This window comes from Rhineura floridana, chromosome 5, assembly GCF_030035675.1.
Source record: "Rhineura floridana isolate rRhiFlo1 chromosome 5, rRhiFlo1.hap2, whole genome shotgun sequence".
Taxonomy (NCBI): domain Eukaryota; kingdom Metazoa; phylum Chordata; class Lepidosauria; order Squamata; family Rhineuridae; genus Rhineura; species Rhineura floridana.
In genome coordinates this window covers 42,129,944-42,202,032 of record NC_084484.1, presented here as the reverse complement: position 1 = coordinate 42,202,032, position 72,089 = coordinate 42,129,944, and the positions used below count along the sequence as shown (strand labels likewise).

At 41.9% G+C, this 72,089-nt stretch overlaps 1 protein-coding gene across 2 annotated transcripts; it reads right to left on the bottom strand.

Moving 5' to 3' along the window:
- Positions 1 to 20,519: 20,519 nt before the first annotated feature.
- Positions 20,520 to 49,664, bottom strand: EDNRB (endothelin receptor type B). 2 transcript variants are annotated; one of them, XM_061626553.1, is made up of 8 exons: positions 49,559 to 49,664; positions 47,571 to 48,206; positions 36,048 to 36,160; positions 33,781 to 33,985; positions 31,456 to 31,605; positions 29,811 to 29,944; positions 27,820 to 27,928; positions 20,520 to 25,558 (listed from the first exon to the last, which is right to left on the bottom strand). In XM_061626553.1, the coding sequence occupies exons 2-8, from the start codon at positions 48,015 to 48,017 to the stop codon at positions 25,427 to 25,429; spliced, it is 1,290 nt and encodes a 429-aa protein (XP_061482537.1). In that variant the 5' UTR covers positions 48,018 to 48,206; positions 49,559 to 49,664; the 3' UTR covers positions 20,520 to 25,426. The 2 variants fall into 2 exon arrangements, with proteins under 2 accessions (XP_061482537.1, XP_061482538.1); XM_061626554.1 differs by having other exon boundaries at positions 47,571 to 48,047.
- Between the last annotated feature and the right edge of the window lie 22,425 nt (positions 49,665 to 72,089).

The following is a 72,089-nucleotide window of genomic DNA, read 5'->3' as shown; positions in this document are numbered from 1 at the left end:
AAAGACACTCAGCATATTTCTTCTTTTTTTTTCATCTGGAAGGAAAGAGAGGGATGACTGGGTGGAAGGAGTCGTGCAATTGGCCTTGCCCACATAGTTGCTGTATGCAAAAGCTTACCACAAAACTGAGTTGTCTGTTGGACCTTGACTATTGAATTCAGGCTTCTCTGCTCTAGCAGACTTAATTCGTTTAGTAATAGATTCTGTGTAGCTCCTTGGCAGAGTTCTTAATGTAGGCCTGCAGCTGTGTTTTTTCCTGGTCCAAAGGATGAGAGAGAGTGAGGAGGCTGGATTGTGCTTAGGGTTCATGTACAACAACCCAAAAGTGGGTGGTAAACATGAATGGAGTCTCCACATCTCACCAATTGGAATGCAGTGGTACGGAGGTTTGGAGTCAAATTTTGTTATGTTCCTTGGGCATTTTCTTGAAATCTCTTCTTAATTTAAATGATGTGCCTTCTCCTTCCATTTCACTTTGATCTGCTTAAGCAAAACTTTCCTAACCGTATTTTTGTTGTTCCAACAAAACAAAAATTGGGGGAGTTTTATCCAGTTATTTCTTTGCCAGCCACAGGGAGGCTCACTGTGACAAATGCGGAGACCCATACTGGTGAGAGACATTGTTAGCTGGTTTAATTTTGCAAGGAATAGTTTGTATTTATCTTTCAAAAAATGAATTAATCTCCAAACTATGTATTTATTTATTCAATTTGTATCCCGCTCTTCCTCCCAGCAGGAGCCCAGGGCGGCAAAATTAGGAAGCAATCTTGTATCTCGCTCCAGCATTTTGATTAATCTGCCTTGTTATCTGATCTTGCCAAAAGCTGGGGGTGTGCATGGGGAAGACAAATCTCAGAGACTTAATAGGCCCTCTTCTCTCTATTAACCCTCCGTTAATAATGTGTGAAGAGCCAACAACAAAAAAGGCTTCAGTGTTCTTTTGTCAAAGAGCTGGGAGGGATGTAGCTTGAAAGAAGCCATTCTTTCCTTAATACATACTCAATTAGTGAGAGAGCCCAGTGCTAAGTGACCACGAGGCTCTGCCTCACAGAAAGGAAGTCTTTTCTTGGATGACTTTTCAATGACTGTCAAACATTTATGGGCACCACACAAAAGGATGCATTGTAATGACGATGTACAAGACATGTTTCTAAAATGTTCCATGCACTGTAGCAACTTCATGAGCAAGCTAAGTTTTCTGTAGTGCTGCTGCTGTGATTTTCATAATGTATTTTAATTTTTTAGAATGGCCTGATGTTAAAATTAATGAATCTTGCATTTAACCACCAAACTTGCCATGTCATGCCATGTATAGAGAGGGCACACAGTTATTGTCACCATTGGTTTCATATATAAATATATATATATATACTCTGCACAAGAGGCTACTGTAAGGACAGAATATGGAGAAACTGACTGGTTCCCCATCGGAAATGGTGTGAGACAGGGGTGCATTTTATCACCCTATTTATTTAATCTATACGCAGAACATATCATACAGAAAGCAGGATTGGACCAAGATGAAGGAGGTATGAAAATTGGAGGGAGAAATATCAATAATTTAAGATATGCAGACAATACCATACTACTAGCAGAAGCCAGTAATGATTTGAAACGAATGCTGATGAAAGTTAGAGGGAAAAAAAGAAATAGTGGCGGTCAATGTTGATTACAAAAAACAGGTGGGTTCAAAACCCAAAATGACCAAATATTGCAAAATGATTTATTTTGTCTTCTTTAAAATGCCCAACGCATTTCGGCTCTGTTGTATATCAGCCTTCGTCAGGGGACTTTTCTTAGTCTATTTATTTTGAAAGTTGTCTTTCAAAATACAAAAAAAGAAGGTGAAAGAAATGCTATAAGCAGTTAGAGAAATAATAGAGCCGAAATGCGTTGGGCATTTTAAAGAAGACAAAATTAATCATTTTGCAATATTTGGTCATTTTGGGTTTTGAACCCCCCTGTTTTTTGACAGTTAGAGGAAAGCACAAAAGCAGGACTACAGCTGAACGTCAAAAAGACTAAAGTAATGACAACAGAAGATTTATGTAACTTTATAGTTGACAATGAGGACATTGAACTTGTCAAGGATTATCAATACCTCGGTACAGTCATTAACCAAAATGGAGACAATAGTCAAGAAATCAGAAGAAGGCTAGGACTGGGGAGGGCAGCTGTGAGAGAACTAGAAAAGGTCCTCAAATGCAAAGATGTATCACTGAACACTAAAGTCAGGATCATTCAGACCACGGTATTTCTGATCTCTATGTATGGATGTGAAAGTTGGACAGTGAAAAAAGTGGATAAGAGAAAAATCAACTCATTTGAAATGTGTTGGAGGAGAGCTTTGCGGATACCATGGACTGCGAAAAAGACAAATCATTGGGTGTCAGAACAAATTAAACCAGAACTATCACTAGAAGCTAAAATGATGAAACTGAGGTTATCATACTTTGGACACATAATGAGAAGACGTGATTCACTAGAAAAGATAATAATGCTGGGGAAAACAGAAGGGAAGTAGGAAGGCCAAAGAAGAGATGGATTGATTCCATAAAGGAAGCCACAGATCTGAACTTACAAGATCTGAACAGGGTGGTTCATGACAGATGCTCTTGGAGGTCGCTGATTCATAGGGTCACCATAAGTCGTAGTCACTTGGAGGCACATAACAACAACAATCTGTGTAACCTATAGAAATCTGATGCCATGAGACTCTTCCTGTGTTGATGTGCTTTGATAGTCGGTAGTCCTTTAATGCAAAAGGAGGGCTATCAAAAATGCACATGCAGCTGACATGAAGCTGGTTCACAAATGAATGCTCATCAAGTGACTGCAGCATCAGATAATATGTGAGCAGGGCACAAATGCCTTTTGTTTTTGAAAGTTTGATAAGGCAATTCATGGTCAAGTTGGAAGAATCCCAGTGAATATTTCTTATAGGCCCACAATTAACTTTGGATGTGATCTATGTTAGCATGGGAGTAGCACCCATGCATGGAGGTCTCACAGTAGGACTAATTAGAGCCCTGTTTCCCCTCTGCCATTCCTTGGCATGTGCACATGCAGTATGATAGGCCTTTTCAGAAATCAGGAGGTCAGTATACACTTCCCATATTCTGTGCATGCTTCCCTGCTTTGGAATCTCTACAGATGAAGGGATAGCTGGAAATATTTCAAATAAATAAATTTTGATCCATCTCTCCCTCTCACCTGATCAGGAAGGGAGGGCTGGATGGGGATATGAAAGGTGTGCACAGCTGTGCCAGTCTCCATAAACACTTTATGCATACATGTTGTGGGGGTGGGAAATAGGGCTTTATTGTGTCCTATGGAAATCCCACATATGAGCCCTGCATGCAACCTAGAATGGATCTGCTCCAAGTTACCCGGTTATATGACAGGATCTTATCTAACTGCTATCTTCCCCCCCAACACTTCTAATTTCCCTTCAGCAGTAATTTGCATTCCCTCAAAAAAAACCCCCAAAACAAATGAAAACATTTAAACCCCAATTATTTCTGGGTTTTATGTGACATACAATTAATTTATTACATTATATTGCTGGAATGTTCCATTGCTGTAGGCAACACTAGAAATGCCTCATAGATGGCTTTTGGAGGTAGGCCATGTTTCCTGTCGCTTGTTTTTCAAGCTCATCTCAATAATACTGTGTTATGATCTTTGAATAATTAAATTAGTGGGGTTTCATTGGTCAGTGAGAGGAAAGGGGATTTAGCATTCTCCACACTGTCTGCTGGACTAATCCACACTAGAGGCAAAGTTTAAGTTATCTGATTTATTTTATTTATTTATTGCACATCATCATCAAGAGATGGATTGATTCCATAAAGGAAGCCACAGACCTGAACTTACAAGATCTGAACAGGGTGGTTCATGACAGATGCTCTTGGAGGTCACTGATTCATAGGGTTGCCATAAGTCGTAGTCGACTTGGAGGCACATAACAACAAAACATAGGTACATTCTTAAACCGTAAGGTTTTTTTGCCTATTAGTGAATTTCTCTGCTTTTTAATCTGGGAGGTAAGAAATGGGATCCTGTGGAAGTTTGCTGAAAATGGATTGATCATTTGCATGCTTATTGAATTCAATGGGATTTATTCCCCTGCAATCATGCTTAGGATATGTGAAACTAACCACAGGAGATGGGAAGAGGAGGAGGAGGGAGGGGATGAAGGGCAGAGGGGAGCAGGGAGGGGGAGGGGAGGAGGAGGGGACTTTTGATCATTTGCATGCTTATTGAGTTCAGTGGGATTTACTCCCATGCAAACATACTTAGCATATGTAAAACTGACCTGGGGGAGAGGGAGCATGGGAAGGCTGGAGTGGGCAGGGGAGGAGGAAGAAAGAAAAGGGGAGGGGTGGAAGAAGAGAGGAGGAAGGGAAGGAGGGGAAAGGCAAGTCTGATCATTTGCATGCTTATTGAATTCAATGGGATTTACTCCTGTGAAATCATGGTTAGGATAGGTAAAACTGACCGAGGAGGAGAGGAGAGGAGAGGGAAGGAGAGGGAAGGAGGAAGGGAGGGGAGAGGGGAGCGGGGAGCGAAAGGAGGGGGAGGGGGAAAGAGGGATTGGAAGGAGAGGGGAGGGGCAAAGGAAAGGGCAGGGAAGGGGCAAAAGGGTGGTGATGGGAGGGAGGAAGAGGGGAGGTTTGATCATTTGCATGTTTATTGAGTTCAATGGGATTTACTCCTGTACACTCATGCTTAAGATAGGTAAAACTGACCATGGGGAAGAGGGGGAGGGGAGAGCAAGGAGAGGATTGGAAGGGGATGGGGAGGGAGGAGCAAAGGAAGGGAGAGGTAAAGGGCAAGAGGGAGGGGATAGGAGGGAAGAGGAGGGGAGGGCAGGCTTGATCATTTGCATGCTTTTTGAGTTCAATGGAATTTACTCCAGTGCAACCATGCTTAGGATAGGTGAAACTAATAATAATAATAATAAATTTTATTTTTCAGCCACCTATCTGTCCGGGTTAGGGACACTCTAGGCGACGAACAACAAGAATAAAAACAATCCATATACATCAACATAATCAAATTTTAAGCTAAAGAAACCAACCGTTAAATTCAGTTATAACATAAAATTAATCTGTCCCAATCTTGTAGGCCTGCCTGAACAGCCAGGTCTTCAAGGCTCGGCGATAGCTGGACAGGGAGGGAGCATGTCTGAGATCAAAAGGGAGGGAGTTCCAGAGGGTGGGGGCCACAACAGAGAATGCCCTCTCTCTGGTCCGTACCAGCCTAGCTGTTCTCACCGGTGGGACCGAGAGAAGGTCTTGAGAGGCTGATCTCGTCAGGCGGCATAATCGGTGATTCTGGAGGCGTTCCTTCAGATATACTGGGCCGAAACCGTATAGGGTTTTAAAGGTCAACACCAACACCTTGAATTGGGCCCGGTAGACAACTGGTAACCAGTGAAGATCTAATAACACTGGGGTGATATGATCCCAGCGACGGCTATGCGTAATCAAGCGTGCCGCCGCATTCTGTACCAGCTGTAATTTCCGGACCGTTTTCAAGGGTAACCCCACGTAGAGCGCATTGCAATAGTCTAGGCGAGAGGAGACCAGGGCATGTATCACCTGAGGGAGCAGATGAACAGGAAGGTAGGGTCGCAATCTCCGTATCAGATGTAATTGATACCAGGCTGCCCGGCTTGCTGCTGTAATCTGAGCCTCCATGGACAGCTGGGAGTCAAGTATGACCCCAAGACTGCGGACCTGGTCCTTCAGGGGCAAACTTACTCCATCAAGCATCAGGTCAGTAATTCCTAGTTTCCTTTTATCTCCCACAAGTAGTACCTCAGTCTTGTCGGGGTTCAGCTTCAGCCTATTCTCTCCCATCCATCCACTTACGGATTTCAGGCACTTGGACATGGTGTTCACAGCCAACTCCAGTGAGGACTTAAAGGAGAGATAGAGCTGAGTGTCATCGGCGTACTGATGGCACTGCAACCCAAAACTCCTGATGATTGCTCCCAGCGGTTTCACATAGATGTTGAATAGCATGGGAGAGAGGATAGAACCCTGTGGCACTCCACAATGAAGAGGCCAAGGGTCTGAAACCTCATCTCCCAATGCCACCCGTTGCTGCCTATCCGAGAGATAGGAATGGAACCACTGCAGGACAGTGCCTCCTATTCCTAATCCCTCTAGGCGATTTAAAAGGATACTGTGGTCAACAGTATCGAAAGCCGCTGAGAGGTCCAGGAGGACAAGGAAGGTGTATTCACCCCTATCCAGTGCCCTCCGCATATCATCTACCAGAACGACCAAGGCTGTTTCTGTTCCATGACCAGTCCTAAAACCCGATTGGTATGGATCTAAATAATCTGTTTCCTCCAACTGACCTGGGGGAGGGGCAGGGAGGGGGGAAGAGGGACCAAGGGAGGGGCAGGCAGAAAGGGGTGGGGAAGGGAGAAGTGGGCGGGGATTGGGTGGGCGGGCACTGGGTACAGTTGAAGACTCTTTCCTTTCTAAAAGGAAAACACTGTGAACAATATCATTCTTTTTCAGCGTTTTCCCCACATTTTTATTCTACAGCAGGCACATGTAGTCTCCCACCCAAATTTAAACCAAAGCTGTCATTGGCCACTCCACATCAGACCTTTATTTCACTTTAGACAGTCATGGCTTTCCCCAAAGAATCCTGGGAAGTGTAGTTAGTGAAGGGTGCTGAGAGTTGCTAGGAGACACCCTATTCCCCTCACAAAGCTTCAATCAGAGCGGCTGACTGTTAAACCACTCTGGCCTCCGCCATAACTGTCTAAAGTGAAATAAAAATCTGGTGTGGGTGTGGCCCCCTGATTAGGCAAGCCAAGCAGCTGTGAGTCTGGCTTTTAGAACACTGACAGTTGGTTCTTACTGAGTATGCCAGACATTATCATTGAGTTAAATCCTAAAGTTCTTAAATTATTTGAAAATCAGCCAGGCTTTTTAAAAAAACGTTTAAATGCAGAAGATGAAGGAGAGAATATGGGGGCAAGGTCAGTAATAGGAGTACGGGTACTCTGTGAACATGGCTGATTTTTAATTAATTGCAACAAATTATGAGAACTCTGACAGAAAAAAGTCCAAAAGGCTTCTATTTCTCTCTCTCTTTTTACACTTTGAACTCTCCATTCTCTCTGACTGTTTTGTGTATTGCCATGAAAATTGAGAGGGGAGTTAAGCAAGCATTTCTGAGTTCAGGACTATAAGTTTTATAAGGTTTTGTTTTGAAATGAGCTTATGGGAGGCATCAAAATGGCATGGGGGATATTTTCACTTTAACATTGTGCAATGCGAAATATCCACACTAGCTATAGCATACAGCCACTCTTGTGGCTGTATAATGAACATTACATGAAGTTTAATCAGTCTTATTTTCTGAGCTATCACTATCAGTTTCTGCCTCTTCTGCCTCTTCACATTTGTCATGATCTTTATCATTGAAAAACTGAAATTTTACCTGGATTGAAACAAGCTTCTATATCTTTTTATATGTCATAGCCGAAAATGTTCAATTTTTCCAAAAGAACAAAACAAAATAAAAAGCTTTGAGGGGAAAAAGAAAAGACCCCTCCTGAATTTTTCTGTTTTTTTCCCTGGGGTTTCACATCTCTATCCTTGACTAGTAGATGCAGAATAATTTATGCAAAATGGTAAGCATTGCTAAGTCACATAATAGAAATGGAATCACGTAAATCCACTTACTTTCAATAATATATTACTTGCGGAATTCTGCTTCTTGTATTAGGATTACCTTGGTGCAGAATTTTGATTATTTTTAGAGCTCAGAGTACAATCAGCCATTCATCATATGAATAGCTAAGCTCAGATTTAGGCTTGTTGGTTAATCAGTCAGAAGGGAAAGAACACTAGGCAGATTGTGCAAACAAAGCTGGAAAATTATTTGCCCTATGTGGCAAGTCAGATAACATTTGGGCTAAGACTTAATTTGGCAATCTAGGTATAAAAGAAATGAAGAGGACTCTGTCTTTTTGAGATATTGGCAGTAGCTGACCACAAGGTGGGGTGCCACCACTTACCTGACCTTCATTCATTCACAATGCTGCTGCTTACTGGGAAGCGGAGGGGGAGGCATGGCGGTGGCAAAGTCACATCAGCCGGAATGCCAGATTGGCTCCACTGGTGCATTTGCACCACACCAGTGTTACCATCACCTTGCCTCCTCCCGCTCTGCCTCCTCCCGCTGTACCTCCTGGAAAGCAGCAGTGACATGACTGACTGGAAGTCAGGTGATCACTGGCACCTCACCACACCATCCACTATTGGTTATTGGCAGTTGTGGTAGTATATAGCGGCATAGCCAAAGAGGCAGAACAGTGAAGTTGGAACATAACTACATGACAAATGTACATTAATCTTTTTCCTATTTTATAAGAATAATACTTGAATTTATACAGCATATTAGAATGTTCAAAGTGGTTCATGTACATTGTCTCAGTCTTTACGGCAACCCTGCCAGGTACATCAGATGCTGTCCTTCACCTTGTGGAAGGCTAAAACAGATGGGGAAGCAGTAGAGGCAGGGTTTGGCAGCACATCCTTGCTCTCCTCCATGATTATCATTATGCAAAGAGAAGAATTGCCCCAAGAGTGCTTATATTTAAGCTGTGTTTTTATGGCATTTGTATGGAGATTATTTTATTTATTGTGTTGTATTTGAGTATTTTATTAATTTTCTAGAGGTTTTCGGTCAATGGGCAGTCTAGAAATGGCACAAATAAATAAAAGATTGGATGGTTTTAGGGACTAGTATCAAGGAGATGGGAGTTGCCTTACTTAACCAAATACTATCCCTGTATCTGAATATATATCATATTCAAAACAAAGAGAAGACATTATTATAATCATCATCCTCAACAGAAATAACAATATTGTTATGCCTACTTTAGAATCCATTGGTTGTTTGAGCAGGAACGAGTGGTTGAAAATAGCAGCATTAGTAAATTCAAGTTGCAGAGGGGAGAAGGTTGAGATTGAGAATGAGGACTAGTGGCTTGCCTAAGGCCAGCTAGTGAGTTCATAGCAAGGATAAGATTAAAAGCAGGGACTTCTGGTTCACAGCCCAGTGGCAGAGCCCAACTACATTAATATTTTAGAGCACTTATACAGTTCGATGAGAGTTCTGAGAATTTTGGTAAGGAATTCTTATCCTCATTCACAAAACTACAGTTCTCGGGGAAATGGGAACTGTCAAGTTCACTGGATCCCAAAATCCTGGAAACACCTGCACTTGTAAGGCATCCTAAAGTTGCCAATATTATCAGAGTTGAAAATAACTAAAACCAACCCTGTAAGATAGATCACACTGCCACCACCCCTTCTGCCCACCAGTTTGGGACAGGAGAAACCCAAACCCTAAATTAAATGGACAGCACATCCTTGCTAAAAGCCATACCCTGATTCTTGGAGCCCCAGACCAACCAGTCTCTTCAGTAGCAAGCAGCCAAAAGGCCAAGGTACTGGTTTAGTACCCAAGGCTTACCTGGGTAAATATGTGGTAGCTTTATTACTCATATTTAAGTGCATCAAAATAGCAACATAAAAATTGTTAAAGCCAGAACATAGGCATAAATCACTGATAATAATAAAAATAGTTGACAAATGAACCAGAGGATAAAAAGAACAAAACTGATTATTCCTAACTGTAAAACACGTCAGGATAGCAAAGATACCTGACCCCACCAGGAACAGCAGAACACATCACCCAGATATAATATCAGGGTAAGATGTGTGGCAACTAGACATAGAAAATGCTAACTTCTTATAGGGAAAGGCATAGTAACAGTGAAAGGGTCTACAAGCCAATCGGGAGACTCCTGGTGATGAAATATTCCAGGGTCTGCTTGTGCCTTTTTGAACATGCACTCCCACAGCTAAGGCTGGTGGCCTTGAGTACCAGCTCACACCAGCTAATGCAAGTGGCTTCAATCACGAGATTTTGTCTCAGCTAGTGGGAACGGTCTGCTTCTCAGCAGCAAGATGTTACCCATAATCCCTCATGACAGAGCCATGTTTTCTTTACAGGAACAACTAATAAACCAGTGGTATGATACACACTGATGTGTAGGAAGCTACTGATTAGAAGGATCAATTACCAGTTTGGGATATTTTTGAAGGACATAAAATAAGCAGGGTCTTCTATAACGGTAAAAAAAATATCAGAAAAGCAAAAACACAGTGGAGTAGTCATCACTGCCCCCTTTGAACATCTCTTCAAACAGTATTTCCCAGTATACATTAACTTTAAGTGCCGAATAACAGACTCTAAAACATAGATTAGGTTTATGACAATCAGTGCAGATATTTACATTTCTAAAAGAAGAGCGTGAGCTCAGGGCTGTCTGGAAGCCACATCCCGAGGCCAGGAAGTCTTGTCCTTCATCCCAGATGCATGGATGCTTGTTGCCCTTTCTTTGTGATTGCTCTGTGTGCACTCAGAGACACTCATTATTGTTTTAAAACACAATCTTTCCACTGACAACAGCTGCTTGTGCTAAGGGATGTGCCAAAGTTTTTTAAAGAATGCAATGAAATGCCAGCCATTAAAAACAAGAATAAAAACAACAAATAAAGCACCAGGGATGAACTCTTCAGAATCATTGCATCCCAAAACACTTCTGTCAGGAATTAAGAATTTATTTTTAAATGTCTTGATTTTCTGCAGAACACTCCTTTGTTTTTAAAAGAAGGAGATCACAGTATATAGTATGTGCATATGGGCTGTGTCCTCAGCTGGCCAAATTAATATATTGCTAAAAATTGAGAACAGATCTGAGGCCAGTATGTTGAAGGACTAGATCAAATGTGCAGAAAAGGAAAGGCATGGTTTGAATGCTGCAGTGGTTTTATAATATTTCTCCACTTGAAGTAAACTATGTGCTGGCTGCTCGTAAACCTGGTAATACTAAGGCACCGTCTGCCATCAAAGGAAACTCTAGTGTGTATGTGGTAGCAAGAGAAGGGAAAATGGGGTGGAAGGAAAAGCATCACTGAGGATGTCATGATAACTCTGGTATGCTAGGTGTGGCTCTTTCTATGTCCTGCTCAGCTAAAGGCGAAGAGGATGTTTGGATATAGAGCAAAAAGCGAAAGATATTTCCATTAAGTAATAGGAAAAGCACTTGGGTGTGTGTTAAGGTAATTATGGAATGCAAGACAAAGCAGGGGTGTTTATAACATCAGGGTAAAACTGAAATGATAGTTTACATTGAGTTTTGCTTCCCCCCTCCCCACGTAAGACATTACACATTTGTTTGCATCAGTCTCATTTTTATTCAACGTGAAAAAACTGGTTGGATCCAGACTGTTAGTTGCATTTACATCCCATTGAATCAATGGGACCTCAGTCAGCATGGCTAACATTTACATAATGATTTCAATGGGAATTGCAAGGAATAGCACAATCCTTACAATCTTTACTCAGAAGTAAGCACTACTGAGTTCAGTGGGGCTTACTTTCAAGTAAGTGGATATAGGATTGCAGCCTTAGTTTGGATCCAATTCATGGTGTGCTGCTGGTGATATGACGGCATCCTTATTAAGACCGCATTGCCAAGTTAAGTAATAATTGAAGTATTTGGCTAACCAGATCCCAAAACCACACTTTCACCCTTTTAATGTTTTATTTTTTTTTTTCAATAATTTTTATTCAAATTTTCATAAAACATACAAGACGAAATCATAAAACATTCAAAGACAAAAAACAAAATCAAAAATAGTTAAACAAAAAAAAAAAAAAAAGAAAAAAAAAATAAAAAATAAAGAGTAAAATATTGACTTCCCATTTGTCAAAGATCAAATCAGTTATAAGTCTATAATATATAACAATCCTGTCTCTTAAGTCATATTATAAAATCACTTTCCTCCAGTAGTTATCTTACTTAATCATCAAATCTCATAAACATTACTTTATTCTTTCCACAAAAAGTCAAAGAGAGGTTTCAATTCTTTAAGAAATATATCTATCAATTTTTTTTCCAGATAAGCATATCGATTAATCCATCTCATTACTAATTATGATAATCTTATTGTCATAACCATAGTCAAAATAAACATTTCAATTAATCCATCACATCAGAATCTGTTAGGTTCAGTAATTTCAGTAGCCATTGTTCTATTATCCCTATTAGTTCCATTTTCCATCTTCCATCTTCAGTAGTCTTGTTAAGTCCAGTAATTTCAGTATCCAATCTTCCATTATCAGTATTCCATAATAATCTTGCTGTCAAAACCATAGTCATATAGTAAGAGTCTGATGGGAATTACCTCTATCCCAAATATTTTCTTGCCATCCATTCTGAATAGGTTGCTGAAATACTGCTGTAAAATCATATCTCTGTTCTTTTTTTCAAAATACACTGGGTCATCTCTTGAAAGTTTTTCCATTGTCACATGGCTGCAGTTAATTCCATAGATTTTCTCTATATTGGGCTCCATCACATCAATCCAGTCCAGAAGATTATCCATGCCGTTGATAACTTTATCTCTAGAATCTTCATTAATTTCTTCAGAGATAACATTGAGTTCCAAACAATAGATTTTATTTCTAAAGTCCATAGACTCCAAATCTTGTTCCTGTTCCACGTTTGTTCCAATCTCCGGGATCTCCTCTCTCACAGGGACCCCTGTTCCAGTCTCCAGGGTCTCCTCTCTCACAGGGACCCCTGTTCCAGTCTCCAGGGTCTCCTCTCTCACAAGGACCCCTATGTCTTTAATCTCCTGTGTCTCCAAACAATAGATTTTGTTTCTAAAGTCCATAGACTCCAAATCTTTTTCCTGTTCCACGTTTGTTCCAATCTCCGGGGTCTCCTCTCTCACAGGGACCCCTTCCAGGGTCACCTCTCTCACAGGGACCCCTATATCTTTAATCTCCTGCTTCATTTTACTCAATTCAATTTTCAGCTCCTTACAACCCTGTCGCAGGTTTTGTTTCGTTATCTCAATCTCATCCATTATTTTCTGAAACATAGTTATTTCCAGATTCTCAGCCACTTTCTTAATTGCCATTTTAAAAGAAAAATATAGGAAAACCACTTCTTATTTCAGCAACAATTGGGTTAATACTCCAAACTTGGTGACATCACAGTATAAACAGAGCAGACAGCCTTATCTCTCCATGCTTAAGTAAACAAAATGCAGTTCCCAGCATCGAAACAATTAATGGCGGTCGTCAGGAAACAGATTCGTCAAAATAAAATAGACCAAAAAGAGAGTAGTCTCAGACAATATAATATTCTTCAAAATAAAAATCTGGAATAGAAATCCCTCTTCTGTGTATATCTTTAGAATGCAAATCCAGGACAGCTTTTTGCAACAAAAACAGAGATAAGCTATTAATTAGTGAGTAGCAGAGAGAAGTTATGGCTCCCCAGTGAGATGTCAAAAACCGATCAATCTGGCAAATCTCTTTTAAACAGCAACAATTTAAGTCAAGTAAAAGAAAAATATAGAAAGAAGGGTGCTTGCCTGTTAGTGCGTTCTCTCTTAGAAGATAAGATGAACGTTCGCTTTATCAGATAGAGCTTGTTGTTGAAAATCCGTCCCACCTTCGTCGGCTGGACCTCGTCCCATAAATTAATGAGATCTGGTCGTCCCAACAAAAATAGGCTTTGAGGTTAATCTCTTCGTTTCTCCCTACCCGGGAGAAGTTTAATCAGTCAAAAAAAAAAAAAAATCTGACTGATATATCTGAATAAGCTTCTTTTGAGGCAGGAGCCCGTCTCAAAAGCAGGCACAGGCTAAGTCACCCTTCCCGGAAGTCCCTTTTAATGTTTTATTAACATTATTTGTATTGTAATGTGCTTCAGAGACTGGCATTTCTGATTTTCGTTACCTAAAATGGAAGTAAAATGTATTTTATTTCAATGAAATTTGAATTATTATTCCATTGATTCAATGGATATGAATGCTTCTGCATACATTTCTTTATGTTTAAATCACCCTCTCTGCCCAAAGAAATGTGATGAAACATACAAACTTTCAGAACACAATAAAACTATACTAAACACATCCCTGAAAGCCCTAAATTTGTTTAAGATAGCAGCTTGAGTGGAGATTACAACTACCAGAAGACAAAGTAATTCATTCTAAGGCAATTTATTCCTGCAGAAATCAATTGCATTGATGTAGGTACCCGGATGAAAGTTTTATTGATTTCAGTGGAACTTCAAAGTAAATATGCTTTGCTTTGCAGATGATACCATCTTAGTACTTCATTTCAATTCCATTATGAATTGGGCTCCAAGTTTTGAAGGTATAGGTTGTGAATTTTAAAAAAATAATCCCTGAGTCTTCCTGGATTATTTCTCTATTTCGTCTTCACATGCAGTCATCTGTGTACTGTACTAATTTGTTATCGTTAACACAAGAAGGGCCCCCAGAGTCTATGCATCAGAGTAATGAACAGATAACGCCTTCACTATAGATCCATATTAGTCCAGGAGCATATGTAGAAAAATCATGCCCCGTGGTAGAATCAGTGAAAAGAATGTGTGGTTGGTTTTATTTTATCAGAAACTACTTGTAGGTACATTATTTCCTTGGTGCAACTCTACGGAGTGTGGCATATAGTTTTGATGACATCATCAAATGGCTGCCATCAGAATTCACAAAACAATTAATATCTCTGTAAATAGAGGATGGATTTTAATTTATAAGGTCTCAATTTAAAGACAAATCGGATGGCTACAGATTAACAATAATTTCCATGATATAACTGATGTGTAACGCATAATATTGATAATGACATCAAGATGGCCACCATCAAAGTTCACAAATTCATCAATATCTCCATAAGTTCCATAAGCAAGACGTTTCTAAGCAGATAACACATGTATGTGTTCTGCCAATCATACCTGCTACCCCTACAGTTTGTTCAATTCATATGATATTCTTGCACCACCTTAACTAAACGCATTTGTGGACCAAAATCAAAATGTGTTGTTACATTAGATTTGGGTCTCTATAAGCCTGTACAGCAACTAATAATGTCTCAACACTGTCTTCGTGATCAATTTGTTTTACGAATTGGTGAACTGCATATATGCATGGTGTCATGCAATTGGCACTTAACATTGATGGATCTGGTATTCCTGAAATGTGGGATGATTGGTAAGGTGAGAGCACTGTGCATCACATTGTCATGGGGAAACACATTCGACGTGCTGTAGAAGCTCACACACGTATACTCGTTGTACTGTATGACTGCTACCTAGCAATATTCTTTTAAAAGCATCCATGCAAAGAAATTTGTAAGAAGGTTGAAAGCCTACAAGGTAAATCTAATTTTACCAAAGGCAGCGATACTGAAGATCTGTTAATCGGTATAGAGAAATGCAATCTCTCTGGACAAATAAGGGAATTTGATGAGATCCAAGGACAACCAAACCCAACATTTAAAATGATGCAAGAGTATATAGCAATGGTGGAGTGTTTGTTGCAAGTAATTAGGTCTGTTAGGAATTGCGACTGGAATGCACACATTTCATCTTTAGAAGCAATAATTGATTATTTCTTTGCATTAGATCGACGCAATTACTCTGGGATGATGGCGTACTACCTTGCTGAAGTATGTGCTTTGGAAGAGTCTGATTCTGAAATATGGAAGGAGTTTGAAAAAGGTAACTGGGTTGTTAGGAAAACTGCTGTTCTATTCTGTGCCCTTGGAGTGAATGAAGCTCTTGAACATCAGAATAGAGCTTTGAAGGTTGCAGGAGGCTTGGTAGATATTACACAGTATCCTAAAGCCCTGGCCTATTATTTTATAACAGCACCAATACTTGACCATATATCTAAAGAGATGTCAGGCAAGGCAGGGATACCATTAGGGCTAGCAACATTGCATAAACATAATTAGAACTCAAAAGAAGCAGTCACTAAACAAGATACAGCAATAAATAAATTGCATATCAAACTGAAACGGATTGGAAATCCATTTTCATATGACAGGGCTGAATGCATTATTATTGCAACCAAGGCAGTTTTCAGTGAAAAAATGGCAAAGGATGTTAGGCCATTGCCTGTTCTCGGTAGCAGATTATATGAAGATTTCAAAATACAGAGACTCATCTCAGAAACTAGTACCATTATGGGATCAAGTCAAGAAAAACTAACTACATTTGTGTTCAAGTGCCAAGAGGAAAATAAAAATGAATGTGGCCAGTGTTGTTAAACAGTTAAGTGCAGACAGATCACTGTTTGCCTGACTAGTGATTGTAGCTAGATCACAGCGCCAAGCTGATTTACTTGAGACATTGGGACACTGAATTCTCTGCTGTACCACGATCACTGTTTACTACCAATGGAACAGCATCACATCTGAAAGCATCTTTTCTGTTGCAATTACTGATGGTATGGCAGAGCTACAAGATATAGAGAAATCAAAATATATTCAGACGTAAAAATCTGGCTGATGCATTGATTAAAAAAATCAGAACAAGTATTGGGAGCATGATGAATTACACCTGGTGTTTGACACATATAAAGGCAATTTTGTTAAGAGTATGACATGACAGACAAAAGAGACTCCAGGGGATATCACCCACCCAGTACAAAATCATGGATAGCATGAACATAGCAAATGTTACTATGAAGAAGCAAACGTTACTAGCTCTGTACTGATGACATGGACTAGGATTGGCTTTCCAGGATTCCAGGCAATAGACTTTTCCTGATACTGAATTTTGGACCTTTGTATGCAAAGTATGTGTCCTACCACTGAGCTACAGCCCTTCCCTTGTTTAAAAAAGTGTCTTTTGAAACTGCTCTTTTCAATTCACTAATGAATGCATAGCATACCTAGGGCAGATCCATACCATTCATTTATAGCACATTCATCATACATTTGAAGCACATGAATCCCACCACAGAATCATGGGAACTATAGGTTGCTAAGGGTGAGGATGAAACTACACTTCTCAGGATTCTTTGGGGGAAGTCATGTGCTTCAAATATGAGTTGGATGTGCTTTAAATGTATTCTGTGGATCTGCATTACTTCATAAACTTTGCCTGCATATAGATCATTTCTATATAAATAAAGCTGCAATGCTAATTCCACATACTGGGATTAACCCCCAATGAATTCAATAGGACTAACTTTTGAGTAGACATAGTTAAGATTGTGCTGTAAATCAATGGAACTTTTGAGTAAACATAGCAAAGAATTGTGTTTGTGTTGTAAATTAACACAGGATTGATTTGTTACAAGAGCAGAACAATAATAATAATAATAATATACCTGTGTTTATTTTCTTGTAAGCCACCTTGAGGGCCTTTGGCCGAAAGATGGGGTATAAATAAAATTTAATCATAATAATAACAAGAGCAGAACAAGTACTATGTGGCACCTGTAACATGGAAAGCACACCTTTAACTTGGCCTGGTAGCAAATCAGCAACCAGCGCAGATTTCAGAGTAGAGGTATTATGTGCTGTAATAGGGTCTTACTCATATCAGCAATCGTGCCACAGCATTCTGCACTACCTGGGCTCCTGCTGGGATGAAGGGCAGGATATAAATCAAATAATAAATAAATGAACAACTGCAGTCCCCTGGTCAGGTTGTGCTGCATGAGGATTTCTGTGACCTTGGCTGACTGGCTGCCAGGATTTTTTTAGTTTTGGTCTTTGGTTAGGAATCCTGACTGGTTGTGGGATGCTGAGTTTTCTGCCTTGTAAATAGAAATCTTGTTGTAATTGGTATGGTATTGCATTTAGGAAATCATCATTGCCTTTTATTTTTATTTTTCTATTTGCATTTCATTTACCTTTAACCTCACTCCCTTACATCTATAGAAGCAACAACAGTGGTTCTATGTGCTCAGCTCAACCCCCTTAAACCCACTGATGATGCACCTTGTTGGTTGCATGATGGTTTATTTCTTGCCCAATAGTGGTAAAAGAGAATACACATACTGGGAATTGTGGCTGCAATTGCTGTTGTTTACAAGCTACTGCCTGTGGTAGACCAACCATGTGTGCTTTCTTTGTGGCAGTTATTTGACAGAGTGAGTTTATAGCAGCCCACAGGGTAGGCAGAAGAGGGTAGATAATCTTCTTATTCTTACTAATTTCTCAAATCTCTTTCTAGTGAATGGTCAAGTCTTTAAAGATGTTTGGAGCAGCCATGTTAAAAGGTAGGGGCAGGGCATTCCAGGCAGGGGGTTGCCAATCATGCTTGGATATGGATATCTTTGCAGAGGATCCCCAGTCAAGCCTTACCAACAGCACAATCCCAACCCTATCTACGTAAATCCTATTGAGTTCTATGGGGCTTAGTCCCTTAGTGTTTAGAATTGCATCCTTCAGAGGCATCCATCTTTACTCCTGAGTGCTTCTATCAAGATCTCCACAACACTAGGCTCCCTTCTTCCTACCATGCCCTGCTGGTGACTGGCCTGGCCTGGGGGCACTTAATTCCTTTTGCCAGAAGCAAGTAGGCTAGATTAAATATTTCCTACCCAGGCTCCCTAAGCAGGTGAGTAGGAATGATTCTGTCAGTTCAGGTGGACCTGGAAACACCTTCATTTAGCTAAGATGTTTATCTTAATTTCCAATCAGAGAAATGTTTTTGTTTGAATGGTATTCTCCAAGCAGCTGTGGTTGATGCTTAATGTATCATGGCTTAATTACATCACTAGGGCCCACCTACATGCCATCACTAGCCCCCCTGTGTCATCACTAGGGCCCACCCCCACGACATCACTAGGGCCTGCCCCTGAAATCTCAGGGTTTGGATGCTTCTATTTTCAATAATTCTGCCTATGAAATGCAAGTTGCTCCCCTACTATTTGGGAAATGGTCTGCAGAACTTTGCAGACTTACCATAGTCATCTGGTTGGCCACTGTGAAGAAAGAAGTCTGCATTAGGTAGGCCTTTGGTCTGTTCCAGCAGGATGCTAGTGCATGATTTTGAAGGAATGCTGGTGGTGGTGGGAGGGTCCAAGATTCCTTTAACCTTTTTTATTCCAGAATGTTTAATTGAATCATGATCTTTGGTTTTAAATATATCACTAAGTTTAATTCTGAACATGAATCTTCCCCACAAATGATAGGGGGACCAATGTTTGCTGACAACTTAGCTTGTTGAAAATCTTTTTCTTCTTGAAGGATTCAAGACTTTAAGGAAATTCTGAAGTATATCAGACTTCCCTTATCAACTATTTGTGCCATAATTGAGACTGGGATTTTGTCTGCAGCCCCCAACCCGTTACCAGCTGTAGAGAAGAAATGTGTTGGTGCCAAGAGCTTAAATTTATTTTCCAAAGCTTCTCTTAACCCTTTCTAGGAGTATTTTTAAAACCATCCAGCTTTGGAAGCACAGTTAGTGTGACTGAGACAAAAGAAATGAGGGATAAGGATGGAAAAGTTCGATGTGCACTACATAATTCACTTCTTGAAACAATATATAAACCAAAACACAGCTATTCTTCGCAATTCACAATTTTCTGATGCACCTCTCCAACTAAAAAAATGTGTGCCAAAAGTAGGTATATTGGTGAAAATACAAAAATGCATTACATCCAGAATATTGGTTGCAAAGATAGTTATTTTAGGAGAAAGGTGCACTAAAATGCTGATTAATTTTCATAAGGACTTTTTTTTACAAAAACTTTTCAAACTGATGCAGAAATGTGAAATTTGATCAGTTGTTAGAAGCCATTTTCTCTCCCTACACCTCAATCCACCAATATACTGATTAACTCCTGTGTGTGCAGTGTTGGTTAGAGGGGATTACAGTTTGTGCACTGTTTGGTCAGAGGGGGTTACAGTTGCTGTAATCCTGATTTGCTTTTCACACACTGGTCCTAAACAGTTTTAGAACATCTGAATAGGGATATTGCCTGTTTACCGTTTGGGGAAATATCCCATATTTAACAATAGCAATATCATCATCATCAATGGCTATAAACAGATTAAAGATGTATTTTAATTGATTATATTTTCTATTGATTATATTCAAATACATTACCCAAACCTCAATATAATTGCCGTTTGAGATATTAAGGGAGATGTAAGATCTGCTTAGTAAATGAAGTGTATGTGTGTGTGGGAGCAGGCCCTCCCTTAGCCTGTGCGGGTCCCGGGGCAAAAGCATAGTTGCCCCCCCCCACATTCTTTCTCTCTTTCAAACCTCCCACCCAGAATAAGCTGGCAAGCGCTGCCTGTAAACGCGCTGCACAGCTGATGAGCAGGCAGCAGGCAGCACAAGGAAGCCACTCAGGCAGGGGATTCAAACCTCCCGCCTAAAAACCTCACGCACACCTGCTTCACAGCTGATGGAGAGGGGAAAAACCGCTCAGGCATGCAGCCGAAGAGCAGGAGATTCCCCAAGAGTGGGAAGCGGCTGGTGAGACTGCATGGCTTATAAGAAACCCCCCCGCTGCAGCCCAGCTTCTCATCGCCAAGCGCGGGGGCCCCCAGAGCGCGGGGCCTGGGGCAACTGCCCTCCTTCCTAGGGGTGGCGCTGTGTGGGAGCTCACCAGATATTCTTTATCTTAAAAAATATCTTTATTGAGAATTCAGTTCGATTACACTGTAGTAACCATAACATTTATTTCTTTAAGTGACCATTAAAGCAAAATACACAAACATTTTACATGTTAATAAAACTATAATAAAGAGAGTATTAGCTGCAACAAGCAGCCTAATTTACCTCTTCTAATCCACTTGCCCTGGTATAAGCCGCAAGTGGAAAATAATACTGTTAGGAGAAGCAGTATAAATCTACTTTCCTGAGAAAAAGGAAAGGCATTTGAATAACAATGAAGGGCAATCTTGAACCAAGAACCTCATGGTGGAATACACTTAAAACCCTTATTTGTCTGTTATTCAGAAGGGAGTTAAAACAATGTCTCCTTGTACTTTGAATTAGAGCCACTACACACTGTACACCACACTATTTATGTGACCACTGTTTACTGCACTACCCACAGTACTAGTAGACACAGAAGAGTCCACAAGATGTTGACCCTTTCCAGGGGGGTAGTCATGTTAATTGGTTGCAACAAAACCAGCAAACAGTTGTATGGCACCTTAGAAAAGATTGAATGAGGCGTAAGATTTTGTGGGCTAGAGTCCACTTTGTCAGATGCATGGAGGGTTATTAGAAATTGACAGATTTATATTTACATGGGGTCAAGTGGCAATGGAATGCATAACATACAGTGTGAGACAATTCAACTGTGCAACAAAACAAAAACAGAAAGACCATGTGGTTCTGACAGAACCCTGTATCCAAAGTCATGACGCCTAAATAGGGCAAATTTAAAAGACAGGGACCTCTTCCTGTTTTATTCAGGTCTAAAGTTACCTTAGGTTTACGTCGCTTCAGAAACTGTTTTTATAGATGTAAAAGGTGGTAGAGGTAGTTCCTTATTGCTAAATCTATTAGGGTTGCCTTGTTGTTCCCCTCCCTGTCAGTCTTAAGGGTGCCAACTGACCAGAAAATAAAAGATCCTGGCCAGTTCTTACACCCCTTTATTAGCAGTCTGATCTGAAAATGCACAACTGTAGCTTTTGGCAATATGGAGATCATTATAATTTGCTAATGTCTGCAGCTAAGCTGCTTTTAAGTATTGCAGTAGAGATTAGTAAAAATAAAAGTTGGCAACCCCAATCAGCCTACATTATTGTTGAGTTTTCTTTAACTGAAAGCCAAAATTTCTGCAAAAATTACTATTTTTAAAAATACTGGACAAAATGAAATGAGAGAACTATATATTCAGAATACACATCTGTCTAAAAATTAGAGAGCATATATGCTCTGTATCTGTAATATATGACTATCTAAGATATGCTTCAAGGTGACCAATTTCTGCATAGAAGGCAAATTGTTAAAAGCCTGTACAATGATTTTGTCACATGTTAGGATCTGCCCAAGGTGCTTTCCACAGAGGAATTTAGTAATGTGTGAAACCTTCCTAAGACACATAAAAATAAATTCATAAAGGTAAAAATACCCACATTCATCATAACAATGACAACTACAGTTTAAATAGAATTACAAATAACATATACATACAGTAGTGTAATGCTAGAAACAGCAGTTAATACTGAACAGATTCAACGTAACAATTTATAGTCCTGAATACATTTCATCCAAATGAGATACAGGAAATTCACCCATACATTTGCCATTTTCTCTAACATTTTTGACCAGAAATAAAAATGTGTACAACATATTCACTGTTCTTGAATTAGTTGATCTATTAAGATCAGGGACCAAAGTCCTTTGATTTCTTACACACTTGTTTTCATTCTACTTGCCATTTTCAGCAGATGACAGAAAACAATCCACAATTATTTCATTACAATTTTATTTAATGTTCCAGTATATTTTCTTATGAGCTCAAAATGATGAGGGCAGTGCTATAATGATGCAAGCCCCCATTCATGGTGGCTGAGTACCAAATCCACTGGGTACATCTTCCATGAACCTTTTATAGCTCCCTTTCATTTAGGTGCTTGGCAGAGAAACTTCTAGGTGGAATGTTCTTTAATAGTACATTCATATGCATATTTAGAGTATAGTCATACATGATAAATGGAGCTTATTCTTTACTACTTATGTTTAGGAATTGCTTCCTAAATAATATTTCCAACATACACTTTCCCTGCTCATTTACAATGTATGAAGAGGCTCTTGAAAGGGAGCATTCAGTGTTTAAGAAACAAAACTCCAAGTTCTGCACTCCCCAGTATTAAAATAAAAGGATTTGCCATCCTTTAAGGTTGCCCTAAATCTGCTATCTGGGATGGATGCCTCACTCTTACTTCATAGTAGGGCCAGCCAGGGATGCTTTAACAATAGCAGATCATGCCACAGGGCAAGAATCCAGGTAGCCTTGAAGTCACCATTCTTTATGGGCCAGTGGTCACCTTTGAAATTTTGAGAAAGTGCTATGGGCACCAGTCACTAAATGGCCGCCATGGGGTATGTGGGATATCACAAAATGGCTGCCACATCTAAACAAGCAGAATGGTACAGGCATGTCCCCCAACAGGAAAAAAAAAGGTGCAAAGCACCTGCATCAGCTACTGCTGCACTTGTTCATAGAGCGAAGGTCTTTGCGCCTCTTCTCAGTTCAGAATGGAAGGAATGGTAGGTGTCCAATCCTGTCATGTTTAGGGATGTATGTAGGAGAAGCTGAGCCAGTGCAAACAAGAACTGAGCTGGAAGAGCAAACAGTCTCTTGTGCATTGTGGAATTTTGAGGCCATATTTACTGAGATCGTAACTGGGCTTCATAGAAGGTATCCACAGGCACCATATTGGCAACACCTGCTACAGAGCCTTTCCAGCTACAATTCAGAACAGTTCTAATAATTTTTATTTCTTATAGGAAGTTTACACCTATTTTAACTAGCAGTATTATTTTTGAAACAAAGAAATTCTCTTTGCATACACAAAAATGTGACCTGCTCCTGGCAATGCACATCATGTTTAGTACAAGCACATTCTCTCTCTCCCTCCCCCCCCCCCGCCCATTCATACAGGCATTAATGGGACCTGCCCATATTTTATTATTTACTATTCTAGGTTTAGTTGTTTAATATTTACAAAAGGATAATTAAATGTTCCTTAGATATTAAAGATAAAGACTGGGTTCTACCACTTTTGATATATACAAGCACCTATGGCTGCTAGAGCTCTGTGAATATATGGGTGCTTTGTTTGCCAGGGGAATAGTAAGAGTGACCTCTTGGCACACGCAGGAAGGCATCACTAAGAAGAGGTGCACTCTTTTCTATACCAGAGATGACAAATATCTAAAACTGGGAGATGGTATACTTAGGGCTGTGTGTACTATGTACTAAAATATATTTGCAAATTTACATACTTACTCTTATTTTGTATCATTCATTCTGTAATGTTTACTATTTTGTATAGTAAGTCCTGGGGAGGGGCAATGTTGTAAACAGGGCACTGAAACCCCACCTCTAACCCCCCAAATCTGAGACGTCTCTCCTGCTTCTGAACATTTCCATGGGCATTATCCATGCACTTGCAAGCTTATTTTGACAGCCATAAGGGCTAGAAACTTGCTTTTCTAAAAACAAAAGAAGTTGATATTCTCGGGAATTCTGTGGCTACAGTACATATTTTCTGTACTTCTGTGGAATTGCAGCACACATAAAGAATACTTAAAACATCCAGCTGTTTGAGGCTGTTCTTTCATAAACTCTGTGAGGGAGAAATATGGTAGCATATTTTAAAGAGCTTCAGAGTAGTAGTGGATCATGGCTGGTTACTTCAGCTTTAGAGGTTGAAATGTCTTCCCCAATATGGAGCAACAGAGTTGCTGTCCTGAACCTTGAGGTGCTTAGGGTTCAGAAAATGCATTTGGCAGGGTGGTGCAACTTGTGCAACAGCAGTCAGACATTCCTGCTTGGATGTTGTTAGTTCTAAGGCACAGTTGGTGAATATGTATTTTCCCTATGGAAAAAAGTATGCTCCAATGATGCATTCTACTTTGCTGCTGCACATGCATCCATCTTTTTAGATTCTTCGCAACTTGTGACTCATTGGGCCAAACACAGCCCCCTGTTTTATGTAAACTGGCTTACCAGGAGCCTGATCAGCCTCTTGGGTTTGTTGCCTGCCTAGTGGGGCTGCATTCAGCTTTGTGGATCGTTAAGCAGGGCAGGCCTAATCTGATCCTCTGATGAGAAATTGGCTTTACTTGTAATCTGCATCAGAGGAATGTAGCTGGGTTTCTGCTAATGAATCACATGCTCATGGCACTAAAGAATGAATTTTTATTACTTTCCTCTGCTGCTTCTCCCCCCCCAATATGTTTGCATTTTCTTATTTAACAGCAAATAAGAACTAATTGGTTTGAGTCTGATTATGCCCTTTTAATTTTGTTCCCAACTATGTGGGTAAAATTTCTTTTTAAAATTTTTTGCAGTGGTGTTGTTTTTCCTTTGTGTCATGAAGCAAAATGCTTGATGCATCATGATGCAAACTGCACATTCGATATGGGATTATATTTTAGACCTGCCTGTGTGTTTTAATCCCTTCCAAAGGACGAAAGTTACAGTGATTTATAGACAAAGCTGGCTTTGTCCCAAACATAGTGATGGTATACTATATACAAAGAATTATTACGCAGGCTCCCAGGACTACTTCAATGAATACACAACTTACTTCATTTACAGGATTTGAGGATGATCTGGAAGTGCTGATTCTGAAGTGTTTAAGTGCTTTAACAATGGGTTTTTTTGTTTCTCCTGGTGATTTTCATGTATTCAAATACCTTCAGGCACTTACGATTGGTACAGATTGCAAGTGAGGTTTTACAATTCGATTTTTGAGCAAACCAAACTCATCAAATTTGCTGCCTTTATCTTAATGGTCTTTGTCACAAGAGCTGAGGGTGCATTTTCGTTTCTTAAGATGAACTGTACTTGTTGCTGGAGCGGAAATGGTCATACCCATGATCATTAGCTCTGAACTTTAAGCAGGACTGTTTATCTTCCAGGGACAGCATATCTTTCGAATGACACCAGCAACACAGACATGACTGTTGGAAGAGAAGAGAATCCCTTATTACAAAGCTGCTTGGTGCAACACACAAAAATAGGGAACAGCTACTACCTCCTTCTGTCCAAGAATTCAGACCTCTTTTTCTTTTGTTACAATTTATTTTTACATTTCTATCCCATCTTTCCTCCAAGGAGCTCAAGGTTTTGTACATGGTTCTCCTCCCCCCCCCCAACAACAATCCTGGGAGGTAGGTTAGGCTCAGAGGTAGTGATGGCCTAAGGTCACCCAATCAGCTTTAAGGCTGAGTCAGGATCTGAACTATGGTCTCCAAGATTCTAGTATGACACTCTTATCCCTGAATCCTCTTACCCCAGCTTTTTAAAATGTGTGTTCTATATTGAGATAGGAGTCCCATCCTAGTCAGTAAGGTAACTACCTTGATTCCTGTCAGCCAATCAATGGGATAATCACAGTTCCTCACAAGCCTATTGCTTGCTTCAACTGTTTACCACATGGACCTTAGGGATGCTTGTAGAGTAGCAGTTCGTTCGTGATCAGCTGGGAACAACTGCAAGGAACTCCTTTATATATAGTGAATTTGCACTGCGGAGCAATGCATTGAGATACTTCGATAAATTTCATCTGCCAATGTCTTTTAGCAGAAACCACCCTTGGCAACGTCATGATCCCAGAGCGTAGCTACATCTCAAGGTCTCCCTGACATTTGTTTTATGACTAGATGAATACACAAGGACATTTTTGGAGACTAGAGCTCAGAAACCCAAAGAAGTGGACAAAACATCAAGAGTGTTGGACAATACATGGATTGGAACTTACCAGCCAAACTTTGGCCCATTAGTGAAATACTATGCTCCATAATAGTCAAGCTACAGTGTCAGCAAAATTCCATGACAGTCCTTCCTGCTCTATACTACTTCAGGGTGCCGGCGAGGGATCCTGTTTTTGAATGATCTCCTGTGCTAACAATTCCATGCAAACAGAAAGTTCTAAACCTCTCCCTGTGGCGATAGCTTCCTATGTGAACGAAAGGGTTTTTCTCCATAGAGCCACATTAAAAAAGTCATCTCCTCCACTGATGTAATCTGAAGTTGTTCAATTTAAGAACTCTGCAGCATGATTTTGTTGTACACTGATCGGCCCTCAGCTGAACTGTAAGATAGTCTAGATTTGATCCAACCTGCTTCCTTCTTCCACTTTCTGTACAGTCTATAATGAGAAGGGTGTACCTATCTTGCATGCCATTTTGAGTCTGCATTTCTGCATTACTTTTTTTAAAAAAAAAAACTTGCTTAACTCCTACTTCTTTCAAAGAAACGTACAAATTTCAGTTTTGTGCAGGTGTGGATAAATTCTTTGTCACCTTTGTAGAATGACAGTTCCCAGCGGTCCATGCTTGATACATTCAAACACTTTCCCTTTGTTTAAATTTAACGGTAACATATTAAATCCTTATGCCAGATGCTGTATTTTAAGCACCTCTGAATTCCACCCAACGGCCAAAACTTAGTATATAATGTTATTTCTACATTGTGAACAATCGGCTGTGAACTGCAAAGTATGCCCTGAAGCTTTCCTGGGTTTCCTTTGGACTATAAAATAAGGAACTGTTCATCCTGACCAGAGAATCTCTTAAATGTTCATTAAGCAGGAGTCAATTTCACTCCCAGACAGCAGCTGAAATCCAGCAGATGAGCTCCATAAACTGTTCTCTGAGTCACAGCCCATCAGCAGCGTGTGCACCCTTTGCTCCAAAATAGTTTCAGTCACCTCTCTGAACTACTGCAAAGTATGTGCTCCAGAGACAGGCAGAGCAATCCAAACTACAGGAAGCCAGCAAGGGTAAATTATGCCAGGGTAAATTACCCCTATTCCATACTCCATTCAGGAGCAGGCCTGTTGCCAGCTGAGCCAAACCAAACCTGGTAGAGGTAAAACGAGCCTTTAAAATAGAGTTTGACTTACACCACCCTTTCTGCCAGTGTAACTTCCACCGGGTTGCTAGGTCAAGTGACGAAGCTTTGGAACCGGAGTAAGTTTCCCCCTTCCCCATCCCACCTCTCCCCTGAAATGCCAGTTTTTCAGGACTTGCCCCAGCCCCCAGCCGAACCAGGGAACAGGACTTCAGTCGGTGTAGCCCCAGATGAGCCCAGGCTCAGTCAGATGTCCACCTGTTCCAAATGCTGCTCATCCCGATGGCTCTTGGGTTTGGATTGCTCCCTTCATCCAATGCTGTGTGGCTTTGTTTCTGTAAAAGCACGATGCATGAAGTCTTCTTACCTTAAAGCAGTTCTTGAATCTTTTGCTCACCCAATAGAGAGCAATTGGATTAATGCAGGAGTTCAGGGATGCCATGTTGATACCAATGTAGTCCAACACAAGCAAAAAGCTGCATGAAAAAAATATGAAAAATAGTTGCAATGGTGTATTGAAAGATAGTTACAGAAGGTTTGCCATGCAAGCATCAGGAAATGTTGGGCAGTATGTTGCCACCAGGGAGCCAGCGTGGTGTAGCAGTAAGAATGTTGGACTATGAACAGGTTCAGTTCCCTGCTTGGCCATGAAGCTCACTAGGCGATCTTGGAACAGTCATTCTCTCTCAGCTTAACTTATTTCACAGGGGATACAATGTGAGGATACTATGGGGGGGGAAGCTACATATGTTGCCTTGAAATCCTTGTATGAAAGACGGAGATGTAAATGAAAACAATAATACTAACCATTCATCTGGATTAAAAGGTTCAACGTCATTGGCAAATAAACATTTTTCACTCCAATTATTTTGAAGGAATTTGTGAAAGCAGGTACGGCAACAGCTAGTCGTGCTATGCTCTGCAAGGAGGTGGTTAGGGGGAAAACCTTCTCTTGTCTTTTCAGAACTAGCTATTTTGTTCCAGAGGGCAATGGAAGCTTCTTACAAAGAGTGAGCCACAGGAGCCACAATTTGGCATGTCTTGCTGGGAATTTAAGGCTTTAACAAAACAGACACAGGTCCCTTCCCACTCCTGTTTTACGGAAGTCAGATTAGGCAAAGATCCCAGATAGCACTGCTGGCTTATTGGGGTTATTTTGCTTAGGAAATCAAGAGAATAAACAGGAGGTAGGTCATCAAGAAGAAAGTTTGGTAGGATGGATAGATGAAAGAAGGGAAGAAACAAAGAAGAATTTATTTGGTGGTGGTGAATAAATACAGCACAAAGGAGGATGTTGTTTCCCCAGTTTTCAATCAGGAGTATGCTATCTTCCTGCCATCACTTTTGGAGCCCCTGATATTTCTTTCTGGCTCCACCCTAGATAGTGCTGCATGCCTACACTTTGTAAACTGCTTGATCAGGAAAATATTCTGTGCGTTTGATTCTGAAAGATAGCGTGGAAGCTCTCAGAGGCTGAAGATGTAGTTCTCTGAATGTGAATTGGAGGAAAGCCAGATGTAAGTTCTTGGAATTAAGGTCCCAGGAATTATAATACTGATAATTATCTATTTATTGAAATATTTATAATACACACCTTCATAAAATATATCACGGTGGTATGTAACATACAAATATAATAAAATCAGCAAACATATCCGTAATTAAAAAACATCAAGAAAACATCAGTAAATACTAGTTGGATAAAAAAAAAAGAAATTCATATTTGTGAAGGCTTGTCTAATCAATACAGTTTTCAGAAGACGTTTAAAAGAAGGCAAGGATAGTTCCTGCCAAATCTCTACTGGTAGGGAATTCCACAGGGCAGGACCCACCACACTAAAGGCTCTGTTCCTATTGAAGGACAACAGAGCCTCAAGGCTGTAGAGAACAGAAAGTGCTCCATCAGAGGATCTCAGTGACTGAAGACTACATACCTGACAGCAGCTTACGTATATACTCCAAATAGGTATTTACAGCATTGGCTAGACCCCACTAGTGAAATTGCAATCAAGCATTATAAGGCATATAATGCCCAGGTCTGAGAAATGGAACCACAGCTTCTCACTGGTTTGTACCCCTGGAGAACACCACATGGGGATTGTCTATACAACCATAATGATTTGTAATGGACTGGGCACTGGAGCAATTGGCATTCAATGCACTCCTGGCTGCTTTTCATGCCCACTGGCAGCCATATCGGCTCCTCACAGTGATTGCATAGAGCTACCAGCTGCATGAATTTGCTCTGCATTTCTCATCATAAATGTCTCCTTTGGGGGGAATAAATCCAAATGGCAGCACTATCTTGGGAAGCATAGCTGAAAAGCTAATATTGGTATTCTATAGTTAGAGCCCTACCTCAGAAGTTCACATCGATTTGGGTCATTCTTATCGTAAAGAGCAAACTTCAATATCCTCCCGAGATGAAGAGGGAGCCAACACAATGCAAAAACAAGCACCAAGAAGAACACCGTTTTGGCCACATCACGTCTCTGAAAGCAAAGAAACACCATTTAAAATAGGATAGCAGGGAGTTCGGTAATATTTAAAGAAGATGAACGTTCCAATTTAAAAATTACCCCTGACAATCTTTGTGTTGTGTTTATTCCATACGAACTGGCATGTTTCTGGAATAATGCTATGAAAAGACAAGGGGACTGGGCAAATTATCAAGTGAAGCTGGTGAGAAAGATGGGGGGGAAAGGCTTTCTATCCCCTGCCTGCTTCAAAAGCAAAGTCTGTCTGTGCATTTTGTTAGGCCTTGCTCCTTGATCTACTTTAAATTATTCTAACCAATAACCTAACAAAAGGATAGAACTGCAGCTGCTACTATCTGGGTGGGCTTTCCACAGTCCAAGGCCTCAAACAGGTGACCAAATAACACCAACATAATTGAACATATCTGGGGTTACTCGGTTGCATGTTGTTACTCAAGCACTCAGCCTCGCTGGTGTTCTAAGTATGCCCCTAGTGCCTTGACTCTAGAAATCTCCATGTCGCTTGTACGTAGTACATCAAGCTGAGAGCAAGACTCTATGTAGCTATGCATAGGAGTGCAAGAGCTCCAGCAGCTCCACACCTTTCTTTCTTTCTAATTAAGCCATCCAAGGCACATCCTCATTTGGCTAATGGACGAAATGCCATGCCTGAGGCTACCATTTAGTTATTAGCATTACTTAAGGATGAAACCGCTCCACCAGACATATGCACACAGAACCCTCTTGTGCACACCATGTACCTTTTCACTCATCAACCTTGGTGGGAAACCAATGTTTCACACACTTAGATCCCCCCCCATACTTTAGATCCCCTTTCTAAATCCCTCCCCCAGGTAACTGAACCTATCTTTTTTCCTTCTTAAGCCATCAGCATTCAACCTTTGTGGGTTTCATGCTAGCCTAGATTATTCCAAAGGTCACCTGCTTGGCTACCTGCCCTACCTTCTTCCCCCAGGATTCCCTCTCCACTTTCTGTCTTTGTTATTTTTATGCACAAATTAGTGAAGGTTCTAGGCAAAGGGCTTTGCATACATATCTTCCTTCATCATCATACTAGTTCTGCAGAATATGAGACTCTTACCAGAAAATCTACCAGGGCTCAGCCTTACCCTCAAGTCTCCCTTCCTTGCTTTTTCTTTAGTTGGCTGTTGACAAGCAGAGGCATCTTGTTATCAGAAGCAGCTTGTGGGGTGGGGTGGGGCGGGGCGGAGCCACCACAACTAGCTTCCCAACAGGTGGGTTGCTGTTGCTCACCTAGAGGAAATGAGGGAGGGCGAGGCAGCAGGGAGGTTGGCACAGTGCAAATGTGCCAGCTGGAGTGCTGGATAGGTTCCGTCAATGTGTTTGCATCGCACCAGTCTCCCTGCCACATCATCCCTCTGCGACCCAGTAAGCAACAAGGACCCATTTGCTGGGAAGCCAATACATGCCTCTGCCCCACCCCCCACAAACCGCTTCTGCTTGTTATTTATTACATTTAACAAAGGCCTCAAGTATGTCTTTACCTGTTTTAAGTGGTCATTTAAAGCAATCTGCATCCCGCTCTTCTTTCTTAGCATCTCACAAGTCATCAAAGTGTAGAAAACAGCAGTGGTTGCCAATGGCAAACAGAAATAAAAGCTAAAGAGCCACCAGTCTTTAGCTTCCTTGTAAAGCTAAGAGGAGGAGAAAAACCAGAACCGTTAAAAGGAGTTTGTTTTATAATGGCAGCCAAAGAAACATGCATGTCCATGATGTACAGAATATCACACGCCGCATTTAACTGATCAGCATCTCAGAGCATCCTCATGAAGAAATCAGTTCGTCATGGTCTCGTAAAAAATAAGCCTGTTTCTGGGATGCGGCCCCAGATTCCCACTGCAGGCAACTCTGCCAGAAGAACTGGCAGCCAGCCACTACAGGGCAAAAGCTACACACCACCTGACATGGCGACAGCATCCTGATCACCAGGGCCACATTATGACTTTCGTGGGCCCTAGGCACTTTTGCCTTTGTGGACCCCTCCCACCATAATAACATCGATATTAAAAATCATTTTTGATATAACTTTAAATACTTCAACATTTTATTTTTTTTCTGTTTTAGGCAAAATTTAATAGATTTTCTTGGGCCCTAAAAGTTTCATTTTTTTCTGATGTGATAAAAAAATTAAAACATTTTCTTCGACCCTAAAAATTCATTTTTTCCCTTCTGATTTTAAAAGAAATTAAAACATTTTTGTGGGCCCCTAAAAGTATCGTGGGCCCTAGGCACTGTGCCTACTGGACAAGTAAGCCCTGCTGATCACCCTGGCAACAGAGCTAGCTATTGAGGACGGTGCAGGACTGATGCTATTGGGAGGCATGGCCCCATTCCTAATGCAATGGGGGACCTCGCCCCTTGCAAAGTGGACCTGGTTGTCTCATGAGAGAGGGGAGGAAGGAAGGGGGAGTGCAGAGCCCTGCTGGCAGATATTTAAAGCAAGTCAGGCAGGGCCAAGAGGACCCCTTCACAACCCTTTCAGGGGACACCGTGAAAGAGGATGAAGAGGAGGATGGTGGTGATCCAGGGTTGATCAACCCCTCCCCTCATATCTGAAGAAGGGCTGTAGCTCAGTGGTACAGCATCTGCTATGCATTCAGAAGATCCATGGTTCAACACCTGACATCTTCAGATAGGGCTGGGAAGACTCCCTGTCTGATAATCTGAAGAGCCTCTGCCAGTCAGTGTAGACAATACTGAACTAGATGGACTAATGAATGGCCTGATTCAATATAAGAAAGCTTCCTATGTGGTCCCTTAAGGGAAACAGGTGGAGCAGTGGAACAATGGAGCTGCCCTCATTCTCCAGGATCTTATCATACCTTCCCCACCATAGTCCATACAATTGGATATTGTTGCTGAGTAGCCACACTATTTCTTTTACTGCTCTGCCTGCATACAAATGCTGATGTCAGTCATTTGTGAATCACAGGCAGCCTGAAAGATCCCAGTTTACCAAAGCTTTGTTGCTTAATCCCCAGGAAGGGATCCTTAGAGCCAGGCCACATTATGTGACTGTCAGAGTAGTTCTTCCTGTTTGGAATCCTGAAGGTTCCCTTCCACTGGCTTTCCCTACAGCAGAGATGGGGAACCTGCAGCCCTCCAGATACTGCTGGGCTCCAACTCCCGGCCAGTGTGGCCAATGGTCAGGGATGATGGGAGTTCTAGTCTAGCAACATCTGGAGGGGCACAAATTCCCCATCCCTGCCCTACAGGTTAGGAAAACTGAAGGGGCTCACTTGCCCCTTGTCTTTGGGAGCCCCAGCTGAATCATACTCGCAAGGAAGGATGAGCCAACAACCACGGGTCTTCTTTCTTTTTTGCTCTCTCACACAGCTAATCTTGCCTGCTCTTCCTCCCTCCCAACTGTTAGGGAAGAGTAGCTGAGTGAGAGATACATAATGGAAGGAAAAGGCCTGGCTAGCTGCTCTTCCGGCTTGGTAAGTATTAACTCAAGAGGGGCTCTTTCTTCCCCAGAAGGGAAAAGAGGGAAGGAAAAGGTCAAGGTTAGTAGTGAGCATTTAAAGCCCATCCCAGCTGGGCTGCTTTCCCATGATAAGCGGACCAGACTAAGTGCTATAGCCCTTCATAACGACTGTGAGGGAAAATAATTTTTAAAACACACATTACGCTATTAAGTGAGCCACTGGGATTTGCATCTTCTATTTTTGATTGCCTTCTTTATCACTATACACAAACATACGCACGCCATCCTCAGATATGTAATTTTGGGGCAAGCAGGGTACAAATTGATTAAATAAATACATCTCACAACACAGAAGCAGCTGGCCCAGGAGAAGATGCCTTACCTGCATGAAAGATGTTTCCTGGTGGGGATTAAGTAGACATACTTTAAGTTTCTCTCCTTTGTATTGGAAGTTAATCAAATCAAAGCCTATAGCTTCGGGAACAGCTAAAACAAGAGACACAGTCCAGATCAATACTATTTCAATGGCTGTCCACATCGGAACTCCAATTCCCTTGATACGGCTCCACGAAGCGACTGCTCGATACCTAAATAAAAGAAATGGATAGTGGTTAGATTAGAGAGTACATTGGGTTTAAATTCCCCCTCACCCCAGCTGATGTGAACTAAAGTCTCTACTAAGTGGTTGATATGAGCAACTATTTAGGACCTATATCCAATTCAAAGTAGAGCCCTGCAGAAATGCCTGAAGTATGGAGCTTAAAGAGAGGGTTTGGGAAATGAGCAATAATAGCAGCTCCTCCCCCCCTCCCCCGAATCTGGGCAGATGATAGTAGGGGTCCTCTTCAATGTTACCTTAGTGATGTGGAGGTTGTTGCAATTTGTGTTCTCCCTTGCACAAGCTGCAGGTTTTATGGGAGGAGCTTTTGTGATGTGGCTCTTTCCCATGTCAACACGGCCCCCAGCTTAGGAGTTCCAGTGTTGGTGGAGTGGTGCAAGGAAGATACGTGATGCGGAATTACGAAGGAATTTTCACTGGCCACAGCCTGGCAAGCTTTAAATATCTGCCAGCAGGCTCTCTCCTTTCATTGCCTCCCTTCCTTCTCTTGCAGGACATACAGGTCCAGCTCTGCTACAAGAAACCCCTTCTTAACCTCACTGGTTAAGACTCAGGGCCACGCATCTCAGTGGCATCTGTCCTGACGCTGTCCTCTATCTCCAGCTCCGTTGCTGGAACGACCAAGATGCCCAGGTAATTAAGGGAATGCCGGAAAAGGCCCTCATGCATTGAGGTTCAGAAAGCAGAGTGCTGGCTGGGCAGAGTGACAACTGAGAGACGAGGAGCTGGGGAGGGATGCAAACTGGGCCCAGCCATTGCCCAGAATCGGGAGAAGTAATACATATTTTATGTCGGGCTCCACACAGAGTTCTCATCAGGTGGCAGTAGCAATGCCGCCTTCTATGGCATCCATGGTGTCTTTTGACAGGACATGGCTGTTTGATACAGGATGAGGCTGATCTGCCTAATAAGAGCTTCTCCGGTGTTACAGCACTCAGGCCTTTAATAACTCAGCTGGCCTCTATGGTGGTGCTCATCATTTAGCAGGGTGGTTAGGACTTGTCATGATTATGATGTTATTAGATGAGCCTATTAGGTATTTTGCATGGCTTTACATTTTCTGGTTTTGTTTTCTCAGCAAGGCTGGCCTAAAACATTTTGCTGCCTCAGCCAAAGGACAAGAGAGATCCCACCCCATACCATGCATAGAAGTCAACTGTCAGTTGAATCTTATTTCATCATAGTCTACATGAAGGGTCTTGCACCCCAACGGAGGGCAGCAGACTAGCTTTAGGAGTACAGGGCAGGTGGCCAGGCGCATGCAGCTCTATCCTCCAACAGAGAGGAACAGCCACAAGGATTGCCACCCCCTGCAGTCCCCTTAGTAACTGCCGCCTGAGGCAGCTATCTAATTCTGGCTGATGGTAGGGCCAGCCCTGGTACTGCAGCAATTTCAAAAAGAGGCTTCTTGAGAGCAAGCAGCCGGAAGCCAGCTTCAGTGCAGTCAGTGGTGGCTGATGGCCATTGGGAATGGTAGGGCGGGAGGCAGGGAGACCAATGTTAGGGAGCCAGAACCATCCTCTGACTAGAAGACAGTGAGGTAGGTAAGGGGAGTGGCTGAGGGGAAGCTGAGGTTGGTGGGACAGTGTCCCGTTTGCCCTAGTAGACCCATCTCCACCGAGTGCAGTCAGTCTGACAGAAAGTTCGGATCCTTGGGGAGAAAGTGACAGGATCCAGCATCCGTAAATACTCTACACTAAGGGTGAGGGACCTGCTACCCCCCCCGATGTTGCTGAGTGACAGCTTCTATTATCCCTGACCACTGACCATACTGATTGGGGCTGATGGGAGTTAAGAGTCCAACAACATCTGAGAGGGCCACAGATTCCTCATCCCTGCTCTACACTCATCTTTACTCTTCGTTCTCTTTTTACTCTACAGGGGATCCCTTTTCTCTTTCCGTTTCCCACACCCATCTATTCCTGTAAGTCTCTTCTCTAGTGTGCATTAGAATTTTTCAGTTATAGCATTTAAACAATTTCTTCTACCCAATGGAGATGTTGGATTAAAATAAAATATTGATTTCTCACCTGTCAATACTGAGAGCACATAAACTTAACACTGTGATGCCCACCGACGTCTTTTGAATGAAGGGGACCAGTTTGCACATTGCAGCTCCAAAAGGCCAGCTTTTTGCATGGAGCTGTGAAGAGTAAACAGACAGCCAATGGTTAACAATTCTATACCCATCACAGTTTTTATCTCTGTACTGATATACCTCCGAATTCCCTAGGGATTTAGAACCTTAGAGCACAACACATGTTCAGAAAAGCAGACTGAAACATGCACTTACAGTACCATCTCTCCTATCCAGGTAAGCTGGTATAGGATAGCAGTCTACAACTCCCAGCATGGCACCTGAAACCCATAAATAATAAAGTTGTGAAAGCATGCTTGAAAATGCTTAGGGAAACTACAATCTAAAATCTAATGCACATATAAGGTCTAATCCAGCAAAGGTTAGGTTACATCCGTGCCATTCATTTAAAATACATGGCTTCTCCAAAGAATCCTGGTAGCTATAGTTTGTTGCAAGTGCTAGGAATTGTGGTGGCAAGAGGTAAATCATAGTCCCTTGGATTCTTTTGGGTAAACTGTGTGCTTTAAATACAACGTATGGATGTGACATGAGTTACATGGAAGTCAATGGAATTTAAGTTAATCACAAATAAGATCTGGCTTATATAAATTCAGTTGGCCAGGAATTATGTATGAGTGGTGGAAGAACAGGCACTGATCCTTTTTGAAAGATATGAATTGGATCTATATGCTTAACACTTACATCAGGTTCTGTTGTCCATGCAATGTTTATGCATAATTTCCTCCACCATCCATATGGGATCCTCATCTGAGTAAGTAAACCTGTACTGTCCCATTCCATATATGTTAATGCAACTTGACTGTGATTAACTCATGTGATTGGTTCATTCCAGATTCCAAACAATGCCCACGGCCTATTTGGAAGCCAGGTATCTGGGGACCCCGATCGAGGAGCGCTACTGCATCTTTGGTTGTAATGTGCCGGAAGACTTAGTGCATTATATGTTTACTTGTCCCTTATATTCGAACCCCAGACACAAATTCTTAGCGCCTCTGATTAGCCCCAGAGTAAGGACACCTGGCGACCTGGTGGCCGAGCTCCTGGCTGACAACCATGTACAGGTCACTATGGCGGTGGCAAACTTTGCTCTAGCCGCAAAAAAGCTAAGAGCAAACTACGTACAAGCCCAGCGAGCATAAATTTGACATGAGCGTGTCTTTGAAGTTGTTTTAAGCTGTATGGTTTTAATTGTTTGTTTTACACTGTGCAATGGCCTATGGCTAAAAGCAAATAAAGTGATTTGATAGTGATTGGTTCATTCCCATTATGCATGCTTCACCTAAGCAAGGGAAGCAATATTATAAAAGGACTAGATTACTAATTGTAAGTAAATATCAGAAACTATTAGTTAGGAGGATGCTCTGTGTTTAATACTTAGAATGTCTCCATAAGACACTCAATCTCAACAACAGGAGATTAAAATGGGATAATTCTATGTATGCTTCTCTGAACTCCTTGGAAGAAAGTTTGTGATATATGGGTAGATAAACGAATGGATAGATAGACAGAAGACAGATAAAGACTGTCAACCGACATTTTTAATTGGATTAATAATCTACCTACTGATTGAATTTTTAAAATGAGCTTGTAACCAAAGTGCCAATATAGGTGCCTTTTTGACATATTGACGGACATATGAGGTAACATACAAGTTATTAGACAAAAACTATCACTCATTGTTATGTGGACTGTCTTTAATATTTTTATTTTCATGTCCTAATACAGTGTCATGGTGCCAGAACTAAAAGTCTCAAAAATGCAAAAACAGTGCCTTTCAAGTTCAGCCCATTTATTAAAATTGGCTCTCACAGATTAATGCATTTACTAAAACTTTAATTGGTTAACATACCGATTAAGGCTGCAATCCAATGCACATTTACCTGGGAGTAAGTCCCATTGAACCCAATGGAGATTACTTCTGAGTAGACCTGTACTAGATTGCCACCTAAGCCAAAGCTTGCAGGCTGGATTAAAAAGCTGGCAAAGGCTACTGACCTGAATGCATATTAAATTTGATGAGGAGAAGATGCAATTGAGGTATTTAAAAGCAAGAATTTGTTTCATGCAGTGGACTACAGAAAACTGTAAATTCCAGAGGGATTGAAGTGGTAAGACAAATATAGTCTATTTGATCCTTCTTCCCAGCCACATGCATAATGAGGAACTGAATCAGTCCACAATAAGAGGACAATGGCTTGGATGTGGCTTATCTGTGTGGGTGATAAGATTGAGACATGACAGAGGAAGAACTGTCCTGGTTGATACATTTGTGTGGATATCTGGCTCTGGAAAAAGCTGAGTCAAATATATCACCCATAACATGATTGTAGGTAACGGGCAAAGCCCACAATTCAGTGCATAAATAAGCACATTTAAATTCTGTTAGGATGAATGGCACTGAAGCAGAGCTAACTGCGCACTGAACTGAGGCCCAGAGTGGTCTGCAAATCCCCCAAACTCAAGTTTCATGGCTTGAATAAACCATACAAATTAAAATAGTTAAAGATTTTTCCATAATTATTTCATTGCCATGACTGACAGAAGTTTCTTTTCTTTAAAACAAAAGTTATTGCTTTTAGGATTCTGCCTATGGATACTTCCATACATACTTTCCAACAGCATACTAGTGACCTGGACTTCTCAAACCCAAGTCAAATTGCTGGGGAGAAGAAGTAACGTGTGTAGCAACAGCAACTAGAACCGGTTGACCACTATAGGCTGAGATAACAAAGTGGCTGGACCCTCACAGTTTATCATCTTGGCATTTCCTGGTAAGATAATATCAGCAACAAGGAATGTGTAGACCTACCAAGTGGCTTGGTTCTTCTCAGAGATGGCTGCAGTGATTTGGGTATGTATACAGAAACCAAAGAGGATTAACATCAAAGGGCATATTTATGGTGCAAAAAAATCTAGAAGTCAATCAGTATGCTGATAGAGAACTCCTTTTAGGTAGACCAGGGTAAGATGGTTGCCACCACCTATGCAGTTTCTCTTACATTGCTCCCAGGACTGTATAAAATATTCTGGCCACATAGTTGGGCTTTCAGGAATGTATAAAACCTTTTAGCCATGTGGCTGAGCTTCATTGCATGCTTACATGCTATTTAGGCATGGATGGCATATAAGCTCAACCACACCTCTGTTGTCTGCCTGCTATACAAACATGACAGGAAGCCCAAGCACATGGTTATCAGGTTTTATAGATGCCTGGGAGTGACATCGGAACAATTGCAAAGGAGACAGCAGCTATGTTGCCCAAGTATATGTAAAGAGGGCCATACACATTTCCATATGTAATCTGAATGCCAGCCACAACCCTCCCATTTAAATTACAAATGTGACACCTGCAAAACAGGTCTGGCTGATCCTGTTTTATCCTCTTCAACCATTATAGGAAATGTAACCAGATGAATCCAAGCCATCCAATGGGATTACAAGTCCATCATCTTATGAAGACAGATGGTTGAAAACAGGTACTTGATATAACTCTTACACCATGAAAGCTATCATTGCAAAACCTGGGATTCTATAATTTATGCAAATCAAAAGAATAACGGCATAACTGATAGTGCAAGCGCTACCTTATTAAGATTCTCAGTAATTGCAACGATCAAACCAGGAAGTATTTCTTTACTCAGCGCATAGTTAAACTATGGAATTTGCTCCCACAAGATGCAGTAATGGCCACCAGCTTGGATGGCTTTAAAAGAAGATTAGACAAACTCATGGAGGACAGGACTATCAATGGCTACTAGCCGTGATGGCTGTGTTCTGCCACCCTAGTCCGAGGCAGTATGTTTCTGAAAACCAATTGCCAGAAGCCTCAGGAGGGGAGAGTGTTCTTGCACTCGGGTCCTGCTTGCGGGCTTCCCCCAGGCACCTGGTTGGCCACTGTGAGAACAGGATGCTGGACTAGATGGGCCACTGGCCTGATCCAGCAGGCTCTTCTTATGTTCAAAGCATATGGAAATCCCATTGAATTTATACAAGTGTTATACGATTTCAGCCTTAACCATGGTATCTATTTAATCATTTGTAAGCCAGCTGTTTTGGGGTGGTTTGACAATATGTATGGGTTCTCTATATCATCCCGCCAAGCAATAAGGAGAATTGTACTACTTCTTTGATTCTTCCAGTTTCAAAGGTGGAATTCAATGCTAGTCCTACTCAGTACATCCAGTGAAGTTAACAGACATGACTAATTTAGGTTCATTCATTTCGGTGGGTCTATTTTGATTTAGTTAGTCTTGGTTGAATACAACCCTACGAGAGGGATAGGGAACATATGGCCTTTCAAATGTTGTTGGATGCAAGCTCCCATCAGCCCCAGCCAGCATGACCAATGGTAAGGGATGATGGGAGCTGTAGTCCAACAACATCTGGAGGGCCAGAGATTCCCCATCCCTTTTCTAAGCTGTAGAACAGGGATGGGGAACCTCAAGCGCTGAGGCCAGAAGTGGCCTTTAATCTCTATCTAGTCCTCAGGATGCTTCCCAGGCCACATTTCTCCTTGGTACTGATCAATGCCATCTTTAAGTGCTTTTGCCTAGGTGGAATGTATCCTTAAACTGTGATAACACCTATTCCTTGCTTGGATGGAGAGGGATGGTGTGCGTGTGTAGAAGCCTCTGACTTTTGCCTGGCTGGAAAGTAGCCTACTGTACAAAAGTCACATCTGTTGCTCTGTCCACTTCTGTCTCTCTCCCTGCCCAACATCAGCATACAGCCCTTGAAGGCTGTCCAGAAGGGAACCCTTGGGCTGGAAACGTTCCCCACCTCTGGTGTAGAACTATGGTAAAAATCCTCACCACTTTGCAGGAAGATGCAAATGATGGGTTTACCAGAAAGTTGCAGTTTGGCAAAAATAGCAATCTTCAACCAGCCGCTTCTCATTCCAAACTTTGTTCAGGAGAAACATGGAAGTGTTTAGAAGGGCTTCCTTCAAAGTTGCTTCCTCTGCTAATGTCTTGGGGGGGGAGAGAAGGTCATTCACTCAAAATACTATTCATTCATTTATTTATTAGATTTATATCCTGCCCTTTCTCCCAGTAGGAGCCCAGGGCAGCTATTATACTAACGTACTAAAAGCACCACACCAGAAGGGGAGCTGACACCTCAGAGGCATAAGTTGGATTGGATGGCCACCTATGAGGGATGCTGTAGCGGCAGATTTCCTGCATCATCAGCAGCAGGAGGTTGAACTAGATGACCTTGGAGGTCCCTTTCATGTCTACGACTCTGTTGTATGATAAGCTCTTCCTTTGCCTAAGGCTTTCATTCCTTAGTCTCTACCATAGGAAAGTGCATGCACTGAAGGTGGCGCTGCTTTTGCTACACTTCTGAATAAGCTTTGCAGCAAAGGGAAGCCAATGGGGGTGGAATTCACAAGCTATGCAAGTCAAAGCTCTTTTGTACAGGAAATTCAACATGCCACTGGCACTAAATACTAGGGCGTCACGGCAGGGTCAGACAGATATGCATGTTATCTGTGACAATGAAAATGTTAATTTTATTTGACAAAGAATGCTAAGTGTCAGCTATCAAGCAAAGCTGACTTGAAATTCTGGGAACTCAACTACTGCAAAAGAAACAAGGGCAACTATTGAAACGCATGTTCAGGATGGGTTGGGAAATAGGATGCTGTTGCACAGGAAGCTGGTTGGCTGGTTGGGACTTTTCTGCATGTCCCTAAAATCTCTATCAAATAGGGAGGGTTGGGAGCAGGAACAAAACTAACAAGTTTAGATTGGTGGCCGAAATGGTCCCTGTGATCAGTCATACTGCTTCTGTACGTGCAGTGAGGATCCATATATCGCATCAAGGGCTGGCATGAATCAACCAGACTGTCCAGTACCACCAGCTGGAACAGAAAGGGCTTCAGAAGCACATTTTTGAAGAGTTGTTTGGCCAAGAGATATGCATAGTATCATTCTGGCTCAGTCCCAAACGTTATAGATTCTGAAGGCCTATGGCAGGTGTCGGAACCTTTGGCCCTCCAGATGTTGCTGAAATACAACTCCCACCAGCCCCAGCAAGCATGGCCAATAGCCAAGGATGATGAAAACTGCAGTTCAGCAACATCTGGAGGGCCAAAGTTCCCCCACACCTGGATTAGTCTATGTAAGATCGTAAGAATAAGGGGTCAGGCCAGAGGCCAGTGCATCAGCATAATTTATACTATTGCAGCCAGATCTGGATTAGTTAGTAATTACAGATTCTCAACACTGAATAGGATCAGAAAATCATAAAACAAGATGATAAATTGATAAAATGCAACTGCCACAAAGCAGGATCGTTCAAAACGTTGGTCCCAGGCTATGGTCTGAAGGCACATAAGGCCAGCACCCTGCTGAAGCTAAGCAGGGTCAGGTCTGGTCAGTGCCTGGATGGGAGACCGCCAGGGAACCATATGTAAGCTGCCTTGGGTTTCAATCATGAAAACGAAAGGCGGGGTATAAATGAAATAATAAATAAATAAATGCAACTCTCTCCAGTGTAAAAACAGTTGAAACTGCTGGGATCATAATTGACTTGAGCAAATGAGTCAGTTCACATGCCTCAAAGCTTGTCGCCTCTCCTCAAGACACTAGCCAATCTGACCAAGTGAACATGTCTTATTGAGCCCCCCAAAGGTAACCAACCTGACATGAAGCAAACCCCAGCCTCTAATTCTTCAAATTAGCTGTTGCTACATGCTGGGTATTAACAAGAGTAGTCCAGTCTCAGCAAATCACCTTCTTTGTCTGGAAGCACCAGGTAAGGCTGTGTAACAGTGCAATCTTGACCAGTCTACATAGAAATAAGTCCTATGGAGTGCAATGGGGCTTACTCCTGGTTAAGAGGGGTTAGTTGTTTAAAAACACTATATTAGAAGCTCAACTGGAGTGCATACCACAGATCAGAAAAGGTACCGCCAGGGCCAAGAAGATGCCAGCATGGTTAATGAGCAAAGTCAAGGAAGCTCTTAGAGGCAAAAAGTCTTCCTTCAGAAAATGGAAGTCTTGTCCGAATGGAGAAAATAAAAAAGAACACAAACTCTGGCAAAATAAATGCAAGAAGACAATAAGGGATGCTAAAAAAGAATTTGAGGAGCACATTGCTAAGCACATAAAAACCAACAACAAAAAATTCTATAAATACATTCAAAGCAGGAGACCATCTAGGGAGACAATTGGACCCTTGGATGATAAGGGAGTCAAAGGTGTACTAAAGAACGATAAGGAGATTGCAGAGAAGCTAAATGAATTCTTTGCATCTGTCTTCACAGTGGAAGATATAGGGCAGATCCCTGAACCTGAACTAACATTTGCAGGAAGGGATTCTGAGGAACTGAGACAAATAGTGGTAACGAGAGAGGAAGTTCTAAGCTTAATGGACAATATAAAAACTGACAAATCACCGGGCCCGGATGGCATCCACCCGAGAGTTCTCAAAGAACTCAAATGTGAAATTGCTGATCTGCTAACTAAAATATGTAACTTGTCCCTTGGGTCCTCCTCCGTGCCTGAGGACTGGAAAGTGGCAAATGTAACGCCAATCTTCAAAAAGGGATCCAGAGGGGATCCCGGAAATTACAGGCCACTTAGCTTAACTTCTGTCCCTGGAAAACTGGTAGAAAGTATTATTAAAGCTAGATTAACTAAGCACATAGAAGAACAAGCCTTGCTGAAGCAGAGCCAGCATGGCTTCTGCAAGGGAAAGTCCTGTCTCAGTAACCTATTAGAATTCTTTGAGAGTGTCAACAAGCATATAGATAGAGGTGATCCAGTGGACATAGTGTACTTAGACTTTCAAAAAGCGTTTGACAAGGTACCTCACCAAAGGCTTCTGAGGAAGCTTAGCAGTCATGGAATAAGAGGAGAGGTCCTCTTGTGGATAAGGAATTGGTTAAGAAGCAGAAAGCAGAGAGTAGGAATAAACGGACAGTTCTCCCAATGGAGGGCTGTAGAAAGTGGAGTCCCTCAAGGATCGGTATTGGGACCTGTACTTTTCAACTTGTTCATTAATGACCTAGAATTAGGAGTGAGCAGTGAAGTGGCCAAGTTTGCTGATGACACTAAATTGTTCAGGGTTGTTAAAACAAAAAGGGATTGCGAAGAGCTCCAAAAAGACCTCTCCAAACTGAGTGAATGGGTGGAAAAATGGCAAATGCAATTCAATATAAACAAGTGTAAAATTATGCATATTGGAGCAAAATTTCTTAATTTCACATATACGCTCATGGGGTCTGAACTGGCGGTGACCAACCAGGAGAGAGACCTCGGGGCTGTAGTGGACAGCACGATGAAAATGTCGACCCAGTGTGCAGCAGCTGTGAAAAAGGCAAATTCCATGCTAGCGATAATTAGGAAAGGTATTGAAAATAAAACAGCCGATATCATAATGCCGTTGTATAAATCTATGGTGCGGCCGCATTTGGAATACTGTGTACAGTTCTGGTCGCCTCATCTCAAAAAGGATATTATAGAGTTGGAAAAGGTTCAGAAGCGGGCAACCAGAATGATCAAGGGGATGGAGCGACTCCCTTACGAGGAAAGGTTGCAGCATTTGGGGCTTTTTAGTTTAGAGAAAAGGCGGGTCAGAGGAGACATGATAGAAGTGTATAAAATTATGCATGGCATTGAGAAAGTGGATAGAGAAAAGTTCTTCTCCCTCTCTCATAATACTAGAACTCATGGACATTCAAAGAAGCTGAATGTTGGAAGATTCAGGACAGACAAAAGGAAGTACTTCTTTACTCAGCGCATAGTTAAACTATGGAATTTGCTCCCACAAGATGCAGTAATGGCCACCAGCTTGGATGGCTTTAAAAGAAGATTAGACAAATTCATGGAGGACAGGGCTATCAATGGCTACTAGCCATGATGGCTGTGCTCTGCCACCCTAGTCAGAGGCAGCATGCTTCTGAAAACCAGTTGCCAGAAGCCTCAGGAGGGGAGAGTGTTCTTGCACTCGGGTCCTACTTGCGGGCTTCCCCCAGGCACCTGGTTGGCCACTGTGAGAACAGGATGCTGGACTAGATGGGCCACTGGCCTGATCCAGCAGGCTCTTCTTATGTTCTTATGTTCTTAGGATTGCAGCCCAAGCTTAGCTAAGAATAACTTGAGCTTCTGAAATCACATTCCCTGATATTTCTGTTTTCTATGCATTTCTTTTTTTTCTTTTTTTCTTTTTTAAAAAAGGCTCTCAAACCATCCATACGGAAAGTGGGATTGGACCAAGATGAAGGAGATGTGAAAATTAAAGGGAGAAATATCAATAATTTAAGATATGCAGATGATACCATACTGCTAGCAGAAACCAGGAATGATTTGAAACGAATGCTGATGAAAGTTAAAGAGGAAAGCACAAAAGCAGGACTACAGCTGAACGTCAAGAAGACTAAAGTAATGACAACAGAAGATTTATGTAACTTCAAAGTTGATAATGAGGACACTGAACATGTCAAGGATTATCAGTATCTTGGAGCAGTCATTATCCAAAATGGAGCCAATAGTCAAGAAATCAGAAGAAGGCTAGGACTGGGGAGGGCAGCTATGAGAGAACTAGAAAAGATCCTCAAATGCAAAGATGTATCACTGAACACTAAAGTCAGGATCATTCAGACCATGGTATTCTCGATCTCTATTTATGGATGTGAAAGTTGGACAGTTAAAAAAGTGGGTAAGAGAAAAAGCAACTTCTTTGAAATGTGGTGTTGGAGGAGAGTTTTGTGGATACCATGGACTGCGAAAAAGACAAATAATTGGATGTTAGAACAAATTACACCAGAACTATCACTAGAAGCTAAGATGAAGTAACTGAGGTTATCATACTTTGGACACATAATGAGAAGACATGATTCACTAGAAAAGACAATAATGCTGGGGAAAACAGAAAGGAGTAGAAAAAGAGGAAGACCAAACAAGAGATGGATTGATTCCATAAAGGAAGCCACAGACCTGAACTTACAAGATCTGAACCAGGTGGTTTATAACAAATGCTATTGGAGGTCGCTGATACATAGGGTTGCCATAAGTCGTAATCGACTTGAAGGGACATAGCTCACACAATCAAACCATTGGTAATCAATTATTTATCTTAATTTTATAAGTTTATGCTATGCCCTTTCATAAAATCCCCGAAGTGGCTATTCAGTATGAATATTCACATTATTCAGTCTGACAGCAGCAAGTTCCTCAGGCCTGTTCTGCACAATTTGAAATATAATGTGAACACAATCCAACCACAGTTAAGCACTCTTAAATTGCAATAGTTACATTGATGGAGTCATCCACCACCATGTCCCAGATGAGTTTCTGATTGTGAAGTCAAAAAATGGAAATGGCCTGCCTTCGATTCCGACTTATGGCAACCCTAGAAATAGGGCTTTCATGGCAAGCGGTATTCAGAGGGGATTTACCATTGCCTTCCTCTTAGACTGAGAGGCAGTGACTGGCCCAAGGTCACCCAGTGAGCTTCATGGCTGTGTGGGGACTTGATCCCTGGTCTCCCAGGTCATAGTCCAACACTCTAACCATAGGGCCATGAGAAGTGCATTGTTTCTGTATACTTCATTAGATGCACTCCAGTTTCAGTTCAGTCCTGTGCACATCTACTAAGAGGTAGGCCCCACGGAGTTTAATGGGACTTACACCCAAGAAAGTGTGCATAGGATTGCAGCCTAAGGCAGGCAACTCTTAGTAGGACTCAGAAACTAGTTTTCAACACCTGTGTTCAAAACTAAAACCCATGAAGAGATAGTAAAAAAAGAATGCATTTGAGCATGTGCAGAGTTAATTTTTCTTACTACTACGTGCAGTCAACTCCAACATATCTATCATTAGACAAAAGAGATTCCAAGGCTGAGGGTATAATCTTTGAGTAAGCTTAAGCACCTCTCACTGTAGAAAGTGATAACTAGCTCTTCTGGGCACGTTAGTTTTGAGCTACTTGGTAACCCTTAACCATGTACTTTCTTTTTAAAGCCTAATGGTTTTATGTGTGATGATTGAGAATCTTTAAAAGGTTTAGGCTGAAATCCTGTGCACACTTACTTGACAGTACACCTCAATAAACACAATGGAACTTAATTCTGAGTAAACATGTACAGGACTGCACTGTTATTCTATTTAAACTATTATTCTGTTTCTAAAATAAAGATGCCTGTGTGTGGATTCTCCAATTCTTTGCCTGAGAAGCTCTCTCCCTTCAATGCCAAATATGAATGGGACGGGCCTGCCTAATGAGTAATGGCTACAATGCAGTCTGCACATGTTCAGAGGCATATTTCGTTTTAGGCACTGTGCCGGAGGCACTGAAAATAGATTTCAGGGCGAGTTCCTATTAAGGCCCAGTATCTTTGAAGGGGAAAAAACAAACCACCTGAGTTCCCCTGCTCGGATCTGGCTTATGGCCGCTCCTCTTCCCCCTGCCACTACCAAGCGCCTCGATGTCTGCCGCCGCTTACCTTGTACAAATTGATAGGGATGTCAATGATGATAAGAAGCAGGTCCCCCAGCGCCAGGCTGGCGATGAGGATGTTGGGCCCGTTTCTCATGCATTTGTTCTTGTAGATGATCCTGAGCAACGTGGAGTTGCCGATGATGCCCAGCACGAAGACCACGCAAGCCACCACCGTGTTGATATATTTGAACGTCTCCGCCGTCTCCAATCTCCCGGTGCACATCGGGTACGACGCTCGGCCACCCTTACCAGGCGCCGCCGGCTTGGAGACGTTGGAACTCCTTTTATCTTCCTGTAGTCTTGCGGTCGGGGCGATGCTTATCCAGGCAGGAGCGGGGCTGCGCTCGGCTGTACCTTCCAGGCGCTGCGGAGATTCGCTGTGTTCCAACGCTCCGCCGCAGCTCAGCAAAATAGCCAGGATCAAGAGCTTTCCCAGCCTGCACCGACCCATGATCGCTACCCGAAGAGACAGAAACGCCACCTGGAATCGAAAGTGTGGGGGAGAACAAGCCACCGGGGAACCCCTCTAGGTGGCAGCGCCCGCCGATCCCCGCTTCAGCCAATCCCAGTCAGCCCAAAGCACGTGCGCCCACCCTGAGCGAGCCGTCTGCTGATCCCAGCGTTGCGCGCCGTCGGGAAACTCAGAAAGAAGTGGGAGGGGAAAAAGAGAATGAATATTCGAGCCAAACGAGCGTCGTTTCCCGGGTAAAGCCCAGCCTTGTTACTATTACACTCTGCTTTGATCTTTCCTCAGGCAAAAAGCCAGTTTTGAAGAAAGAAAAACAACAACAACACCGAGGTGGATAAACCCGGGGTCGCCGCTTCTCCCACAGCTTTTAAAATAATCGTTGCAGTTTTACTACACTGTAGTGGAATAGACGAAGCTAAATACAAGGTTGAACCATGACTAGCGTAATCTCTTACTAGGTAGGGGATCTCTGTCAGTGATCATTACTAGAGGGAGACATCAAAGCCCCACAAAACATTCGGTAAAGTCCATGGAAAACAAAGTATTAATTTGTTGGTGTTGTTTAGGGATCGAAAGTGTACTTATCTTGGGTCGATTCACAGCCAACTGTGATATATACCAGTTTTAAGAATCAAGTCCAGTTGAGTTCAGTGTGATTTGCTTCCAGGTAAGTGGGTAAAGGATTGCATCCTAATAAGAGCACGCACGCACCAAACAGGAAACAATGTGCGTGATGGATTATTTATTAACTATATACTAGGAAGTGTCTCACGTTTAAATTCCACCCTTTCTTTACTCACATAATCACTTCCCCACACCTTTAAGGGATGTTTTGTATTGCAATCTCCATTGCTGTTCTTTTGGGCATACTTATTTCAATTTTTTCTCTGGCCATTCTGCCTCAAATTATGAGACACTAAAGATGGCTCACAAAAAGGATCCCACACACAAATCAGTAAAAGTACTGTATAAAAACCAAAATAAAAATAAATGGAAAACAGTGTTTATTAGTAACAGCCAAGAAGCACTCTCTAAAACATTCTTACTCAGCTCAGGGGATAAGCTTATGATAGCAATGACATTTACAGGTAAAATGGAAGGGAACATTTAAGTAAGTGCAGACACAAAGAGCATATGGTATTTTGCTTTGTGTCCTTAAATTAACTCTTCCAGAATTTAGTTATTAGGCTCAGTGTTTCTGTGCAACCAGTGGCCGATTCTGCTTTTTTTTCATTATTGTATCTTTTGTAATCTTATTGTATGCCACGAAGAAACTTGAGTGTTAAGAGGTATTGCTGAAAAAAATACAAATAAAAATTACATGTTCACCCTTTGACTCAAAACAGTTTGTGGAATCAAATCAAGCCCCATTTCTTTCCATTAGCCTACTTCTAAATAAGGTTTCATTATGAGACTTTAAGAAACAAAAATTAAAATGAGAAATAAAAATTAAAAAGAGATATTTTCTAGTTTTCAGGTAAAAGCACACATTTATTTTTAACTGGCATGAAATTAATCTTTACCTTGCAAATTGGCCAAGCAGAAGAGTGGTTGATATAGTTCCCAGTGCCCAAGGAAGCCCTTTCCTGCTTGAGATAGGCTGTCTGCACACTGCTTGCCTGGTCACTACACTACAGGGTTTTGATAGCAGAATGTGCTGTCTCCCCAATTTTTTTAAAACCCACTTGTGTCTTTTCCATCAGTCATTGCTAAACTCCACCCACTCCTTCCCCCAAACCAACAACCTTTCCCACTGTCAGCTTTAAAGGCCTGGAGAGCATCAGCCCAAAGTTTCCTGTTAGCAGAGACATGTAACAGGGTCCCTCTGCAACATGGGGAAGAAGGAAAAAGAAAGAGAGAGAATCTGGCTGTAAAATTATGCAGACTTATGCAAATAATACAGTCTGAGAAAAGAAGGCTCAGTAGTAGAACATCTGCGTTGCCTGCAGAAGGTCCCAGGTTCAATCCCCGGTTCCTTGCTTAAAACCCTATAGAGCCACTGCCAGTAGGTTAGATTAAGAGTCGGTGCCTGGCCCAAGATCACCCAGAGAGCTTCATGGCTAAGTGGAGATTTGAACCCAGGTCTCTCTGGCCTTCATCAAGATACTAGTCATTACACCACACAGGGTATCAGAGATGGTGAGCTGGTTGGGTTCTACACTCCTCCTGCCTCTGGATTGGTGATTGGGAACCACTCCCCAGGGGAGTAAATTTGGCCCAGAGGCACCAATTGCTGATTCCTGCTACAAGTTGTATTAGTGGTCAAGTCTGCCAGGGTATGGAAAGCAGATTTCCCATGGTATTGAAAGAATGCCAACTTCATAATGTTACGCCCTTACAAATACAGCCAATCGGGAGAATAGTATCACTGTGAAATGAAGCTCCATCCACAGCTGGGTAGCGGGGGTGAGGCAACTCTGGAGAAAAGCTCTTGATTACGCCCTCCAGCATCTTTGATGACAAGTTGTTGTGGATTATAACTCCCATCAGCCCCAGCAAGCATGGCTGTGTTGGCTAGGGCTGATGAGAGTTGTAGTCCAAAATATCTGGAGGGCACCAGGTTGGCAAAGGTTGTGCTAAAGTTGTACATAATTATATGATTAATGTGTTGTTTGGCTCTTCCTTACTGATTCCAGTTTTGGAATGAATTCATAAGAAATTCAGAGGTGTGCAGACTGCTGAATTTCCTGTTTAGGTTAAGGATCTCGACTTAAAAATTCCTGTTCTGAACATCATTAGGGGGACTTAGTTTTGAGAGTTCCAGTTGCACAGGCTGTGTATGTGAACAAAGTAATTTCAATAAATAATTCATTTTTCCTGGTCATATTGAACCTGTTCAAGAGATTGCGGGAAATCTTTTAATTGCAGCTACAACTTGTGTGGCTAAGTCTTGAACAATGCAAGGACCTCCACTATGGCAAGACCAATTTCCTATATATTATTTGGCAACAGCATACATTACTAGTAGTGGGAAGTAACTACATCAGTCATCCAAAATGTGACACAGTGCTGACGTACACTGACAAGATACAGGTAACAGCACCAGCCATACGGAATTTATCTTTGTTTTTTTATCTTGTGCTAGTAGCCTCGTACCTGGTGCTGCTTGGGGATTCTAAGCAACCAAAAAGATTAGTGCTGTTTTGAAATCAGTGGTTACAATTCAGTGCAGTTGTGAAAGGTTCAGACCACCATCTTGATTCAAAATGGTGTCCAGTGGTATCCAAACACAGACGAAAACCTGCTCCTTTATTTCAGGAACCATAATGCAAAATTTGGTTATGATATCTTAAGATCGTGAATAGACAAACAAACCACTTTCCAAAATATATAGTAGACTGAAAAGCTTACAACAATTTTATAGTAGAACCACCCACCCCAATTATACAGTTGGTAATAACAGGCCTTGATTTGCTCTCCCCCCCCAATCTCGTCCTCAGGACACTGAAATGTGTAAAGTTCTGTGTGTTTAAAGTTACGTGTTCAACAAGTTGCACATACTGTATATTGATATGCTTATTCTGGAAGTATGTTTTGTTTGTTTGTTTGGAATCCTGTAGCATCAACAGCAGGGCTTCCCTTTAGTTAATTCAGTGCACCTTCAGTCTCTGTCAGGTGTCCAGCGGCAGCAAATTTGCTTCCCTAGCCAGCAGCTAGCATATGTGCTGTGTGCAAACATGCAGTGGTCCTAATGTTAGACTCTGGATTTAATAGACTTTGGAAGGTAATGTGTATTATGTCACGTACTTCAAAATGTGGTAAACCAGCCCTGTTGTGTTTGGGGCCCGTCTTGCTCATCCTGCTGAGTGGGGCCCTGGACATCTGCCCCAGAGTCCTGCCCTAATGATACCACTGCATGTACCCAACCCAAATCATATGCTTTCTCCCATATAGGTGAATGATTGCAGTTAACTCCCATTACTCCTGTAAAGTAAAAAATCTGCATTTGGAGGTTATGTTTTCTGGGGAGCAAAAGTAGTCATGGGGGGATTAACTTCTATCAAGAGGGACCACGTGTGAGGGTGCAAATTGCACCGTACTCTTCAGAGGGAGCCATGAACTGGTCCTTCAACAAATGGAGTGGGATTATATAAGGGATCAATGCACCCTCATGCAAGTTCTGTGAAGTCTTTGGTAGCATCCTTTATTTGAAGTGTCAAACCTCATTTGAGATGAATCAGGTTACTTTTTTGTTTTAGCCACTTGTCAATGCAAAGAAGTAATATAAGCTCTAGCTCACAAACTTGGGCAAAGCTGTGACAGAGAGCTGAGGACATATGCTTTACAAACATTGCGGAAGAGACCTAAGTGTAGAGACATGTACTATCACAATGTGATTCAGAGCTGTGCTGGCACAGGCATAGAAACTTAATAGGGGGGGAGCCTTTTGTTATTCTGCTGGGCTACTAATTGTATATACAAAGATGTCTAGGAAAACCATTAGAAATGCTTTAATGTCTTCATATGTTATAGTGCTGATTTTTTAAATGCTGGAAAAGGGTTGTGTTTGGCTTTCATTGGTGTATGCCCTAAATATTCCTAGATATTTAGGTGTTATCATCATTATGTATTATTTCTTGAGGCTGCATATTTACTTGGATGTAAGCTCAAGTAAAAAAGACATGGAGGATCAGGCTGTAAAAGCACCTAAAAAGTCCTGAGTGTTGTACATTTTAGATTTGCAAATCAACAATGTAAAACAGCCTAAGAAAAAAGCGAAGGGGATGTGGAGAGGGAAAAAGAAGGCATGGTTAACAGTTTTCCTAGGAAAAGCTAATTTGAGGCAGAGTACTGGTAATTATTGTGTTTACCATCCCTGCCCCCATAGTATCTATTAAGAAAGTGAGAAAAGATGCAGTGTAATCCTATGAATGTTTACTGGGAAGTCCCACTGTGTTCTATAGAGCTTACTCTTTAATAAGTGATCATATGATTGCAGCCTAAATTATTAATATACTTTAAATAAACAATTCAACCATTTTTTGATACAGTCTATTTATTTTAAATTAAAGAAATAGGAAGAAAGAGCCTCAGCTGAACCATATGCTAAGGAGAAGCCAGATGGTACCCAGGTTTTGAAAACATGAAGTAGAATCTGAAAGTGTAGTTCTGCCCTATGTTTGCTTCCAGGAATCTGTTTGCAGAAATAATTCCAGGCAGGATCTGACCTGTTAAGATGGAAATCAGGGGTGAGAACCACCACCAGCATGTTGGCTAGATCTGCCAGCCTTTTTGATGTTGGTCCAAAGAGGACTGCAAAAGCTCCATCTTCAGCTTGAGTGGCAGCTGAACAGTGAGGTGGGTGGAGCATTGCAAGCATCCAAGGAGATTGGAAATCATATGTGTTCGGGGCCAAATGTCTTCAGGAGGGAGCCTGCTCTGCTGTACTGGAAGATCAGGGTTCTTAATCATGTGGTGGTGGGGAGATCCCGTTCACATGAAACAGGCTCCCTGCCTCTAGCCCTGTCTACTTATGGGAAGCCCACATATAGGACATGAGGTCTTGTTCCCTAGCATACTGTCTCTGATCCTGGAGGTAGCATATTGCCACCACCACTAGTAGCCATTGATAGCTTTATCCTCCCAAAATTTGCCTAATCCCTTTCTAAAGTTAGTGGCTCTCACAGCATCTTGTAGAAGTGAATTCTGTAGCTCAGTGGTGCCCTGTGACTGGAAAGGGGAATATAAATATAAATATGTCTGTTTATTTAAACATCACTTTTTAAAAAGCAAAATCTGGACATGTCAAAAGTTCAGGAAGTCAACGCTGTGAAATTTTGCTCAAAAATTATGTTTTTATTTTATTTTATTTTTACTTATTATTACACTTATATTGCACCTTTCTTTGAAGGAGCTCAAGGTGGTATGCAAACATGGTTCTCCCTCCTCACAACAACCCTGTGAGGTAAGTTAGGCTGAAAAACAGCGACTGGCCCAAGGTCACCCAGGGAGCTTCATAGCCGAGTGTGGATTTGAACCCTGGTCTCCCAGGTCCCAGTCCGACATTTTAACTAATACACCACACTGTCTCTAGACCCCCCTTTTTTTGACCTGACTGGAGCTGAAAGCCAGCAAACGTATGAGGATGTCAGGCTTCAGCCTTACTGGTTTTGACGTGCTGTGCATACATTATCTTGTGCTGTTTTTTAAACAAGGAATCCTATACGACCTAAAGATATTTTTCAAAGGAGATTCTCTGTGTATGTATTATTTCCCACAGTACAGAGTTTGAGGCATGACTATGTACGGCTGTTGGCATCAAAGGAGCTTATAACACAATCTAGTTTCCACTGAGAAAGAAAACATGATAATGATGTTACACCTACTTCTCCCCTTGTATGGTAAAGGCTCAGGCTGCAAGTGTGCACATTGTACACCCATCTATATTTAGTACAAAAGGGACAACACTTTCTGAGCCAAATTGGAACAGGAATTCTGTCTCCAGATGATGTTTTTACATAAAGTGACCCCCGAAGGCAAGCTCTAAATCATGACCAGTATTGATATTACTATGACAATGCCCAGCTTCATTTGTTATTTTTCTAAAATCAAGCTGCATTACAGATATACTTTGCATAAATAAAAAGGATTTATTATTTTTACATCATGCTGGGTATGAGACAGTATACTTCCACGATCATGGAAATCAGTTTAGTCCACATGTGGATTATATACAAGTGAAAAACCGCAAAGGCTGATAGCCAATGTTAATCATACTCAGAGCAGACCTATTGAAATCAAGTAACTTTCAGTGGGTCTGCTCCAAGAGTGACTAACATTGCATATCACCCATGGTAACTGCAGAGGAATTCCAAATATGATTTTATAGTTCTAGAATACAGTTATATAGGTTACATATATTACATAGTGTCCTATGTAATTCTATGTAACTTTATGCAACCATAACTCATATATTAATATAGAATCAAGTAGCTATACTCAAGTTGGAAAGCATTTTGATAAAACTGGTAAGTTAATGTATCCATGTATGATCACTGGATAACCTAACAGACATGAGCAGGGTTGCAGTTGTCCAGGGTTTTGGGGGTCTTAGACCCCTTACCTTTTTGGAAGCAGGGTCCCAGCCAGGTCCCTATGTCTCCAGCATCCTATGAGCCATCAGCATGAAAGGGGAGTGTGTTAGCCACTGAGAAGAGTCTTCTAACATGCTTCCTCGTCCTTTACTGTTGACTGGAGCCAATCAGAGTGAAAGGAGGTGAGTCAGCCACTGAGAAGATTTTTCTCAGTAGCTAACACACTTCCCTTTCATGCTGACTGGCTCCTTGGGACATCTGTTGTTGCAGGAGAAGGACTGAGGAGTGTGGAGATGATGATGGAGAGCAAGCAAGTGAGGGGGTTTGCTGTGAAGGGGATGGCATGACTATGATGAAGGGACCCTGCACTTACGAATTTGCCACTACACTACTGGACATGAGTGATTATAATAATGACTCATTCATTTCCAGTAATCCTTTCTTTTCCAAGCGAGTCAGTGTCACTAAATTGCATGTGGCTAAATTGTATATTGATATCATATATATGTCATATCTAAATCAATATTTTTCTATACTATCTGTACATTCTTTAGGATCCCTTAGAATTGATGGTGCATTTAGCATAGCAGCATAGGAAGCTGCCTTATACTGAGCCAGACCACTATTCCGTCTAGCTTATTATTGTCTGTCCTGACAGGGTGCAGCTTGCCAGGGTTTTAGACAGGAGCCTTTCCCAACACCGCCTGGAGATGATGGGGAATGAACCTGGGATCTTTTGCATGCAGAACATGTGCTCTAGCACTGAGCTAGTCTTTCCCTAAATGCACCCTAAATATTTTCTTCCTAAAGCTTATAGTATGGCAGCTCTTCTATTCTTCTGATCTCGTTTGATGATTTGCTACATAGATATCAGGTGGTATCTAACAAACTTGTTCCATAGCGCAGGAATTTCCGCTTGTGCAGCAGAATTTCCCTCTGTCTCCTTCTTCCTGCATGCCCACTAAGTCTGTTCTGGGTTTTTTCCCAACCCTCCAAAGCAGATCTGGGGAAGGCATGGGGCATACACGGAAAGTGGAGCGGGGTGGAGGGAATTACGTTGGCTATGCGCTGCCTCCATAGTCGGAGGCAGTATGCTTCTGAATACCAGTTGCTGGAAACCCCAGAAGGGGAGAGTGCTCTTTACACTCAGATCCTGCTTGCGGGCTTCCCATGGGCAACTGGTTGGCCACTGTGTGGACAGGATGTTGGACTAGATGGGCCACCGGCCTGATCCAGCAAGCTGTTCTTATGTTGCAAAATGAAAATGTTTGCACTGAGGGAACATATTAGTTGGATTCCGCCTGTCATTTCCATGGCCATCTCATTCCATGTGTAGACAATAAGAGAAGCATGCACATACCTAATCTGCCATTTGTAGCAAAATATAGTAGATACATCTGTCCTTGCCATACACACTGATATACAGGCAGCATACCTATCCTTTTCCTATACGAGTGTGATATATGTGTAGTAAGTTATTGGATACACAGCAGTGTTATCGAGCAAAAGGGAAGCAAATAGAGCATCCTAAATTGTGATCCACACATTTGTGACCCACAAAGCTGACTGTAGCCTGCCAGCTGTATATAGCAGCCCACCAGGGGCTTAAAAGACTTCCAGGTTTTGGTATATTCCTGAGACTATGGAAAGAAAGATGTAGCCCTAGTCAGGCATTCCCTCCATTGGTTCAGTTATTTATTTATTTCCCAGCATTTACACCCCACCAATTCAACAAAGTCCTCTGCGTGATCCCACATCATCCCTGCTATACACAGACTCGCTGGTGGTCATATGTGATCTGAATGCATATCATGGTTTGGTTCCTCATTCTGTTCCAGATGTTTCATTTCAAGGGGAATGTCCCAGCTAATTGAATTTTCCAATGAAATAGTACACTAACCGTGGTCTTTGCTGCTTTCACTTTTATGTGCCCCCTGTTGGGGTTTCATGGCCCCAAATACTAATTTCTTATCCTTCCATTACTGAAGGGAAATACAAAAAACAGATCCAGAGGCAACTGAAGGCATGAGAAACAAGCTGAAGAAGATAAGCTTAGACTCCATAACGATGAAGAATGCAGTGTTTAGAATATTTCTGGAGTTAAATGATACAGTCCTTGTGTTTTGCGCAGGGGGTGGTGGAGAGGGGACAGATGTAGTAAGCTGCCTTCGACTTGGGCCACTGGTCCATCTAGCTCAGTATTGTTTGCATCAGGGGTGGGGAACCTGTGGCCTTCTAGATGTCATTGATGGCTCTCTCATCTGGGACGAAAGGGACCTGAGTCCAACAACATCTGGGAGGCCACAGGTTAGATTCCTGTGGTCTACAAGACCCCTCCAGGGTTTCAGACAAGACTCAGAAGTCTTTCCCAGCCCTGCTTGGAGATACCAGGAATAGGGCTTGGGATCTTTTGCATGTAAAGCATGTGCATAGCACAGTTCAAAAGACATCCTCTCCCCTCACCCCGCTGATTCAGGAAGCCAGAAGTGAAGCAGGTGCCTTCACCTGAAGACAGTCATGGCTCTCCACTTTCCCTTGTAATACAGGCAGTCAGAAATGTCACAGCTAGCAGCACAGATGCTAGCGGTTGGGGGACAGGATTGGTCAGTTTGGTATTTACTTCCCTATTTGTGTATCCTGGATATTCTCTCTTCCCTTCAGTGCCCTTTTGTCTCATGTTGTAGTAGGGAGAACCTGCTGCTTGTGACTTTGTCTTGCTGGACTGTGGTGGCTAGCTGTAATCCCGAGGTCTCTGTCTGCAAGCTTCATGGGCACTGTTGGAATTTTTCCATCATTTTCGGTACCAAGGAAGGAAAACATTAATAGCACCTAATCCTGCATGCTGTCACAAACGTGTATGCCTACAGCAGTGTTCATGAGCCACCTAAGCTGTTTTTAACCTCTCTTTAATCTGCACTGGCAAAGAATAACAGGGGAACAGATTCTTCAGAGAAATGTGGGCTATTCTTCTTCAACTGTTGTGGAATTTTCTCTTAATGGAGTCCTTGTCCAGGAAACGACACTGAGGCAGGTTGAAGCTTACAGCTGTTTATTATACTTACAATTGTAAGGAGTCCCTGCTAGCGTGTGCTATGGCGGAAGACTGCCTTCTTCCCCAAATTGAGGGTCTTTTATAAGATTTTACAAGGTACAGTCATGTGTCCCAAGGTGCCCAATAAGGGGCTTTATCTGTGTCCCTCTTCCACCTGGCTCTGTGATTCGTCAGGTAATTCTCCATAATGGGGAAGTAAGAACACACATACTCATCTTTTGTCTGCCCTGTCCTGTCGCAACATCCCTCCCCTTCCATCTCATCTACATACTAATATCAACGACCTTCTGAAGTGGAATTTTCCACTTCAGTACTTTGTCTTTTGCATTCTGCTTGACAAAAAATTTTTTTCCTGTGTTTTGTTGAGTACCAAACAGAAACGTGCAGTGAGAAGAAAATGCTCGTATGATAGTATCCTGATGATTTAAAAAAATTAAAACAGCTTTGTACAAAATTAATTAGAAAATATTTGTGGACTTTTGCATGGTACACCGATTGTGTGTGTAAAATTAGCTTGCACGCAAATATCTATTTCCAGAGGTGTAAGATAGGGAGCTGTCATATCACATCAGACTGTTGGCCCGTCAAGCTCAGTATTGTCTACACTGACAGGCAGTGGCTCTCCAGGATTTCAGACCGGGTTCTCTCCCAGCCCTGCCTGGAGACACCAGGGACTGAACCAGGAACCTCCTGCATGTAAAACAGATGCTCTGCCACTGAGCTACGGCCCTTCTCCATGTTAGTCTGCTGCAAGAAAAAATAGCAAAGGGGTCATGTAGTACTTTAAAAACTAACACATTTATTATGGCATACACACTCATGGACTACAGTCTACTATTTCATCAGGTGCTTGAAGTGTAGTTCTCAATTGTTTGAGTGCATTGTGGGTATGAATGAAAAAATGTAGACGTTGGTGTTAAATGGCAATGGAATGCAAAAAATACAGTCTGTGATCATTCAGGTAGAATGTGATTGTGTGCAAAATAAGTACAGTAACGCTTCACAGCAGCAGTAAGGGATGATAACACAAACAGCTTAGCAATGCAGAGTAAATTAATACCTGCACTGGAACAAGACATCGTAGTCTCTGTTTCAATCCAATTGAATAGAATCAAATTTCTTGATAAATTGTAATTCAGCAGTTTCATGCCGGAGCCTGCCTTTGAAAGTACATGCTGTAATAAATGTGCTAGTCTTTCAAGTGCTAAAAATATATGTGTTTACAGGCTTTAGTTTACATGAAATATGCCATGGATTGATACCAGGATTCACTGCACCCTGGTGCTTGCAGGACAATGCTGGTCAAAGCAAAGTGTGAGGTGTCTGTGAAACAGGTAATGGAGGAACTGTCCAGGTCATCTAGACAGGGCAGGGCAGATTCTAAATTAGAAATGGCTGTAGCTCCCCTCTCCGCTCCTTCATCCCGTTTACCAGTCTGATAAAAGAATCTCTAATCAGTAAAATGCTGTGTGAAAACACGTCAAGCATATCCAGGTTTGTTGTCTTTCAAATGACTAAAAGGATTAATCCCATCCCAGCATAAGCATCTTGCCTGAGAAAGAACATCTTCGGTATTTCAAGCTGTCTGGAATGTCTGCTGGTCTCAGGATCAAAGAATGCAAGTTTTAACTCAGAGAGTTGTGTGAGATTTAGAAAACTGGGAACATAAACAACAGCATCACAGCTGTGTTGAAGGAGCTTAGGCATCTGGCTCATGCAGGGTACTTTTTAGGGCTGGCGTTGGAACCTGTCTTTGGTTGATATTCTGATAGTTTTCTCCTTTCTCCAGGGCTACATTCATTCCTGAGAAAGCACATGGATGGCAGACTCTAGGGGAATTTGTTTGTTTAGTGTAAGGGCTCATCTACATGGTGGTTTACTGTGTTTGGTGCTACTCACGTCTCCTTTAAATTTGTGTGGTTTGCATAATGTTACCGGCAAACAGAAGCTATCATGCAGTTTCTCCCCTATAAATCTGTACTAACCCAATCTCATTATAATATGAAAAGGGGAGAGAAAAATGTCTCCACTGCATTTCTCTAGTGGTTGCTTTGCTCTGATGCTTTTAGGTGGGTGTGTAAATTGTTCCCATCTCCACACCCACTATCTCTTCCCTTCTTTCATTTTGTTTCCTGTGGGCTGACAAGCAACTTCTGGCTGCTCTCCTCCATTCTGCTAGCCTGTTTTATGCTGCTGCAAACGGTGTCTTTATTTCCTTTCCCCCCTAACTTGTGCACAAAGCCATAACACTACTCAAACAAAGATTTCTATTTCAGCTGTAGCCTACCAGCCATAGGTAGGGAAAACACAGATATTCGCACTTCTGTTTTAATAGTGACCTACTACATGCCTCTGGGAAGCCTGCAAGCAGAAGCTGAGCACAACAGCAGTCTCCCCACTTGTGATTTCCAGCAACTAGTATTCAAATGATACTGCCTCTGACAGTTGAAGTAGAACTAGCCATCAGGGTCAGCAGCCATATGGAGAAGTACAGAGGCATAAAATAAGTGTATTCATAAATAAGCATTGAGTTTTTGTTCAATATAATGGTGGTTCCACTCTAGCTTGTGTGTGTATGTGTCTATAATTGTCTGTTGTTGTTGTTCACTCACTTTTTTGTGTGTGGAGCATCAGAAGATGTCATTATCAAATTATTGAATTCCCTTTTCCCCCCTGAGTGGTCTTAACATGTGTGGTGACTTTTTATTTTTACTATAAATGAGATTGCCTTGTTAGTGTGTCCAGTGTGGCCTGGCAAAGTGCTATTGACACACGCACATGCTTCAACCACCGGTGAGAGGGGAAGAGTATGGCGAGGTCTGCAGGAGTGAATCCATTTCTTACATTTCTGTTACAGAAGAGGTTCTGCCTAGTCAGAAAGGGACCCCCCATGCCGGGTTTGACCTGGCCACCCAAAGGCAGTAGCAGAAATAGCAGTAAGTGGGGTAGACAGCAGTACTCATTCAGCACCAACCTGGTAGGGCAGGGGTGGGGAATCTTCTTTAGCCACATTCCCTTCTGGACAACCTTCTGAAGGCCTTACACCAGAGGCAAAAGTGGGTGGAGCAACAAATGTAAATTTTACCTTTGTACAGTAGGCTTGTTTCTACACCCACTGGCACACCCTTCTCTACCTTCCATCCAGACTAACAAGAGACATTATCAGAATTCAAGGACATATCCTGGCCAGGTAAAAACACTTGGGGTGCGAAGCAGGGCCAGTGAGGGGTGTAGCCTAAGGAGAGGGGGAGTGGCTTGTGGAGAGTTCCGAGGGCCAAACAGAGAGGCCTGGGGGGCACTTTTGGCCCCCAGGCCTGAGGTTCCTCACCTCTGCTGTAGGGTATCCCAGTAGCAAAGGGTGTCCCATAATATTTTTCTCTCTTCCTGCTTGCCACCACCCACATATGAGTCATCTAGAACAAAGGCACAGGACTCGCATTGCCTTATGGTGGTCTCCGTGGGAGCAGGGAAACAGCCAGTGCCATTCCAAGTCCCCTGCTTGGCAACGTCAGCCCGTCCCCCTTCCTGCTCCCTCAGGCAGTGGTGCAGCCAAAATGGTCTAAGCAACGTGGGGGGACAACCAGCTACTGAATGTGTTGATAAACCATTAGTGAAATCCAATTCAGCAGCTTATTCGAAAGGAATATGTAAAATAGGAAAATGGGGAGGAACAGTGAGTGTGTAGATCCAAATGGAGATAAAACTCTGTACCGGAACATTGGTACAATGGTCTAACTGTTCCTAAACTAGGCCTAGCTAACATAGCGAAACTTAGTCTCGATGGTCACCTCTGGCACTGGCGGCTTCTGGCATAAGGTGCAGATTGGGCAGGGGATCAGGAGGGACAAAGGCAGTTGGGACCTGCCCTGTGTTAAGGCCTCTTGATCCAGGTAGGTTCTGATAGACATGTGGCTTAGTCCAGCCAATAGAATGAGTGCCGTGTACAATGGGCGGGGGCTAGAGGACGAAGCAAGCAAGGGGGCAATGGCAGGGCTGTTCCAAGTGTGAAACATCAGAGTATGTGACCCCTCCACCTGGACAGAATGGAGGAGAAGACAAGAGACATTGGGCAGTCTTAAAATGGCAGGTTGGTCGATGTGTATGAGTGTAGAACTGGGCCAGAGCTGCTGGGTGAGGTGCTGACAGCCATTGGCTGTCTGTGGCACTATTTCAGTTCTTTCCTCCTGCCTGCTGGCTTTGGCAAGGAGCATCTGGGCTCTTTGGGTGGCTGAGTGTATACGGATTTGCACCCTTACATCCCCCAGCCTGTCTCCAGCCTCTTCTGAACCCACAGACGCTGTTGGCATCCGCGTCCCACCTATCCAGGCCCTGAGGGCAGCTTGATTTTAAATGGGATGGAATAAATAATTTTTATTTACAGTTTAGTCCAAGTGCAGAAATATAGAAAGAAAGACAAAGAAAGAGGAAGTACTAAGAATCAAGTATAATTAAGGGACCAGTTGCCAGGAGGAAACCAGTTCAGGAAGGAGTAAACGGCTGTTTGAGCTCAGTGGCAGAACACCAGCTTTGCATGCAGAAGGTCCCAGGTTCAGTTCCTGATATATCCAGGCAGGACTGAGAAAAACCATGGAGAGCCAATGTCAATCAGTGCAGGCAGTATTGAGCCAGATGGACCAGTGGTCTGACTCAATACAAAGCAGCTGCCTCATTAGGTTGGGAGCCACGAGAGCTGTTGTGAACCTCAGAAATTCTGTAACCCTGAACACACTTTCTGGAGGGTGCCGACACTGTCGTATGCATGTCTAATCAGAAGCAAATCCCATTGAGTTCAATGGAGCTTACTCACAGGTCTATGGGTACCGGATTCCAGCCTAAATCCTGTTCATCCAAATGGGACTTACATCTGAGTAAACATATATGCAGTCTTGCCCATGGAATTGGACAGGTACTGCCCCATTGCAAGGGGGAAATTAGTGCTAATCGCATCTAGAGCCAGAGTTACATCTGCACTTTCAGTAGATTACAGAATAGCAATGCCTCAGCTGTACCAGAGACTGCTAGTCTGGAAACAGCCACTGGCAGGGTTTATCAGAGGTCAGGCCCCAAGAGGCCATGTTTCAGTGAAACGTTGAAACCAACGAGCCTTCTAGATTGGTGGTTTTAGCAGCTGTTTTCTACAGCATCTCATTGGTGGTGAATTTGTACTGGACCTTCTACACATCATTTCCCTTTATTAGTTGTTCTGTGATGCTTCCTCAATGTTACTGCATTATTACTCCCTGGAGGGGCATTCTTGCACTATAATGTAACAAAAGCAGAACAAAACGACGACGATCCTGGAATGAAATCTGTAATTTCTGATTTCAGCAGAAAGTAATGGGAAATGCATTGATTGCAAACAAAGCAGGATGTCTGCCCCAAAACCTTTGCATTGTATTGAAAGTGGGATAGAGTATGAGGGCCCCAATAGTATCATAAACGCAAATCATCATGAATGCACACACAAAAAAATGGATTTGGGGGGGGGCGTCCAAAGTAGAGGATTCCAACATTTCCTGGTGTCAGTACTGGCAAATATCCAGACATGTAGGAAATGAGCTGGTACAGTCTTCTTTCATGGGTCTGCAGCATCTTAGATTTTACATGAAAGGTGGGGGTTCCTCATTCCGGTATACACATTTTGCACATTTGCACACATTTGACAAGGAGGATGCCTTCATACCAGCAACTGCCTCGCATCAATAAGAGGAATGTGACACATCCATTTCTGTGCTTTTGAATTGGGGCACACTCTAGCCCAAGGCTGGCAGGAGCCTCCTGACCCTTTTGAACATGAAGCTGTGGGAAAGGATGCATCCCATTCATTCCTCCCTTGATCTTGTCGCCAACCCTGCCTCCTTGCCCACCTCCTGGAGATACCCGGATAGGTTTCGGTTTTGCTTCACAGTGGACAGAGGCATAGGAACATAGGAAGCGGCCTTAAAGCAAGGCAGACTCTTGGTCCATCTAGCTCGGTGTTGTACGCTGACTGGCAATGGCTTTCCAGGATTTGAGACAGCCTTTTGCTGCCCTACCTGGAGATGCTAAGGAATAAACCTGGGACCAGAGGGTAGATGAAGGAGGGATGAAGGGCCCAGGAGTGGAGAAGCACTGGAGAAGCTGTGGGTGGATGATTTAGCATCCTCACTGCTCTTAAAAAGCCAGAAGGTCCTACCAACTGCTATCTGGGTCAGTCCAGCTTTAAAGTAGAGAACAAGCAGACTTTTCTTTTGTAATTGATCATGGAATGCCTACAGACATCATCTCTGGTGCAAAGGATTGACAGGTTGGCCAACTTTTGCTCTGCTAAAACAGATCTATGTCAATTTTGTACCGGCTTAAATCTCTGGTTTCCCTCAAACAACCCTTGGAATTGTAGTTTGGGGAGGCTGCTGAGAATTCTTCCTCAGAGACACATAGTTCGGAGACAGGCTTGTTTAGAGAGAGGGAATTATTGATGAAAAAGTTCCAAGTCCATAGTGGCAGCTGACCTAAAGATTCTGAAACATAAAATTCCTGCTTGACTGGAACATGAAGGGGCGGTGGTGGTAATTTCCTTGTGACTTTTCCTCTGTGGCATTAGTCCTAGAACAGTTAGTGAGACATTATAAGAAGTTAATGTCCTTCAAGAATTTGGATGTTTGCCATAAAACCAGCTATTAACACAGCACCTCTAGATTTTCTCAGGAAAGCAATGGGATATAAATAACCTTGTACCTTTGAACTTGTGTACTTTGTCTCTGGACATGTTTGCTTGCTTGTTGACATTTCCCCCCAAATTGCTTTCAGTGTGACAATTCTAAAGGAAAAGACTTTGCTTGACGCTACTCCTAAAGATAGTTTGCCTATCCTGAGAGACGTCCTAAAGGTAGCCTGGCTGTTCTGTGTCATTATTTTGTCTGAACAGCGCTGCCCAGCCCTTGTTTACCATTGGTATCCCCATCTCCCAGGAATGCTCTCAGTCACTACCTTTTCCATACAGCAAAGTCCTGCTCACATAAATAAATAAATATTTGTTGCATATAGTCCCACAATTATTTATTTATTTATATATTAGATTTATATCCCGCCCTTCCTCACAGTAGGAGCCCAAATTAAATTGACGTCGCTTTGCCTAAACAAAAACTGGCAATTGCAGAACACCAGGCAGGTCTTAGTTGGATCTGAAAGGATCAGGATGAGATCAATAGCCTGTTTGCATAGGAAAGAACTCCTGAAGAACAAAAGGTAAACCCTATATATTCTGTTAGCCAGATGGGAACATGAGTGCATAGCGTTGCCAGCTGGCCAGTATATTACTGGTTGGATCAAACAAACCGATACTACTAAGTATTGGTGTCTGGAACACCAGTATACTCTGCTTCTATCAGGCTCAACGCTACTGACCATATTCTGATAGGTTCTATCTATATAACATGCCAGATTCCACCCTGGTTCCACCAGAGCTTGCCAGATTGTGCTCTGGCTCCTCCCCACACCCATCAAACTGGTCCATGCTCTATTCTGGACCTGCCAGTTTTTTGAGGGAGAAAGGGAGCATCGGTCAGTGGCAGATCACATGTTTTGCACGCAGAATGAACTTGGAAGGTTCAGTCACTGGCATCTCCAGTTACAACATCAGGTAGAAGGTGATGTGAAAGGTCTTTCCCTGAGAACTTGGAAAGTTGCTGCTGGTCACAGGAGACAGTACTGGGCAAGATGGACAGATAATCTGTCCTGATATAATGCCAGGTCCTGCACCCTGGTTCAACCTGGGGCTCCTCCAGATGACTCATTGATTTTTTAAAAAGTGGATTTGTTGCACCAGAGTATTTTAATCCACTTTAATTGTGCCACCCTAACTTGTGATTGAATTCCTGCTGCAAAACAGTCACAGTCTGGAGGTGACCCTGTTCAAGTTCTGCTCCCTGACTCTCTTTTAAAATAAAAAGTTAGTGCATAATGTTGCAACTTTTTTTTTTTTTAAGTCAGACTAGGAGGGAAAAATGAAGTTAGTATCTTGGCAAACTGAGACCTGTCATCACGCTGAGTGAGAAGGGAAGTATAAGAAAACAATGACATTTATCAAAGTACAGTAAGGGCTTCATATTCAATTCATCTTCCGGTGAAAAACCACTTGCGTTCTCACTGTGGTTCTGCCAACCGTTTCGCTTGTCCACCCTGATTTATGACCAGCTTCACCCTGTAAAAATAAATGCCTGTAATTTCAGGGCTTGTGAATGACCCCAGAGATGATAACCTCCGGCTTCTCTCATAGATTCCAAGCTGCAGCGATACAGTCCCAAAGTACAATGACAGGAATTAAGCTAATAAGGAACAGAGCCTTTTATTTCCCCAGAGATACACATGGGAATATTATGGGAAATACAGTGACGTTCTTCATGATGTATTTATAACTGCTGGGAGTCCCACCCTTATCTGCATTGTTTGAAGTGCTGTTACTCTTTTACTGTAGAAATCACCTAAGTACTTTGTAATATGTACAAATAGCTTCCTTCCGTAGCATTTGTGTGTGTGCACAAATGGCCAGTTTGGTATCTAGGAAAATAAGTGCCACCCTCATTTGTGCAATTTTAATTGGACTAGTGTGTTTTGGTTTCTAGAGGACTCTGCAAATCTGATATCTGAAATATTCATGTGTGTCTTTTGAGCAGTGTATTAATTTAGTCTTTTTTCAGTTACACATAGAGATATGAAGGCCTGGAAAAAACCTGGAAAAATTTGGGTGGAAAAAACAGTTTCCCCCCCATATTTAAATTTAAAATTTTTAAATTTTCCTATTTTTTCAAGTTTTTTTTTCTGGGCCTTCACATCTCTAGTTGCACATGGAGAAAAGAACCAAAATGTATCAAAGTTATATGACATAATCCTCAAACAACTTATTTAATTTAGTCTAATTAAAATATTTATAGCTCTCCCTCCAGCCTGTCTGGGTGCAGAACAATAAAAACATATAAAAACTTTGATAATAAACAAAATTAAACAATAGTTGGAATTGCTTTTTAATATGTTCTTAAACTTTCTTTTTAAAAATCTTTTTAATCTTAGATGTTTTGAAAGCTTTTTTAAGAAACGTTTTTAAAGATGTTTTTGTTTTAATGTGTTTTAAAGTATGTTTTGATGATGTTTTAAAGTTTTTAGTGCTGTTGTTTGCTGCCCTGGGTTCCTGCCGGGAGGATATAAATCAAATAATAAATAAATAAATAAAATTAAGAAAAATTAGAGTCAAGCATTAAACTTTATGAAGGGATCCTGATGGGCACTGTTGCTTCCCGCTTGGATCTGGGGCTGACGACACACAGCTGAGGCACTGGAGCCAGGTATGGAGAGTGTTTGTGTGGACACCGAGAGCATCTGACAGCAGATTAAAGGTAATGTATTTAAGACATCCCAGCCATGTGGGAGGAGCATCAACCCTCTAAGACAATGCTCGCATGTGGAAGAGCAGCAGGAGGGACTTTTATGAAGCTCACGCTTGTTAATGTAACACTGGACTGGAGTCACATCTCAGCAGGTCTCATGATGCACACGACAAAGAGCCTATTAATATGGCTTTAATTTACTTGACCAGGCATGCTCAGTTGCTACCCCTTCCCCCTTACTTCCTGCTTCCCAGGAATCCTCTCAAAAGGAAGTGGAAGAATGACAAATTAGAACTCTGCTTCTCTGGGTGCCCTGCCTTCTGGAACCCTTGACTTTGAGTTTCTGCTTCCCTTGGTTAGTCTTTTTCTAAACATTCCCTGAGTACCTGTTATTGGGCTTGTTCCTTGTGCCTTGAGGGGAAAGACTCTGGTTATTCTCCTCTGGCTTGTATTCATCTTGCATTTATTTCAGTCTGCAGCACTGGCACTTCTGCAAGTACCACACAGTGTCCGTTATCCATTTGTAAGGAGTCATTCCTTTATTGTGGCAGCATCTGTACTTTGGAACTCTCTGCCTCTTGACATTAAGCAGGCACCATCACTGTACTCCTTTAGACATCTGCCAAAACATTTTCTGTTTCATAAGAACATAAGGAAGAGCCTGCTGGATCAGGCCAATGGCCCATCTGGTCCAGCATCCTGTTCACACAGTGGCCAACCAGATGCCTGTGGGAAGCCCACAAGCAGGAGTGCAAGAGCATCTGCCCTCCTGCGGTTTCCAGCAACTGATATTCCTGACTGTGGAGGCAGAGCATTGCTATCGGAGGCAGAGCATAGCAATCATGGTTAGTAGCCTTATCCTCCATGACCCCTTTGATGGGCCTATCTAGGCACATGATTTAGTTATATCTGTTCTTAAATTTGCTTCAGATGTTTTATTGTTTAGATATTTTTAACAGTTTTAAAATGTTTTTAAACTTTTATTTTTGTTACTGAAGTGTTTGCCGCCCTGGGTGTCAATCACTGAATCAAACAATGACTCAATCAATCAAACAAAGATTTACATTATGTTATAATCTTAAAGAAAATTTCTATAAAATGATGTATCGTTGGTACATGACTCCAGAAAAGTTGTCAAAAATGTATAGTAATGTTTCTAATGTTTGTTGGAAATGTAAACAACAAGAAGGATCATTTTATCATATGTGGTGGTTGTGTAAACAGGCAAAATTATTTTGGGCACAGATAGGTAGGATGATGCAAAATTTTTTAAAGATAAATATTCAGTCAAAACCAGAATTTTTTTTATTGGGTTTTATGGATAAACAAATAGAAAAGAAATATGGAAGAATAATATTATATATGATTACGGCAGCAAGATTATTATATGCACAAAAGTGGAAAATGGAATCAACACCAACAACGGAAGAATGGCTATTGAAATTAATGGACTTAGTAGAGATGGATAAATTGACATGTTTACTTAGAGAAAAATCGACAGATACATTTCTTAAGGAATGGAAGCCTCTCTTAGACTTTTTGTCGAAAGATAAAAATGAAATGATGACAATGGGATTTGACGATTAATTAAGATAGACTATGGAGAAAAGTGATTTTGTATGTATTAAGGGACAGGTTTGATATATATTATATATTTATAGCTGATCTGTGACAAATCGGAAGTCAAATTTTTTATTTTATTTTTATGTTTTTTTATTTTGTTTTGTTGGTTTTATGAACATTTGAATAAAAATTATTGTAAAAAAAAATCAAACAAATATTGTGTATATATGTTGTTCATCTTGGTTCTTTCCCTCCATTGCCCTGTTATTAAATAACTCCCATGAAGGGGGTAAAATTAAAAAGATTCCTGATTTACCTGTTTAAACCACAGATTAACCACTTTGTTGTTCAAGTACCATTAATGCTGTTCATCACCCATGGCTGTTGGGAGTTGGAGGACCACAGAGTCCCCGTCCCTAGTTTGAATATAATTTGTTTATTGGTAATTTCATTTCACTGAGGTGAAAATGGAGGCACTCTGCATTAATGTCTGGCCCCTGGCATTCTCTCTCTCACACAGCCCAGCCCATTAATATACTTCAGGGCCCATAGTCTCTTGCCCTCAAAAGCAGAATTAGTGGTCAAAACTGAGAGTTTTATTTATTTATTTATTATTTGATTTCTGTCCCACCCTTCCTCCCAGCAGGAGCCCAGGGCGGCAAACAAAAGCACTAAAAACACTTTAAAACATCATAAAAACAGACTTTAAAATATATTAAAACAAAATATCTTTAAAAGCATTTTAAGGTCTCAGCGTAAAAGGCTTATTGAAAAAGAAAGGTCTTCAGTAGGCGTCAAAAAGATAACAGAGATGCTGCCTGTCTGATATTTAAGGGGAGGGAATTCGAAGGGGTAGGTGCCACTACACGAAAGGTCCATTTCCTATGTTGTGCAGAACAGACCTCCTGATAAGATGGTATCTGCAGGAGGCCCTCACTTGCAGAGCGCAGTGATCGACTGGGTATATAAGGGGTAAGACGGTCTTCCGGGTATCCTGGTCCCAAGCTGTATACGGCTTTGTACACCAAAACTAGAACCTTGAACTTAGCCCGGTAGCTAATAGGTAGCTAATGCAATTCTTTTAGCAGTGGGGTGACATGTTTGTGATACCCCGCCCATGTTACATGTGCATGTACATCACTGGATTTCACTTTACATTCAGTGAAGTACAATCTGTGTACCTGTATACACAAACAGTTGAGCTGTACACACATATAGTTCTTCATGTGCAATGTTCAAAGTGTGTACAGTGTGTGTGTACCTGTGTGTACGCAACAGTTCAGCTGCACAAATCAGTAAGTGACACACTTTCACATAAACAGTTGTACATGTGTACAGACAGTCTGTACCTGTGTTCAGTGTAACATGTGAACAAAACTTTGATGATTCACGGTTGATTGTGTGTACTGATGCCACTGAACAGAGTTGTACTTGAAAGAAGAGGTGGGAGATGCCTGGCTATGGTCTTTGATCTGTCATGTCACATTCACACAAGGAAGTCATGGGTAGAACCTGAAGATCTCACATGACAAGCATGCAGAAGTAAACTAGCTCTGTCTAGTTGTCTCTGGATTATGTGAGAGAATCCTGCTATTTTGACAATTTCCAGAAGGGTAGTCATGTTAGTCTGTTGCAACAAAAACAACAAAAAGTTTTGGGACACCTGAAAAAGTAACAAAGTTTATCGTGGCATGCATTTTCATGGACTAGAGTCCAATAAATCAGATACATGAAGTGTAACCCTTGGTTGCAGGTGTATACACACATGGTTGTATATTGCATACATTAACTCAAACTGAATTGTCATTATTTGTACTTCTTGCATTTCATTTCCCAGGCCCATTTCAAAGTGCTAGTTTTAACTTAAAAAGCCCTTTTTGGCTCAGAACCACAATGTCTTTCCGAATGTCTCTTCTTCATCCAAGGCCTTTCTCCAGGTTCCTCCTCTGAGGAATGACTGGTGGGTGGCAGCAAGGGAGGAGGCCTTTTCTGTTGTGGCTCCCCATATGTGGAATGCTGTCCACGGTGAGGACTGCTTGGTGTTATCATAAACATCTTTCTGACACCATTCTTTTTTCCCAGGCATTTGAGAGTTGGCTGATGGCCTGTCTGATAAAATGTCATTCCTGCTGATTTTTCTTCCTGTTTATGGGTTATTGACATGGTTTTATTGAAATACATTGCTTTGGTGTTATTCCATGCCTTTTTGCCTCTTCACTTTTTTGTGAGTAGCTTGGAAACCTTGTAGTAAGCAATTCATAAGTCACATAAATAATAATATAAAACATTAAATCATGCATTTCATGCATCTGATTAAGTGAACTCTAGGCCACTAAGCTTGTGCCGTGATAAAACACGGTAGCCTTTAAGGTGCCACAAGGTTTCACTTTTGAATGTCTCTTCACAGCCTTAATAGTCTCTTGGCCTCACAGCATCTTAACTCCCACCACTCCCACCAATAACAGTTGATGGCAATTAGTACCTTTATGGCCAAGTCCTGAGCCATCAGCTATGCCAACAATCACAGACCACACAAGATCGCCTAACTTTATTTGTTGTGTTTGGCAAGCTGTGTTGCCAGATATATAGCACTATACATATTGTGAGCCAATCTGGTTTTGTTTTTTTGGCTGATGGGTGGGCTGAATTATAGCTCTTCTTTTGTGTTAAACACAATCTCGGCTACCAGGCAGTCAGAGTGTGTGTCTCTTTCAGAAGTGAAATACAGAGCTGAGCAGAAAGAAAGAGTTTTTTCTAGTTTGCTTTCTTGGAATGTGAGGCAAACCACAGAGCACTCATTTTTAAGATAAATCTTTGCTCTCTAGGTTATATCTATGTGGAATTAGTGGTTGGATGCAAGAGAATCATAGACAATGCCCTCCTCTTCTGCAAATATGCTGTTATTTGGCATTTAGTGACTGGAAACTAGAAGGGTAGCGTTCAACATAAGTTCTACCCTTCTTCTCCCAGGCAATTTAGCATGTGTTTTTAAATTGCTTTTTAAAAATGTGTTTTTTAAATTTGTATATTTGTTTTTATTGTT

Excerpts from the sequence above, each read along its gene's own strand:
- EDNRB (XM_061626553.1), bottom strand. The coding sequence starts at position 48,017 with ATGGGTCGGTGCAGGCTGGGAAAGCTCTTGATCCTGGCTATTTTGCTG. Across the intron at positions 29,945-31,455 it reads TAAATGACCACTTAAAACAG|AGACGTGATGTGGCCAAAAC; the intron begins GTAAAGACATAC and ends CTTTGCTTTCAG. Across the intron at positions 25,559-27,819 it reads GATTCAAGAACTGCTTTAAG|TCATGTCTGTGTTGCTGGTG; the intron begins GTAAGAAGACTT and ends CTCTTCCAACAG.